General features: G+C 34.0%; 4 protein-coding genes and 1 non-coding gene across 5 annotated transcripts; 1 reads left to right on the top strand and 4 right to left on the bottom strand.

Moving 5' to 3' along the window:
- Positions 1 to 20,045: 20,045 nt before the first annotated feature.
- LOC25490471 (putative F-box protein At4g05475) lies at positions 20,046 to 20,606 on the bottom strand. The gene has a single exon (XM_013603898.2). The coding sequence runs from the start codon at positions 20,604 to 20,606 to the stop codon at positions 20,046 to 20,048; it is 561 nt and encodes a 186-aa protein (XP_013459352.2).
- Positions 20,607 to 27,980: 7,374 nt separating this feature from the next.
- On the top strand, positions 27,981 to 34,917 carry LOC25488800 (uncharacterized). Its single transcript, XM_039832276.1, has 10 exons — positions 27,981 to 28,264; positions 29,012 to 29,093; positions 29,497 to 31,794; positions 32,169 to 32,483; positions 32,558 to 32,651; positions 32,735 to 33,378; positions 33,464 to 33,596; positions 33,730 to 34,008; positions 34,084 to 34,191; positions 34,265 to 34,917. Exons 3-10 carry the CDS (start codon positions 29,498 to 29,500, stop codon positions 34,658 to 34,660), a joined length of 4,266 nt encoding a protein of 1,421 aa, XP_039688210.1. The 5' UTR covers positions 27,981 to 28,264; positions 29,012 to 29,093; position 29,497; the 3' UTR covers positions 34,661 to 34,917.
- Positions 34,918 to 40,088: 5,171 nt separating this feature from the next.
- On the bottom strand, positions 40,089 to 40,766 carry LOC11406261 (F-box protein CPR1). Its single transcript, XM_024778727.1, has one exon. It carries the CDS (start codon positions 40,764 to 40,766, stop codon positions 40,089 to 40,091), a length of 678 nt encoding a protein of 225 aa, XP_024634495.1.
- Positions 40,767 to 55,766: 15,000 nt separating this feature from the next.
- Positions 55,767 to 55,873, bottom strand: LOC112420620 (small nucleolar RNA R71). The gene has a single exon (XR_003010793.1). It is a non-coding gene; the product is annotated as a small nucleolar RNA R71 (small nucleolar RNA).
- A 12,594-nt stretch (positions 55,874 to 68,467) lies between these two features.
- Positions 68,468 to 69,655, bottom strand: LOC25488799 (F-box/kelch-repeat protein At3g23880). Its single transcript, XM_013603943.3, has one exon. It carries the CDS (start codon positions 69,653 to 69,655, stop codon positions 68,468 to 68,470), a length of 1,188 nt encoding a protein of 395 aa, XP_013459397.1.
- Between the last annotated feature and the right edge of the window lie 2,434 nt (positions 69,656 to 72,089).

The raw sequence follows: 72,089 nt of genomic DNA, 5'->3' as shown, positions 1-72,089 counted from the left end.
TGGATCTCACTACAATATATCTCTCAATTTGTAAGGAACGCTCTCACAAATTGGCTCACTATTTCTCTCACAAGAAAACTCTCTATGAGGATGACTTTCTCATGAGCAAGGCTCTCTTTTTCTCTTGCTCTTTGTTGTTCTTCTCTTGTGGTGTGTTTTGAATGCTTGATCATGGTCCTATTTATAGGAGGAGCAAGCCAAAGTTGCCTTACATGCATGAAGACACTTGTCATTTGCCTTTCATGCAAGACACCAAGTGTCCCTTGCAATGCATGCACCACACCAAGTGTCTCTCATGCATTACACCATGTGTTACTCATACACTACACCATGTGTACACCATGCATCTTGCTACTTGTCATCACATGAAACCTTCCATCTTGTCAAATGTATGTTGGACATGTGGCAATGGCTGGACCCCACATTTCACCCCCTCCAGCCATAGGGGAATGCCTTGATTAGTTTGGGGTTGCTGCCAATCCAGCAGCTTGTTTGCAAAACTCAATCTTCTCTTTTGGTAGAGGTTTGGTCATCATGTCTGCTCCATTCTCATTGGTGTGAACTTTCTCTACTTTCAACAATTTACTCTCCAACACATCACGAATCCAGTGATACCTCACATCAATATGTTTTGATCTGGAGTGATATGTTGAGTTCTTGCTGAGATGAATCGCGCTTTGACTGTCGCAATAGAGAACATAGCTTTCTTGATTTTGGCCTAACTCTTGTAGGAACTTCTTCATCCATAGGATCTCCTTACAACCTTCAGTGATTGCGATGTATTCAGCTTTCGTGGTACTCAAAGCAATGCACTTTTGTAATCGTGATTGCCATGAAACAGCTCCCCCTGCAAAAGTGATCAAATATCCGGAAGTAGATTTTCTGGAATCTACATCTCCTGCCATATCTGCATCTACATGCCCAATGAGTAATTGATTTTCATTGCCAAAGCACAAACATTGTTTGGCAGTTCCTCTTAGATACCTCAATATCCATTTCACAACATTCCAATGCTCTTTTCCTGGATTCGACAGGAATCTACTCACAACTCCTACCGCATAAGCAATGTCTGGTCTTGTGCAAACCATTGCGTACATAAGGCTGCCCACAGCTGAAGAATAGGGCACCTTGCTCATTTCTTCTTTCTCTTGGTCATTCTCAGGACATTGTGTCTTATTGAGTTTCAAATGACCAGGTAGTGGAACATGCACAGGTTTTGCATTATGCATGTTGAACCTTTCAAGAACTTTCTTGATGTAATCTTCTTGTGACATCCACAACATTCTTTTGGAACGATCTCTAACGATCTTCATTCCAAGAATCTTCTTCACTGCACCCAAATCCTTCATAGCAAAAGATTTACTCAAAGCTTTCTTCAGAGCAGCTATCTTTGCTTTATCTTTTCCGACAATAAGCATGTCATCAACATACAATAAGAGTATGATGGATTCTCCATTTTCATAGTTCTTCACAAACACGCAATGATCTGTTGACGTCTTTGTGAAACTGTGTTGGGTCATGAAGAGATCAAACTTCTTGTACCATTGTCTTGGAGCCTGCTTCAAGCCATATAGACTTTTTTTCAAGCGACACACAAGGTGTTCTTTGCCTGGTTCAATGAAACGTTCAGGTTGCTCCATATAGATTTCTTCCTCTAGGTCTCCATGCAAGAATGTTGTTTTAACATCAAGTTGTTCTATCTCTAAGTCTAGTTTTGCAGCTAGACCAAGGATTGCTCTAATGGATGTCATCTTCACCACCGGTGAGAATATTTCTTCAAAATCAATGCCTTTCTTTTGATGGCACCCCTTCACGACTATTCGTGCTTTGTATCTGGGATTTGGGTTGTTCTCTTCAGACTTGAGTTTGAACACCCATTTATTTTTCAATGCCCTCTTTCCATCTGGTAATTTTACCAGGTCATACGTCTCATTCTCCTTTAGGGATTGCATCTCTTCTTCCATGGATTGCAACCATTTTTCTTTATTGGTTGTCTCTAAGGCTTCCATGAAGCTTTGAGGTTCGCCTTCCTTAGTGAAGTTTACATATTCACCTGAGAAGTATCTTCTTGATGGTTGTCTAGATCTCGTTGATCTTCTCAATTGAGGTTCTTGTTCCATCTCAACATCATCATCATCATCTGCCATATGCTCTTCATGCATTGCTTGATTTTGGTCTATCTGATCAGGCTCATCCATCTGATTGGGTTCTGTTAGCTGATCACGATCGTAATTCATTTGAGGAATCTCTCCCCCTGAATTGTGTACCACAATGGCCTTTGGCTTATTAGATTGAATGTCGTGAATTGTCTGATCTTCATAGAATACCACATCTCTGCTTCGAACAAGTTTCTTAGTAGCAGGATCCCATAATCTAAAGCCAAGTTCATCTCTTGGTGAACCAAGGTATATGCACTCCTTCGTCTTAGCATCTAGCTTTGCTCTTTCATCTTTTGGAACATGGACAAATGCTGTAACACCCCGTTTTACCAACGTGAAAATTTCATTTATTTAATCGGAGTAATTAACAAAAACGGAATGTCACACTTCTTTTCTTAAAATCATAAACTGAATAAATAACTATTTATCCTTTAAAATTCAATAACTAAAAAGTCTTTAATACTTCGCAGCGGACATTATTCAATAATCAAAACAGTCTTTGGCACAAGGCCTCATCATTAATATCTCATACAAATTCGATCAACATCTTATTCATGAAAATTCTTTAAGCAATACGTAAGGAATAGAAAGACAACATTAAAATTCCCATCCCGTTACGTATCAGAGCACCTAAAGACACACATGAGAGCTAATCCACTCACAACAACAACTTAAACTCGATCACCTGCAAGTTACTCATACGAAGAGCAACATTTTCAAGCAGAAGGGGTGAGATTTCACAAAACAATAATATCAAGCATATAATTCAATAATTATATTTAAAAACACAATAACTTCATCTATTGGTAATAATAATTCTTCATGTATAATTCTTAATAATCCAACCAACTTCTAATTTATCATTTACTTTATATTCATCACATTATAAACATCATCATATAACGCATATTAACCAAATCGTAACAAACATAGATCATCACATCATAGTCATAGTTCATATATAGCATAACAACACCTTAATCATAATTCATATACAACATAACAACATCATTAATTCATAATAATAATTATTCATTCAACATCTCATTATCAATTCATGAATAAAAGACAACTTATCAACTTAACATAAACATCATCAAGTACACCTAACAACTCATAAATATCTTCATATAATCATCATCACTAATAACTTAAACTACACAATATAATCATCACTTAATAATAATAATAATTATATACATCATAACATAAACATCTTCTTATAGTAATATAACAACAACAACATAATATTCACTTAACAATAATAATAATTATATATACATCATCTCGTCATAATTTAATAATATAACAACATATTCATCTTCTTATATTAATACAACAACGTATTCATCATCTTAAAAATATAACAACAACGTATTCATCATCTTATATAAATATAATCAACACATACTAACACCATAATCAACATCATAAATCTTTGATAAACAATTACCAAGTAATCACAACATTCGATCATCATCAATAAGATAACATAATATTCACTTAATAATAATTAATCATATTTGGAACAACATATTCATCACTTTATAATAATATAACAACAACATATTCATAGCATTCACTTAATAATAATTAATCATATATAGTACAACATATCCATCACTTAATAGTAACAATTATATTCAACATCATAACAACTTAACAATATCATAATCAATATCTTACACAACATAGCAACATAACAATATCATAATCAACATGTTAAACAACATAGCAATATAACAATATCATAATCAACATGTTAAACAACATAGCAACATAACAATATCATAATCAATCTGTTAAACAACATAGCAACATAACAATATCATATAATTCACATCATAAACATCGTATAATCTTCGTAGGTACTTCTTTAACAACACATAGGTAGAAGAAGACTCGACAACTCATAGATGATAATTCATCGACAACTTAACAACTCATGGATGATAATTCATCAACAACGACCTTGACTCGACAAATGCGACAATGCAACTTAGACACTTATATGCATGTGGTACCAATCGTCATCATAAGTATTAATATACTTTAATCGTGCGGAGGACAAAGCTCCTAAAACGTGCGGAGGACAAAGCTCCTAATCGTGCGGAGGACAAAGCTCCTAAAACGTGGTGAGGACAAAGCTCAATGAAATGCTATGCATGGACTCTTAACAACAAAACACCGTAATCATCGTAATCAACATATTATCATGCATCCAATAATTTGGAGCTAAACGTCATCATTTCATCATATATATAAACATCATGCACTTAGTTAAATAACAGCAGTAGCACAGTCAAGTCACACAACAACAGAGAGATATCAATATATTAATTGCAATTCATAACATAACAATATTAATGTGAAGCATCAACAACTTAAACATCAAACATCTTCCACATAAGGCATATAAATATTTCACATAACCAACATCAGCAACATAGGCGACACATAAACATCTCATGATATAACAATATCAAATGATAATCAATAACAACTCATGCAACTTAGTTAAATAACAATAGCAGCATAATCAGATCATATCAACAACTTAATATCAATTCATTTTCAACAACTTCCTGATCATTCAATAATAATTCAAGTAATGCAATCAATCAATAAATCACACTATAAACACTTAGCATTTCAATATAGCTTCACAATTCACAATCATTGTCTTTAATAGGTCACACTATGTACCTAAAGTTCATTTCTAACCAATCCAAGCAACTCACGTCTCAAACTCCTCAAAAGCACTCAATTCTGGATGTGCTCGCGAGGCGAGAGCATTTGCTCGCCATGGCGAGTACAAGCCAGATTCCCAACTAAGGTTGTTCTAGGTTCAATCTCGTTCTAAATCATTCTCTAATCAATAGTAGGCACCTAAAGGTACTCAAAGGCATCTAAGGATCAACTCAAAAGGTCGAAACACAAAATCTAACATGCTCTCTGCCTTAGCTCGCTATGGCGAGTAAGGTTGCTCGCAATGGCGAGTAATACCAAAACACTCGCAAGGCGAAGGGGAAGGCTCGCGTGGCGAGCGATGAAGATCATCACTCGCGAGGCGAGGATCATAGCTCGCCGTGGCGAGCGATGAATCTTGGCTCGGACATGATGCACTTTCTACACGAAAATCATCATCTAACAAGGTTCTAAGCCTAATTTCAATTCCAGAATTCATCTAAATCATTATCTAAGGTCTAAGGACAGTTTCTACATCGTTTTAACAAGTTTCCACCGTTTAATCATCAATTCTATCTATTTGACCTAATTTTCGATTCCTCTTAAACTCATCCTACATCATGTTAAATGTAACCGTTGATTCATATACTCAATAGAATTGCAAAGTTAGTCTCACCCTTACCTTAATTTGCAGAAATCGCAACCCCTCTAGGTCTCTCCCTCTTCTCTTGACTTTTTCTCCCTTTTCTCCAAAAGCAGTCGTACGTACGTTATGTTTTTCTAAACTAGGTCTCTCCTATTTATATAAATCTTTAACCTACTTATTTTTCTCTTAAATCCAAATATTAATATTCTATTCTAATATATACATATATATAAAATATTTCTATAACAATAATAAATAACAAATATATCTCTATAACATATATATATTTTCATAACAAATCATTTATATTTCCATAGCAAATGACATATATTTCTACAACAAATCATACATATTTCTATAACAGATTATATATATTTCTACAACAAATCATACATATTTTCTGAACCAAATAACATATATACATTTCTAAATCAAATAGCATTTATAATTTTAAACCAAATAACATATATTCATTTTCTATATCAAATAACATTTATATTATACTAATAAATATCAACATATAACATAACTAAATATCACTCATCAAAATAAATCATATAAATCACACAAATCATATAAGTATATTCTAAACTTATTTAAAATAATCAAATAATTAGAGAGGGCGTTACAAATGCCCTGCATCCAAAGACTCTCAAATGACCATAGAAGGCTTTCTTTCCATACCATACTTCATATGGTATCTCTCCATTTAAAGGTCTTGAAGGAGAGAAATTTATCAAATCAACTGCAGTTCTCACTGCTTCACCCCAAAATGATTTGGGAAGTTTTGCTTGAGAAAGCATGCTTCTGACTTTCTCTGCAATCGTTCTATTCATCCTTTCAGCTACTCCATTCATCTGAGGAGTCTTGGGAGGTACTTTCTCATGTCTTATTCCATGAGATTTACAGTAGGCTGCAAATTGGCCTATATACTCTCCACCATTATCTGTCCTTAAACATTTTAGTTTTCTTCCGGATGCCCGTTCTACAGAGGCATGGAATTCTTTGAAAACTTGAAGAACTTGATCTTTCGTCTTCAATGGATACACCCACACTTTCCTAGAGTGATCATCAATGAAGGTAACAAAGTATTGTGAGCCACCAAGGATAGCATATATTTTTCATACTTCAACATATCAATCTCCTTTGTGTCATGGAGGTATAACCTGTCTATCATAGCTGCAAAACTTGGATAAACTTTTTAGTAGCACAGTACAATAAGAAGAAAAAGAAGAGTAGCAATCATATTTTTTTAATTTTTTTTTTTTATATATAAACAAAAATATAAATGACTGAAATCCTAAATAAAAACAAAATTACCAAATTGAAATGACTTAACAGTCCCCGGCAGCGGCGCCAAAAACTTGATAGATTTTTTAGCAAGTGTACTAAATACTATCGAAGTAATAAAAATATCGTTCCCACGAGGACTGTGTTAATCTCAATTTAGAAATAAAGTAAATATTTAGGATGTATAAATTATTTTGTTTAGATTTTGTTTGATTGCATAAAATTAAATAACATAAAATAAAGATTGAGTAAGAAAATATAGATTTGGTTAGAAAATATGAAGAGAGATGAGATCAGGTCTTTCGAATCATCTATGTTCCCCTAATTGGTATACTGCACCTATTCTTATGAATGATTTTCTAGTTCCACGATAGTTAACAAAATAGTCCTAATCAATCCCTTGAGTTAGGACCCTCTTCTCAAACTACAGCCCCTAATTCCTTAGGTGGTCTAATAATCTTTGAAGGTTTTAAGAACGTTAACCTAATATCACTAACAAACGATTATCCATTCCTAGACTAACCCTGTTTATTAGAACAATTCAATTCTGTCTAAGTAGAAAGCTATGGTCAGTAGTCATTCATTCTCACTAAATCATGTTTATATTTGATCAGGATATAAAAAGCATTAAGAACAATTGAATTGAATAAAAACTAGATTGTTATTCACAATAAATAGAGTTTCACAGCAACATGGTTCAATTAGGGTTACAAAGAATCATCTTAGACCTAATCTCTAAGAGATTTAGCTACTCACAATTGAGTTTACAAATAGCATAATCAATAGCGGAATTAAAACATACACAAACTGATAGAAGGTTGAAGAAATCGCCCTCCTAGCCGTCTTGAGGTCTCAAAATCGCACTTGGCTCTCTCCAAATCGTAACTCGTGTTTTCAGAATAGTCTTCAGCTTATATAGGCACAGAATTTCGCCTAAAATCGTGGCACGATTTAAGTAAATCGTGGCACGATTCTCCTTGAATCGCAAATCGCTGAATTAGGGTTTCGTCAGATCGTGGCACGATTATGCCATCGTGACACGATTTCTTCAATGTCGAATGCTTTATTTTTGTCTTCTAAAATCGTGGCACGTTTTTACCAAATCGTGGCACGATTCTCTTCTTTGTATTTTCTTCAGTTTTCTTCAGTTTTCTACTCTTTTGCTGCATAAGTTGCCTTGTGAACTCCAATTTGTGATCAAAATACATATAAAAAAGACTCTAGAAATAGCGAATGACGGACTGTCATCACAACCCCAAACTTGAACTATTCCTTGTCCTCAAGGAATTTACTTGTAATATTGACAATCGACAGTAAAATAACAATTACCTGATCAAGCGATAGTAACCAAAAGTTCAACACCTTACTAGCTAAAGATGAGCTAGTTTGACTTGTTAGCAACCACCAATTCACAACTCCACGCAAAAATATGAAAAGGTTCACACACAGTCGACATGCAATCTACATATTACCATAAGCTTGAAAAGTTTCTAAACGTCAATCAAAATCAATGTCAATGCACACTTTGAGGTCTTTAAGGGTTATAACGGGGCTTAGGTGAAGGTGGGATATATTTGGATAAGTAGGCTACACAAAATTTGAGTTAGACATTCCTACAGAAGTTAAGCACAAAATTCAATCCATCATTCAATCACCTTTTGGAACAACAATTTTGCAAGGATACTAGAGATTATTTAAAACAATTGGGACAATCGAGCTTGAAGTTACTCGGTTTTTCAATGTTTTGTCCCTTTTTCATTCTTTTCTCTCTCTTTTTTTTTTTTTAAATAATACACCATTTTGGCATATTGTTTTCATGAGAATGTTCATTCATTTTTTTTTTCTTTTTTCTTTTGTTCTCTAGTATCCCCACCCCAAACTTAATTGGTTGCAAATTCCAATAGCAACCCCAAACTTAATATTTAGCAACATTCTGTTGGAACAAAATGTGTTTCACAATGAACATTATTAAGTTTTGATGATAATAAGGTATTAAAAATTTTCAATTGGTTATTACTAATAATTGTTCAAGTGTACAGGACCAAAGACTACTCAAGTTATTTCAATAGGTCTTGGAAGAACAATGGAAAGAAAAAGAAATTCTGAGCATCTGAAGAAAACTGCTCCTGAAGTTGAAGTGCTTCTGAAGTGATGACGTCATCAGAAGCAGAAGGTCATCAGAAGCAAAAGTTTTAATCAGAAGCAATATCTTCACCAGAAGCTACGTTTGATCCTTTAATCAAACTGAAGATTCAAAGTAGCTGATTCTCAATTCAGTCTTATCCAAGAAGAACGAAGAATTGAAAGGGAGGTATCAACGGATATATGGATAGCACGGAGCACTTGTCTCTCGTTAATAGAGTTGACAAAGTACAAGTGTACAACCACTATCTCCACTACTCTGTTTTCTGTCTACGCTACAAGACAAAACAACAGCCATGCATGCAGAATTTGTACGTTCAAGATGGGAATGAGTTTGAAGCTTATTCTTCAAAGGACTACACCCAAATCAGGCAAAGGATCACTGGTGGATAATCAAAGGATTTCAAACGACTCTTTAGACGTGCTGATTATCTCAACGTCTCTTTCACGCCTCTATATAAAGGAGTGAAGACTTGAAGATTGGAGATAGAGATACATAAGTTCAAAAGCGCCAAAACTCTGTCAATTTGATTCTACAAAGCACACTGAATTTCTGCACTGATTTGATACATCTTAGAAATTCAAAGTCTAGAGTCTGTACTGTATTGTATTGTGAACACCACTGATTGTATATCAAGTGTTCAAGTCAAACTCAATTCTCTGTATTTTTGTTTGATTAGAAGTCTCTTGCCTGCGTGCTTGAGCATTAGAAGTCTCTTGCTTAGTGCTTGAGCATTGGAAGACTCTTGCGTGTGTGCTTGAGCATTTTTGTGAAGTCTCATACTTAGAAAGTATTGAGCAGTTGTAATCTTTGTGATTATAGTGAAATCTCCTTGGAAGTGCAAGGGGGACTGGACTACTTCCGTGTTGTGGAAGGAACCAGGATAACTGCTTGTGTCTTTGTCTTTCTTTTCTCTGCTCTGTTCTTTTCCGCTGCAATCTGACTCTGATCATTTCATCAGAAGCAATCAAACTGCTTCTGAAGTTTTATCAGAAGAAGTATTTTTTAAGAGAAAAAGAAAACACAATTCAACCCCCCCTTCTTGTGTTTTTCACCTTCACATTCTACAATGCCTAACTCAGAAAAACAATAAGGGATAAATCCTAAAAGTCTCTAAGCTTGTAATGTAGTTTGTCACCGAACAAAAAGATCTAAACCTACCAGCTCAATTTGGCTAAAGAAAGGATAAAATTTCAAAACAATCAGGGTAGGCTCAAAAGGCTCACAGGACCAAGCACTTTTGCCTCAGTGTGTATATGACAAAGATCAATCGACAGCAGAGAAAAATTGCAAGTTATAGAAATGTAAATGCATGGAACACTCTTAAGAAGTAAATTTGAAAATAAAATTTGGCCATGAACCTTACAGTTTAGATTTCTGGGAGTTGTTACTACCTATCTTTCACTGCCGTACACTTCGCCTTTGAAACACAAGTCACTCCTCCTTTTGAACTTTTGGAATACCACTTGAACACATATTTGTTACTAAACTGGAAAAAGTCAACAAACAAGCAAATTCATCAATAATAAACAAGTGCAAGAACAATGACATAACAGGGGGATACAACTGAGTTATTCAACACACTGACAATTGTCTGACTCAACAATAGGAATAAAATACTGAAAATAAAAACATAATAAAAATGATGGGTTGCCTCCCACCAAGCGCTTTCTTTTACGTCATTGAGCTTGACGCTTCGACCACTGTTAGGGTGGCAAATATGATATAAAGAAGATATCATCCTTCTTCTTCCTCTTGGTTGGTAGGAATTCCATGAATTTGGCATAAAGAATCAGATATTCCCATGCACTCACTGTTGATCTTTTGGAATTTAAGCTCTCCCACCTTACAGAAGGACGTGCATCCATTTGCACACGAGTTATTTCTTCAACCTCTGTTGGTTCAGATTTCGGACCGATATCAACACTCCTCACTTTGGGATATTCTTCTAGCACAACCTTGTGACATTCTGTCTCCATCTTAACCAACTTCCTTTGAGACTCATGTGCTTTCTCAACAAGATCACCACACTGAACATCAAACTTCTCAAATGAAACTTGATTTGACACCAAGAATTCATCTAAAATATTTTGAAGTTGAGTATTGTAATCTATGTTGATCACCTCTTTCTTCTCTTCACCATTACTACCTGGTTGATCTACCTCATAACGTCCACATCTCTCATTTAATCTCGAGATTATTCTATCCAAATATCCTATCTTCAAAGATAGCATATATTTTTCATACTTCAACATATCAATCTCCTTTGTGTCATGGAGGTATAACCTGTTGTGCTCGTGATTTTCGGATATCAAACCATTAATTGATTTTGAATCGTCAATCTTTGAACTCTCAATTTTATTAGTGGGAGGGAAAAAATGAGTAAAAACCCTTAAGACTTTGGATTCGGGGGTTGGTTACGCGAAGGGAAGGTGTTAGCACCCTAAGCGTCTACGGTACTCCGCAGGAACCTTTTACTTAATTTATCTTGTGCTAAATTGCTTTGCTTATTTGATGAGATGAAAATAAAATTGGATGATGAGTTAAAACGAAAAAGAAAATTGATTTTTAGTTGAAAAGAAAGAAGATAATTGTTTTTAATTGATAAGAAAAAAGAAATTTGTTTTTTAATTGATTTGGAAGGACAAGGTCCTCTGCCTACGTACCCGTGAGGGATCAAAACCTCGTAGTTCGGGGTAGAAATTGACGTTTGATTGGTTGAGTGTTTTTTTATTAGATTTTGAAAAAAGGTTTTGAAAATAAAAAGCCAAGTGGCAAATGAGAATTGATTTGTGTTTTTTAGATTGAAGAAAACTAACTTAAAGTTGAATTATAATTGATTTGAAATTTGATTAAGAAAAATAAAATAAAAAGACGGTCACTTGATTTAAGATCAAGGTTTATTGTGAAAAGTTTTTTTTGTGAATTTTGGATATTTGAATGTTTTTGTTGTTTTTGCATAATAACTGAAAATTAAACTAATAGAGCAATAAAAAATAAAAGTGTGTGGGTGTGAAGAAAAGATTGTTAGTTTACGTTAGTTCAACAAGATAAATAGTATTTAATATATATAGGACCAGAACACTCTGGAGAATAAAAATATAATATTAACAATTAACTTAGGACCAGAGCACTCTGGATTAATTTAATTAACAAGGACCAGAGCACTCTGGATTAATTTAATTAACAAGGACCAGATTGTTCTGGAGAATATTTAAATTAAACAAAAATATAATATTAACAGTTAATATAGGACCAGAGCACTCTGGATTAATTTAATTAACAAGGACCAGATTGTTCTGGAGAATAATTAAATTAAACAAAAATAAAATATTAACAGTTAATTTAGGACCAGAGCACTCTGGAGGATAAAAATATAATATTAACAGTTAATTTTGGACCAGAGCACTCTGGATTGAGGTGTGTATTTTAGTGAAAAATAAATTAAAATATATATATATATATATATATATATATATATAGAGAGAGAGAGAGAGAGAGAGAGAGCAAGACGAAAGGAAAAAGTGAAAAGGAAAAGAAAAAGGAGGAAAGAAAAGAAAGGGGAGATGATATACCTTTGTGGGAGAGTAGAAGAAAGAAAGAAAAAAAAAAAAAAAAAAGAGGGTTGTTTTGTTTGATTTTTGTTTGTTTTGGTAATGAGGGTGTGTTGTTTTGTGTTTGTTTGTTGATGGTGATGAGAAAGAAAAGAAAGAAAGAAAGAAGAAAAAAACTTTGTTTGAAAGTAGTGAGCACCTTCACTTTGAGAGAGATTCAATTCTTTGTGTGTAAGCCTCTCCTTTAGCCATTGAGGTATGCTTGTATTTATAGAGGTGAAAGACTTGGAGCTTCACAGACAAAAATAGCTGTGTTTTCCTTGTTAAAAACAGCCCATGTGCTTATGTTTTTGTTGCTTGGAGCACAAGAATGAGAAAAAAGTGAATTTTGTTCATGCAGAACGTTCTCCAGAACGTTCTGGAACTTCCAATTTGCAAAGAGAAAAGGTGGACACGTGAATGCAAGCTGTAGAAGTTTGGAGGCCACTTGTTTTTACAGCTGTTTGGCACTTCTTTGAAAGCTACAAGTGCTGTCCTTTGTTGCTTTGAGAGCAAGAGTGTCCAAGTTGTAAAATTTGCCACATGGAGAATGTTCTTAAGAACATTCTTGTTGTTCCTTTCCTTTTTGAGACAACCACACGTGATGAAAAAACAGTTGTGATCTGGTGGCAACATGAGGGAACATGATGATGTCATTCTTATCCCTTTGAAGTTCAACCAGAATGTTCTCAAGAACGTTCTTTTAGTTCCATGCACTTTTGAAGCAAAACGTGTGGTGTTGTGCAGCTGTAATCTAGTGGTATATTTGATGGGACATAATGAGGTCACTTTATTTCACTCGTAGTACGACCAGAACGTTCTGGAGAACGTTCTGGTAGACTATTCTTGATGAATTTTCATTTTATGCCTTTTTTAATAAAAATAAAAACAAACAACATAATAAAATAATGATAATAATAATAACGAAAAGGACTAGAATAAAATGACTAAAAAGAGTGGTAAAAAAATGAACAAAAAATGAGGTATTTAAAATATGTCTCTGCCGAAATTTTTCCTAAAAAGGCAAACAATTCCGGGCCAAAAGACAAATGAAATGTGATCTTAGGTCAAAAATTGGGGTATGACAGATGCCCCTATTTAAGTTTCTTCGTCACAGAGATTTAAAAAGAAACTTTTAAATCAACAGGTCGAAGAGACTTAAATATTAAGTACACCAATTTTGACCGGTTGGAATGCTAAGAATGCAACGCTCATGAGCCTAATGATATGAATGCATGCGATGCAATTATGAATGCAACACCGACAAAAATAGAACGACTGAGGACCAAAATGACAAGTATTACTGGGGAGAAAGAAAAACTGCACATTACCTTTAAATTGGTAAAGACGACATTACAAGAAAGATAAACATATGTCTATTACCTTTAGAATTGGTAAAGACGACCCTGGAGGAAATAATCATGCCTATTACCGTGAATTAGGTAAAGACGAATACGCAAGAAAGAAATCATGTATATTACCGTGAATTAGGTAAAGACGAATATACAAAAGAAATCATGCCTAATACCGCGAATTAGGTAAAGATGAATATGCAAGAAAGTAAAACATGCCTATTACCGTGAATTAGGTAAAGACGAATATACAAGGAAAAGATCATGTCTATTACCGTGAATTAGGTAAAGACGAATATGCAAAAGAAAGAAATCCTGTCCATTACCATGAATTAGGTAAAGACGAATATGCAAAAGAAAGAAATCATGTCTAATACCGTGAATTAGGTAAAGACGAATATGCAAGAAAGTAAAACATGCCTATTACCGTGAATTAGGTAAAGACGAATATGCAAAAGAAATCATGCCTATTACCGTGAATTAGGTAAAGACGAATATGCAACAAAGTAAATCATGCCTATTACCGTGAATTAGGTAAAGACGAATATGTAAAAGAAATCATGCCTATTACCGTGAATTAGGTAAAGACGAATATGTAAAAGAAATCATGCCTATTACCGTGAATTAGGTAAAGACGAATATGCAAAAGAAATCCTGCCCAATACCGTGAATTAGGTAAAGACGAATATACAAGGAAAAGATCATGCCTATTACCGTGAATTAGGTAAAGACGAATATGTAAAAGAAATCATGCCTAATACCGTGAATTAGGTAAAGACGAATATACAAGGAAAAGATCATGCCTATTACCGTGAATTAGGTAAAGACGAATATGTAAAAGAAATCATGCCTATTACCGTGAATTAGGTAAAGACGAATATGCAAAAGAAATCCTGCCCAATACCGTGAATTAGGTAAAGACGAATATGTAAAAGAAATCATGCCTAATACCGTGAATTAGGTAAAGACGAATATACAAGGAAAAGATCATGCCTATTACCGTGAATTAGGTAAAGACGAATATGTAAAAGAAATCATGCCTATTACCGTGAATTAGGTAAAGACGAATATGCAAAAGAAATCCTGCCCAATACCGTGAATTAGGTAAAGACGAATATACAAGGAAAAGATCATGCCTATTACCGTGAATTAGGTAAAGACGAATATGTAAAAGAAATCAAGCCTATTACCGTGAATTAGGTAAAGACGAATATGCAAAAGAAATCTGGCCCAATACCGTGAATTAGGTAAAGACGAATATACAAGGAAAAGATCATGCCTATTACCGTGAATTAGGTAAAGACGAATATGTAAAAGAAATCATGCCTATTACCGTGAATTAGGTAAAGACGAATATACAAGGAAAAGATCATGTCTATTACCGTGAATTAGGTAAAGACGAATATGCAAAAGAAAGAAATCATGTCTATTACCGTGTATTAGGTAAAGACGAATATGCAAAAGAAATCCTGCCCAATACCGTGAATTAGGTAAAGACGAATATGTAAAAGAAATCATGCCTAATACCGTGAATTAGGTAAAGACGAATATACAAGGAAAAGATCATGCCTATTACCGTGAATTAGGTAAAGACGAATATGTAAAAGAAATCATGCCTATTACCGTGAATTAGGTAAAGACGAATATGCAAAAGAAATCCTGCCCAATACCGTGAATTAGGTAAAGACGAATATACAAGGAAAAGATCATGCCTATTACCGTGAATTAGGTAAAGACGAATATGCAAAAGAAATCTTGCCCAATACCGTGAATTAGGTAAAGACGAATATACAAGGAAAAGATCATGCCTATTACCGTGAATTAGGTAAAGACGAATATGTAAAAGAAATCATGCCTATTACCGTGAATTAGGTAAAGACGAATATACAAGGAAAAGATCATGTCTATTACCGTGAATTAGGTAAAGACGAATATGCAAAAGAAAGAAATCATGTCTATTACCGTGTATTAGGTAAAGACGAATATGCAAAAGAAAGAAATCCTGTCTATTACCATGAATTAGGTAAAGACGAATATGCGAGACCTATCCCTTGAAATTAACTAGTGGCAAACTTTGAACCAGACATATTGAGGATGACACTTTTATGAGATACAAGAGAAAAAAGACATTGGGTAATAATGCAACCATGTATGAATGACATTTATATACATGCCATGTATGCATGAATGAATGAATATGACTGAGACTCGAATAACGGTATAGTGTTAAGACTGTTGAGACAAGGTTGGGCAGGTCCAAAAAGAAGTGGCTCAACATCGCAGCACAAGCACCCATAAATCCTCAACGGGAATACCAATATAGGAGGTGAGTCAAACACTGACAGACCACTGATGGGGTGAAGCCCAAAATCAAACTACTGATGGAAGAACAACCCAATAATTAAACCAATGATAGGGATACGATCCAATAATCAAACCACTGATGGGGGTGCAACCCGATATAATGTCTCAGTTGATGATTAAGTAATCATTCCTTGGGGATAAAGCCCACCGATCAGAAACCTGGCAGGAGTTACCATTTCTTATGATAAAATCCATCAATCAAACACTTTGGCAGAAGTCGCTATTTCATCAAACCACTAGCAGAAGTCGCCATTAATCATAGCACAGGCAGAAGTCGCCATTTCTCAAAGCGCAGGCAGTAGTCGCCATTTCTCAAAGCGCAGGCAGTAGTCGCCATCAATCGTAGCACAGGCAGAAGTCGCCATTTCATCAAACTACTGGAAGAAATCGTCATTTCTCGGGATGAAACCCATCAATCAACCATTTGGCAGAAGTCGCCATTTCTCAAAGCGCAGGCAGTAGTCGCCATTTGTATACCAGCATCAGATGCATTCTTCGAGTTAGCCCACTTGAACTGTGATGCCTCTGTCTTTTCATTCATTTTTTATATTTTTTTCTTGAATCCCTAACTTTTGCCTGGACCGCCCTTTCGGGTTTTCAGTCCACCGGGAATAAAAATTTTGTATGCCCCTAATTTTTGCTTGGCCTACCCTTTCGGATTTTCAGTCCACCAGGACGCTCATTTTTGTCTCGTTTTCGATCAATCCTCCGTCTGAAAATTTCTATGAACTTGAAATAAATTTTCTTCACTGTGTATTGTCTTCAACAACCTTCTAACAAACCTTGATCTTCAATTCTTCATTGGTGATCCTTCACGTAATGTCTTCATTTGTTGATTTACATGATTCCTCACTACAAAACACTAAAAAAACCTACGGAGCTGCATGATCTAGGATAAAAATGAATTACAACGTCTCGAGTGAAAACAATACAAAGCATTCCTCAAACCATTGACAAATCATCTAACTCTCATCTTATTTGTCTTCTAATGCAAAGAAAAAGTACTAAAAACATAACCAAAATGTCATATGATGCTTTGTCATTAGATGATGAGTGCCCTTAACTTCTCGTAGCAAGATCACCTCTAACTTGAGCCAAATCTGAGATCCAAAAATTTGTTATCTCAATCCTTTAAATTTGAAATCATATGAGATCATTTGGAAATCTTCGTCAAGATTCCTTCAATTTTCTTTGATATCGATGATCTAGAAAACCTCGCCAAGCTTGTAGAAGGAAAAATAAATCCTTGTTGTGTGCTTTGGAACATTAAGTACCTCAAATTCCTTGAAACATTCAAAATTGTCCCTCTAATTTTAGATCCACGTTCTCGTAAAGATTTATGAAGTGTTTTCTTATGGTTTTTGAGAGATGAAGAGTAGAAAGAAAACAAATGATTGAATTCAATAATTGAGTAGAATGAGATAAGGTTGTATTTATAGGTGAAGGGTCTTAGTGAAAAATAAAGCTGATTTTTAGTTAAAAAGCACAATCTAAAGCAATTCATAGTGAGTGAAACGATTCAGAGACTAAAATGTGCTTTGGACATCGTTTGAAGATGAAATTGATTTGGATGAAGGTTGAATAGATTTGATAATCCTTATATGAAGATTGAATCGATTCAAATTGTCTCCTACATGATTGGAAGTGATGCCGTAGTGTCTGAAAACTCCCAGCTTACATTGAATCGATTCATAAATTTAAAAGTGCATAAAAATAGTTGAAAGAAACCCTAAGACCTAGACTTTGTAAAACATGATTTCCACCTCAAGGCATGTTCAAAACACGAGTTTAATAAAAGTTTTTTTGTGGCAGTCAGTGTGTGTTACGCGGCATTGTGTGTTTTGTTTATGTAAGTTTTTTGCCTGCGCTGCTACTTCAAATTCAGGTCTGCCTTCAATTTTTCTTTTTAGCCATTTTGTATCATATACTTTGTTGATTCAATTTTAATCTTTGCCCAATCATTGATTCAATTTAGTGAAATTTATTGTTACTTTATTACATTGTTATAAATCTTAGACATTTAAAATTAAAATTATGCAGAGAATCTTTATAGAATCATCCCCAAAGTTAGTCTAACACAATTTTTGTCTTTTTATTTTGTTATAATTTATAGGTTGGCACAGTGTTTGTAGCTATCCTAAGGTTCAATTTTGAGTATATTTTGTTGCAGTTTTTTAGGCTGGATATTTTTTGCATAGTTAGTTATATTAGCAATAGGTTCTTTGTAGACAAGCTTTTGGTATTTTAAATTCAATGTGTCTTTAAAAATTGAACTCTTAACAAATGATATATCTTTATATGTTCATGGTTAGTTACCTTTCTTTTTAAAACTTTTGATATGTTTATTCTCTTTGTTATGAGTACAAGAGATAACATTAAGAGAGTCCTACTCTTGTTTAGGAATTAGAGAATTTTCTTGGTGGTACATTACATCGGCACTTTATTCATTTCAGAGGTCTGCTGCTATATCCTATTTTGCTGACTTGCTGATGCAGATTGTTTGGACCATTTTTTCTGTTTTTTGTGTGGTTCTATTCCCAATTCAACTCACATTTTTCTGGTGTCAGAGAAGACAATTTCGACGCCCGGTTTGGTCTGAGGCAAGTAGACTGCTAGAGTTTGTGTTCTGCAGCAAATATGTTGTGGTTGGTTTAGTTCCTTTGAAACATTGTGATCTATATCGGGGTTTCCTTAATTAAAAGCCTTTTATGTTTTGCAGTTTTTCACTTCTTTGTCCATAGTACCTCCTCCTATGTTGCTAAATATTTGTTGTAGTATCTTGCTTGACACTATGTATTACCTGCTATTTATTTAATATATATGCTTTTTTTTAAATGAACATATGAATCTTTTATGATTATTTAATTGGTACCATATATATTGATAGATTCAGTTTGTCAAGGCATGATGGTCGACTTAATAAAAGCATGATTTTTGCAGTGCTACAAATTAGACGATGCGAAATTCTTTGAGATGAAGGATTTATTTTTGACATTTTTTTGATGAAGATTTTCATTCCGTAGTATTCATTAGAAGTAGTCAGTATGAAATTCTTTAAGATGAAAGATTTATTTTTATCATTGTTATGATGAAGATTTTCATTTGATAGTATTCATTAGAAGAATAAGCGAAAAATTTCATTTTTATTTTTACAATTTTTTGTATGAAAAAAAGAGAAAAGAATGCGTGAATCCTTAACTTTGTTTGACGCCTGGTTTGGTCTGAGGCAAGAGCTTCTCCATTGTTTATGACCCGGGTGGTAGCACAGGTAAAAGCTCTAGTTAAAGATTTAAATTTAACAATTATACTTTTAAAAAGTCAACTATTACAATTCCCTATATATCAAATGCACAATTTACTATTTAAATTGCTTAAAGAGTGCCCAAAGAGTATTTGGTATTTGTCTTGGATAAGCAATGTTATTCTTGAATAACTTGAGTAAAAGAAAGACGCTAAAAAAAACCATTAGACAACAACATTTAGAATAATTTTGTCTAAAAAAAAAAAAACATTTTGATTAATTCGGTAGATAAATAATAAAACATGCCATCCACACATGTCTACAAGGTTCATCAAATATAAAGCTTACATAAAACAACAGTGTCTTCAAAGATTACCATATCCCAAATATTAACTTGGAAAAAAAAAACACATGCCAATAAAACCACCCCAATCACTATGGACTTTAATATCAAAATTCAGAATCACATGAATGATAAGATGAATCTTCATCTTCACTGCTCATTCCACAATATTCACAGTTCTCGGACCAACAAATATCGTACAATTCACTTGCATCTGGAACTAGTACTAATTCTTTGATCTGTTCGCGACACCTTTTCTCCAAATTTTCACTAAATTTAAGATTGAAACATCCGCTAAGGTTAAGAGATTCAAGACGAGGACATCCATCAAGAATAGCAAGCAACCCTGGTACATTGGATGTCCACTAATATTAAGACGACGTAATCCAGGCATCGATTTTGCAATAGCGAACGGATCAGCATTACACTTGTCAGTGATTTCACTTGGTAGCTGGTGAAATGTCTTAAGTTTTATAGGAAGACAATATCCATTCCAAACAGTTATAGAAATGTTAAGCTCCTCTAAGAGTGGAAGCTTCATTCCAAGTTCCAAAATTTGATATTGTGGTAAACAGACGCGATCGAAATTGCCCATGTAAATGGTTTGCCACATGATAGGGTTCTTGCAAATTTTCCACCAAAGAGGACACACATTACGTACATTCTTCATTATTTCATAGGTATCAAGCCTAAAGAGTATGTCAGCAGTAACATCTGTTGGAAGTTGAAGCCAGTTTGGTTTTGCGGTGCTCTTAACTTCCAGTTCCTTTGAAGAACTCAACGACATCATTCACGACAAAAAAACGTTAATGGTTTTGTAGGATGTGAAATAGTGATGATGCTCAACGGTTTTGAAGTTGAAAAACAAGAGAGAACAATGGTTACACTCTTTCTTGTTTCACTTGAGATCATGAAGGTTCCAATATGTATTGAGATTGATTCATACTATTTTAATTCACAGATAGTAAATAAAAGGGAATTTATACTGACAGCTGCTGCATTTATCGGTTATCTTTTTAAGCGCCATTGAAAATAGAATAGCAAAGGCTTTTCTTTTTCAATGTAAACTAGCACTTGAACCCATGCATTATTAAATATCTTATTGACTACTCCCTCCGTCCCAAATTGTATGACGTTTTGGTCATTTCACAGTATTAAAAAATGTAATTTATATTGTGTGGGGAAGAGAAATTATGAGTTGTTTTACAAAATTATCCTTAATAAATGGTATGGAAAAGATAAATGAAATAATTGAAAGAAGAGAGAGTAATTAATAGTTAAGGATATAATAGGAAAATTAACATTAATATTTCATTGGTATTGTAAAGCGACATATAATTTGGGACAAATTTTTTTTTTCCAAAGCGACATACAATTTGGAACGAAGGGAGTAATATTTTTGAAACGATAGTATCATAAATCTACTACTACTATAATACTCCCTCCGTTTTAAAATATAAGCAAATTTTACTTTTTAGATTCATTCAATTAATAATGTATGTCGTCCATTTTTATGGACCACGTAAATCATTAATTAAATGAACCTAAAAAGTAAGAAACGGAGGGAGTAGTAAAACTGATTACCACCTTTCCTTCATTTTAACTCAATAAAATCTGAAATATGAAGGACTAAATTGTCCTTTTTGCAAGTTAATGGTTCAAGGTTATTACTCCCTCTATTCTTTTTTAAGTGTTCTGTTGGAATATTAACACCAAAATAGTGAAGTGTATTTTTGCACATTTTCTTCTTATTATACCCTTTAATCCATGAATATATTTCCATTTTTTTACACAAGCTTTTTCTTTCCAATAATAAATTTAATATATTATATTTATCTCGTAACAAACATTTGTTAGTTACTATCTGTTTTACTTTGCACTTGAAATTCTTAACAAAGGAAATGTTAACTTGTGCCCTTAGGGCACATGTTAAGAATTTCATTAATAAAAATTATTTATTGTAAATTGTCTTAATTTATTGCTCAAAATATTTAATACTATTAATTTTTCAATAAATTCTTACCATTAATAAAATGAAATTAGTGTTTAACATGTGCCCTAAGAGCATAATTTAACATGACCCTTTTAATAATTATTGCTCATCTTATTTGTTGAACATCAAAATTTTGTTTAAATTTTAAGATAATAAGAAACAAACTTTGTCAATACATCTTTAGTTAAATGTATTTAAAAAGTAGATTTTTGTTTATATTAGTGACCGGAGGATGTATATTATTTGGCTTATGGGCGACATCACATTAAAGTATTATAAGTAGTTGTCTGTTTTTTGTGTTCAGCTACTATGCAAGCTAATGTGCATGCTCATTTAAAACAAAAGCCACGCATGGAAGGGAAGGGAAGAGGCAATACACATTACTCCCTCCGTCCCTGAATAAGTGACATATTTGTAAAAAATATTTGTCCCACAATACTTGACTTTCTCAGATTTCTAAGCAAAATTTGACAGATTTACCCCTTATAAATACTTTTTGTGGTCCCCATGTTAAAGTTTGTTGTAACGCCCTCTTTGAAATATTTGATTTATTTGATTGTTTTAATAAGTTTAGAATATATTTATATAATTATGTAATTTATTAAGTGACTTATTTTATTATTTAATGAAATAGGATTTGAAATGAATTTTTATGAATTTTTAATATTTGTCCGAATTTGAAATGAAAACTAGTATTGATTGGTACAGAATTGGTCTTAGGTGTAAACACGAAAGTTGTAGGTATGAATGTTAGCTTTCTAATGCCGTTGGTTTGACTTCAAAAGGATTTATAGAACTTGAGTTATAGTCAAATACTGCACGTAGGTAACAGTGAATAATTGAATATGATTGATGAATTAGTATATGTATGTATATGTTGTGAATACGATATTGTCCATGATTGATGAAGTGTTATATGTATATATGATGTTTTAAGATGTTGATTATCATTTGATGTTGTTATATTGTGATATAATTATATATGCATTACTTGAATTATATGTGAATAATTGAGACGTTGTTGACTTGCATTTGATATTATTATGTCATGATGTTTTTGTATATTGCTGTGTTGCTGTTGTTATTTAACTAAGCTGCATGAGTCGGTCTAAGTTGATTAAGATGTTGATAATGATGTTCCAAATTATTGGACTATTTAAGAGGTCGTTGAATTAAGATGTTTAAGAGGTCGAGTCCATGCATTAGCATTCACCGATTGAGGCTTGATGCTCCGGAAGTATAATAATACTCAAATAGCGATTGGGCTTGATGCTCCGGAAGTATAATAATACTCAAATAGAGATTGGGGCTTGATGCTCCGGAAGTATAATAATACTCAAATAGAGATTGGGGCTTGATGCCCCGTATTGGTACCACATGCATATAAGAGGTCTAAGTTGCATAGTCGAGTTGAGGTTGCATTGGCGAGTCAAAGTCGTTGTTGATGAATTATCATCCATGAGTTGTTAAGTTGTTGTTGAGTTGTCTTCTATCCATGTGTAGTTAATGAAGTACTTATGAATAATTATGATTATGACATTGTTATGTTGTTTGTGATATTGATTATGATGATGTTATGATATTGTTATATGTGATGAATATGATGTTTATGTTGTTATAAGATGATGTTTATGATGTGATGATTATGTTGTTATATATGATGAATATGATGTTAATGATGATTAAAAGTTGATTGATGATTTAATGAAGTATTATTATTGCTAAGTGATGAAGTTTAAGTTGTTCAATGTAATTGATGAATTATATGCTTAATATTATTATTTGTGAAATCTCACCCCTTCTATGTTGCCCACCATGGGTAACTTGTAGGTAACCAAGAATAGTTGATGTCGTGTGAGCTTTCTCTCTCGTGTGTCTTAGGTGCTCTGATACGTAACGGGATAGGAACTTTATTATTGCTTTTCTATTCCTTACGTGTTGTTTTTGAAGAAATATGACTATGTTTTTAGATTGGATTTTTATGAGACATTTATGAAGAGGCCTTCGTGCCAAAGACTGTTTAGTTATTGAATAAATTCCACTGCGAAGTATTAAAGATTTTGTTATCGAATTATAAAGGATAAATAGTTATTTATTCAGTTTTTGATTTTAAGAAAAGAATGTGACATTCCGTTTATGTTGAAATACTCTGATTATTTTTATGAAATTTTTAAGTTGGGAAAACGGGGTGTTACATTTGTAGCGAAACAAAGAAAGTAATCATTACTTAAAAGTGAAAAAGTTTTAAAATAATGACAAGGGCAACTCAGTAAAAGTATCAATCTCTTTCTTTCATCTTTACACTTTTCTTAATCTATATGAAATGGTCAAATAGGTCACTTATTCAGGGACGGATGGAGTATATCTTAATAACCAATTAAAGTAGTAGGAAATGTGCAACTTTTGATAAATGATGAATTGAAAAACCTGCCACATTTATGAATGTGTAATTTGAATTCTAAAAGCAATACACGCGCACACCAGTTTATATATAGGGCTACACATTATTAAATACGGTTTTTGTGACCTTTCAGATATTGATAGAGTAGCAATAAATTCATAATGTACCTGAACCACTTTCTAATTCAGGTGTCTCTGTATATTCTAAAATACTCGTAAAAATACAAACTGCAATGGTAGCCTGATTTCTATTGAAAAATTAACGTGAAAAATTTAAATCCCATGCAAGCACGTCCATGTGAGCGTTTATTGTATCAGAAAATGGTAAATGTACACCTTGTAATTTTATTTGCAATGTGAACTTAAGAATACTGCAGATTCAATTTTTTTTCATAATCTTCCTTTAAAGTCTGCCAAATTGGATATTTCAAAGTTATTGATGATATGACGAAGTTGGCATAAATTGAAATCGTGATGTAGAGGCACATAATCTGATTACTATTTTACAGTTCCATAATAAGTTTTTTTACAGACACAAAAAAAACGCCACAATTGTCCACTTCTTGGATTGAATGCAAAAAATTTTAAGTTTATATGAGATTGGCATCAAACTATGATACACGTCTGGCATATAAACTACATAAAGACATTGATGTTGTGCTCTAAAATTAATCACTTGAGTTTGTTATGGCACTGTGTAATATCTTGCAATATTATGAGCAATTAACAACATTTAAACTCTTGATGACATTTCTTTTTTTCCTTTAGTATCTTGCAATATTCTGAGCAATTAACATCATGTAAATATATAAACTAACATATTTGCAAATGAAATGATGATTGGATTTGAAGCAGCCTTGAAACAAGACAAACAACCATCTAAAATTCCATTAAGATCAAAATAGATTACATAACACAAAAATCTTGAACAGTAAGAATTTACATTAATCTTGCACTCACATCAGTAAGAATTAAGAACAAAAATCTTGCACCCTGAAAAAGACAAATTCGAAATCAGTAAGAATTTACATTATGTAATGGTAAAAAAAATGAACCACCAGGAATCACACTCACATCAGGCACGCGAAACTCAAGGCTATAAGAGTTCTATATTGAACTCGCAATCTGTTCACAATTTAATTATGGTGACTTTTTTTGTCAAAATCACATTGAAAAAAATAATAAATAGTTGTACCATGTTTTTCTAAAAATAAGTTTAAGATGGGTAGCTGTGCTCATAAACGTGCAAGTGAATAAAGCAAGCTAAATATATGAGTATTAATGCTGCCAATAATCTCATTGAATTAGTAATCATATACTCCCTCCGTTCTAATTTATAACCAAAAAACACTAATTCACACTTATTAAGAAAATTAACACTTAGTAATTTGAGGTATAATTTTTTGTTCGTTGGTTAAAAATTATAGAGAAAATAAAAAGGAAAACACATTGAATGCAATTTGCATTTAATTTTACATTGGAAAAGATGATTTGTTCGAAAAAACATAATAATAACATAAAAGTTGGTCTTTTTTTCTTATATTTTGAGACAAAGAATATAAGAATTTTTTGTTTATATTTTAGGACAGAGGAAGTATGTACCATAAGATTGGCATGCTTATTTAGTGGCTCAACAACATATGTTTCGGTTAGCAGACAAGGATCATTAATTATGATTACACCATGCCATGCTCTAATGGAATTCCAAAAGTTTGTATACTTAAGTGATGGACATGAGCCAATCAGAATTAAATTGCACCCTGCAAAATATACATGCAATCATTTATCAGTAAGCAGTCACAATAAGTTCAATATTTGAACTCACAACTGATCTTTTGATTTGAAATGAAGCAAATGTAGAAACATAATATCAGTAATCATACTCACATCTGTTACGTGAAACTCAAGGCTTAGAGTTCTATATTGAACCCGCAATCTGTTGACAAACTTGTTCAAAACAGTTATAGGATTTGGATCCAATGGAGCTGAAAAAGAACAAAGATTCAATTAAATGAGTGCAACATGAAAAATATATATCAAACAGAACACACTAAATCAAGAAAGAAGAAGAAACATGGTTAGATTGTGTTATGTGATTCGTATCCTTCAAGCAGTGCAATGCTAACAGAGTTTGTGCATCATTTTCCATAGTGAGTATGATACTGTATGGACGTAAAAATGATTGTAACAGAGATTATGGGCATGCAAGAGTTTATATAGATGGGGAAGTGTAAGAGCAAAGATTGTGATTGGTTTATATAAGTACATGAAAGATCATGAAAGGAACGACTGAGATTAAGTGTGCGGTTGGGCAGGTTAGATTAGCATTAATTAAGTCATTTGAGAGGGAAAAGAGGGAGTGATTAGGGCAACACTACCAGTGTGGCAAGTGTGACTTTTCTAATAAAGGATGAAAAATGCTAGCAACACATTTTAACACACGTTTTTCAGCACACTATTCTCTTTGATTGGTTAAAATTCATATAGGTCCCACCAAATTTATATAGGTCTCACATGATTTGGTGGGAGCCATGTTAGTTTAAACCAATCAAAGAGAGTGTGTTAAAATGTGTGTTGCTAACATTCCTCATTGATAATACATGTATATCACTATAAGTGAGTAAATATATGATCATATGTTCATTTTTTAACAAATATATATATATATATATATATGTATGTATGGGGCATCCCGTGAGTATAGCTCAGTTGGTAGGACAATGCATTATTATATGTAGGGGTTGGGGTTCGAACCCCGGACACCCCACTTATTTACCTTATAAGGTGAATTCTAGCCATTAGACTACCTGACCAATATATATATATATATATATATATATATATATAGGGGTTTACCTACATACGCATACTCGTTCAGAAACTCTACTTGCATGTTGCTCCAATGTTCTTCCAAGTTCAAAGTTAGGAGACTTTACAATTAGGTTTTCCAATGCACTGTGAGGGGAATTAGTTATTGTTCAAACAATTAATTCATCTATCCAAACTAACAAAAACTTAGTAAAAAAAAGAGTTACCTACAACAACTCAATTCCGAGCTAGTGAGGACAAAATGAAAGGAATGCAACAATTAGGATGGAAGTCTACCGCGGTTAGTTTGAGAGTGAAATCAACAATTTAACCTTGCAAAATAAAAGAAGCTTCTGACAGCAAACCCGACGCGATGAAGAGAAAATTCCGACACAACTCCGGCATGGTGAAAGCATGTGGGTTTGCAGAGGATGAAGAGATGAAGACAATGATGCTTTTTGCTTTAATGGGAGAAAACCGAAAATGATCGAAATGAAAGTAGAAGAAGAAGGGTTGGTGTGTGTTTTTGAAGAAGAAGCAGCACTACTAGAAAAAGCTGAAATACCGACGGAATTTAGAGACGGAATTAGATTTGTCTCTATCAGAGACGGAATTAGAGACGGTAAAAAGGAGCAGGAGACGAAAATTATAATTTATTTTTTTGTTACGGTTTTAGAGACGGAAATTTCCGTCTCAACGGTTTTCCGTCTTTAAATCCGTCTCTGTGTCAGTCTCCAAATGGTCAACTAGTCATTGAAATAGTCAAACTTTTAGCAGAGACGGAAATTTTCCGTCTCTGACGAATTTTTCATTTTTCCAACGAATTTATTTCGATAGCCGCCCACTTTTTTTAAGGAGCCCGCCCAGCATAACTTTGGTATGCTTTTTTTATTTTTTATTTAATATTTAATAATATAATATAATAATAATATAAGATAATAATAATTCACAAAAAAAAAAACTTCACTTCCTACTTTCACTTTCACGTTCTTCTCTCTTCTCCCCTTTTCTCTTTGATTGTTCTCACCTCCATGTTTCTTCCTTCCAACAGCTCACCCTCCATCAATTCTTCTTATTCTTAATTTCAAACCCTGTTATCAACAACCCCAATTCATCCTTCTCCTCAATTACCAACAGTTCACTTCCATCAATTTCTCTTATTCCCAATTTCAAACCCTAATTCCAATTTTGGGTTACAAAGACAAACCAAATACTAATTGGAGATTCTTTGTAAAAAATATTAGGTAATTTAATGTTTATCAATTTCAAATTTTTTTTTCTTCATGTTTTTTGTTGCTAAATTTCTTATGTGAATTAGAAAATACTGTATCTAAATTGGAGTTGTGAAACCCAATTGCTAAATTAGTGTTGTGAAAATAATTGAGGTTTTTTTTTTTGGTTAAAAAAAAATTGGGTTTACACGTGAGTAAAAAATTGGTGAGAAAGTTTCTAAAATCTTAATTTTTTTTTTCATGTGTATTTTGATTATTTTTAAGGTTTATTAATTGGATTTATATTGTTGAGTTCATTAGATGATACCTTAAGATTCTTCAACATTTTCTTTAAAGTTGTTTGAACGAAAGTATACTGTATGTACAAAATCTCAGAATGATTGCATTCAATTGTTTCATTTTCTCAAATTATTATTGATGTCAACGTATTTTCTTAAATTATTATCGGCGTCAACGTGTTAGTGTTGTATCGTGTCTGTGTTGTACAGGGTAATGGTGTTATGGGATCAAGGCTTCTCCCCGTTTCATGTGTTTTATGTCATTTTAGTTTCTTAGATACTCTGTTCAAAAAAAGAGTTGTAATGTTTTTCCTATATGAATTTCAGTTTATTCATAATTCCTTTACTTTGTGGTAATTTTACAACTTCATGTTTTCATAGATTCTGTAAAAATCAACGAAGGTCTGTAAAAATTGTATTAGATATTTCTGTTTGGTTATGTTCATAGATTCTAAATACATGTTGTTTTCTTCTATTTCAGAGATTTGATTTCCAATTACACAAAATCTATAGAGGAGCTTGTCAGATCTGAGCCATCGGAGCCTGTCGTTCTTTTCAGACAGATAATGAACCTTAAATGAGATTTTATTTGTTATTAGATTGCAACTTCCATGTTTTACTGGATGTGGATTACCTGATTTTCACCTTAAAATTAAGATGAAACCAAATGCTAATAATCTTAGACAGAACTATTGTTTTATGAAAGCTGGAAATTATCTACTAAGTATTATGATCCTATTTACTACCTTTTTTTTTTTTTTTTTTTTTTTTTTTTTACAGTTTTATGTTTTTGATTTTTGTTATTAATTAGCACTAAATATTTTGTTCAGTTCGTATTGAACTTTTGAATGTGAATGCTTTTCTATTTTATTTTATTGTATCCCCTAGCTATTATCAATATGAGAAATAAAAACACATAAATCTATTAACTATTATAACTAACATGCTACCAATTTTTCAATATAGAATGGAGATTCCTGAACATCGCAAGTGGATGGATAATAGGATGCGTCCTGATAATAGTAGAGTTACAGATGAGTTTTTGGCCGGGGTTTGTGAGTTTGTTGAGTTTGCTTGTGCACAAGATGATTTCAAAAAAGTAGGAAAGTTGAGATGCCCATGTAAAATATGCAAGTGTAGAAAGCCTCAGTCAGTTGACGATGTCATGAAACATCTTTGTATGAAGGGGTTTAAGGAGGATTACTATTACTGGAGTAGCCACGGTGAACAAAGGCCTTCGGTTATGCCAGTGGTTTCAAACAACTCCTATTATGGAAGCATTGGGATACGGGAAGACTTCAATAACTTTGAGCAAATGGTAATGGATGCAGCTGGACCATCTCTTGGTTATTATCTTGAGCAAGAAGAGTTTGCTTGTCCAGAACAAATAAGGGAGGATCCTGACCCACAAGCAGAAAGTTTTTTTAAGATGTTGAAAGCTGCACAAGCTCCCTTGTATCACGGTTGTGAAAGTTATTTAGAACTGTCAGCTGCAATACAAGCATTAAGTATAAAGTCTGACTTCAATAACTCACAGAATTGCTTTAATAAATGGGTAGAGTTTATGGGGAAAGCATTGCCAAATGACAATCGAATGCCTAAAAACTACTATCGTGCAAAGAAATCAGTGGAAAAGCTTGGATTGGGTTGCATAAAGATTCATTGCTGCCCAAATGATTGTATGATTTACTACTATCCAGAAGATAAGAATCTCCGTAATTGTAAAATATGCGGCGAAAACCGTTACAAAAGTGTCACTAGAAATGGCAAGATTAGAGATGTTCCTTTAAAAAAGATGTGGTATTTCCCTATTATCCCAAGGCTTCAAAGACTATATTCCTCAATGCAAACTGCAAGCCAAATGAGGTGGCATCATGATGTTACAAGAGACGATGGATATTTATCTCATCCAGCTGATGGAGAAGCTTGGAAGCATTTTGATGAAAGCTATCCTGAATTTGCAAAGGACCCTCGAAATGTGAGGTTGGGGTTGTGTGCTGATGGATTTGCACCATTTGATAAAACAGGTAGAACATATTCATGTTGGCCAGTGGTTATTACTCCTTACAATCTTCCACCTTGGATGTGCATGAAAAGAGAGTTCTTATTCTTAACTGTTTTAATTCCGGGCCCTTCTAATCCAAAAGGGAGAATTGATGTGTATATGCAGCCACTGATAGACGACCTTAAACTTTTGTGGAATTCTGGTGTGATGACATATGATGTCTCATTACAACAGAATTTTGTCATGAAAGCTTGTTTATTGTGGACAATTAATGACTTTCCTGCATATGGGATGTTGTCGGGTTGGATGACAATGGGAAGGCTTGCATGTCCTATTTGTATGGAGTCTACGAAAGCATTTACCCTTCAACATAGTCACAAGACAACTTTTTTTGACTGTCATCGCCAATTCTTATCACCTGATCATTGCTATAGGAGGAATAAGACTGCTTTTAGGAAGAGTAAAGATGAGACATCATCGCCCCCAAAAAGGTTGACCGGTGAAGAAATGTGGGAAAGGGTCAAGGATTTACCGAGCATAATTGGACCTCCATATGATGATTTTCCAGGGTATGGACTTCTCCACAATTGGACCAAACAAACCATCTTTTGGCAGTTGCCATATTGGAAGACAAATCTTCTCCCACATAATCTAGATGTCATGCATATTGAAAGAAATGTATTTCTTAATATCTTGTATACTGTTATGGACACCAAGGGAAAAACAAAGGACACTTTTAATGCTAGATTGGACTTGGCAGATATTTGTAGAAGGAAAGATTTGGAGCTACAAGATGTTGGAGGGGGAAAGCTTAAGAAGCCAAAAGCAAAGTACGCATTAACAAAACAACAAAGATTATCTGTGTGTGAATGGGTCAGAAAACTAAAGCTACCAGATGGGTATGCATCTACCTTATGTAGATGTGTTGACTTGCGGGAAGCAAAGTTATTTGGAATGAAAAGTCATGACTGCCACGTGTTCATGCAACGCTTGCTTCCTATTGTATTCAGATCTCTACCCGACCCTATTTGGAACACCCTAACAGAGTTTAGTCAATTCTTCCGAGAGCTTACTTCGCCTATATTAAAAAAGGAGAATTTACATGTAATGGAGAAAAATATCCCAATCATTTTGTGTAAGTTAGAACAAATATTTCCCCCTAGTTTCTTCGACTCTATGGAGCATCTTCCAATACATTTACCGTATGAAGCTAGGGTTGGTGGTCCCGTGCAATATCGATGGATGTATCCTTTTGAAAGGTTGGCCATCTATCTTCTTTTTCTTTTTTTTTAAGTAATCACTATGCACTAATAATTGTGAACAGGGTGTTATTTGGTTTTTTTTCCGTTTTCCCACGAAATGGACAAAGCATTCTCAATTTGATCATTATGCTTACTCTTCATGGTAGTCACTTAAACTTGTCTGTTTAGTTTCGATTAATGTGTTGATTCAACCAATTTGATCATTATGCTTACTATTCATGGTAGTCACTTAAACTTGTCTGTTTAGTTTTGATTAATTGTGATTCAACCAATTATATGGTTACTATTCATGTTAGTCACTTAAACTTGTCCTATTTTAGTAATCACTATGCACTCATAATTGTATTAATGTCTTCAAGTTATTTTATTAGGTTTATTCGTACCTTAAAAGATAAGGTCACAAACTCATCTTCTGTCGAGGGCTCTATTTGTGAAGCGTACTTAGTGGAGGAGGCCTCTACGTTTGCGTCTTACTATTATCCACCTGATGTTACTTGTAGAAGGACAAGAGTGCCACGGAATGATGATGGAGGCGAAAGTTGTTCAATCAGACAACCTTTGTCTATCTTTAATTATCTTGGGCGTCCTTCTGGGAAATGTACAACCTACTTCCTACAAGACAAAGAAATGAAAGCTGCACATCTCTATGTTCTTCTAAATTGTCCAGAAGTTGAGCCATTTTTGTCGTAAGTGTACACTTCTTTCATTTACCAATATCTTTGAAAAATATAATATCTCTAAACATGTGATTTTAATGTAGCATGTATACGGATATGCTTCAAGATCTTGGTGTAGCCGACTCAGAAGTTGACAAAGTAATCTCCACATCATTTCCTAATTGGTTCAGCGAATATGTATGGTGAATTGAATCTCCCTAGTGTCATTAATGCTACTTACTTTGCTTGTTAATTGAAACTAATCTAACTTTTCAAAATAGGTCTCAAAGAACCATGTTGAAGATAACTTTTTGAGGAGTTTGGCATGGGGGCCCAAGAGAAAAGTCAACAAATGGTCAGTGTATTATGTAAATGGATACAAGTTTAATACCATAGATCATGGTAATGGGATGAGTACAACAAATTGTGGCGTATCTGTTCAAGGTGGTGAAGATGGGGAAATTGACAATGATTACTATGGTGTCTTAACTGACATTGTTGAAGTTTACTATACTGGATGGCCAATAAAGACGTTGGTTTTGTTCAAATGTGATTGGTTTGATCCCACTTTGAATCAAGGTAAAAAGGTAGATAGTTATGGAAATGTTGAAGTTAGAGTATCTAGGAAATATAAACATTATGACCCATTTATATTTGCACAACAAGCAAAACAAGTATACTTCACACAGTATCCTGAAGGAAAAAAAGATTGGTTGGCTGTGATTAAGACCAAGGCGAGAAGCACAATTCAAACTTTAGAAGATAGTAAGCCGGAGAAAGAAGTTCCATACCAAGATGAATCAATCACACAATCACACGCAAATCCAGACATAGATACATCATCCTACACACCAAATAACATCAAATGGGGGTCAAAGGATAGATCAGATGGACGAATTTGGATAAGATCAGAACTTGGAAATAAGTAATTTTAATTTTATATTATAATTCTATAGAAATATATAATGTTTTAAATTGCATCTTACAAGTTATTTTTCTTACACTTTCAGCTTTTATCCAGAAGAGGTAGTGAGGAGTGCTATAACAAAAATTTTCAAGGAAAATTTTGGTGGGGCGTGGTCATGCTGGAAAGATGCAAAACAAAATGAGGAAGTACCGTTGCTTTGGTTTAATGATTTTAAGGTATTTTTGTGATATATGTTGTTTTAACCTATTTGATTTATATGATATTAAATATGAAGCTTCATTGTTACTTAGGTTGAAAGTTGATTTACCTTTTCAAATACATAGCTTCATGACATTTTTTTGTTTGTAGGCTAAATTCAAGTGGCTTGCAAATGATGAAGCTAACATTAAAAAGAGCTTTAATAGTAGGGGGTCTTTGGCATTAAAAAATGCCTTGTTCAAGGTGCGTAGTGGTGAAGATAAAGGTGAATGGGTTGGTGTAGACAACTTGAAACAGTTGGAGGTTAAATGGAAAGAAGAGAAATGGCAAAACAATTCTTTGACTAATAAACAAAACAGGCAGTCTAAAGTTGGGCACCATGTGCATAGTGGAGGATCCATATCTGCTAGAGTGCATAGCAAAAAAATGGTTAGTGATTCTTTTTGTTTAAATTACAGTGTAAAAATGTTCATACTAACTTGTTGTTTGTTGGTTATATTTTAGAGAGTGGAATTGGATAGGGAACCAACATGGTTTGAGATTTATGACAAACTTCATAGACCAAAAGGGAAACCAGATGGGTGGTTTAATGAAACACAAGCTAAGATAGCTGTATGTATACTCACATTTTTGTTTCTCTTTCATATATCTAAATTATATTACTAATAGTAACTCTTTTTTGCAGGAAATGTACCAAACTCAAATGTTTGAGAAACACTCTCAAAGTGGTGAGATTAGTAGTCAACAACCTACTGAAGAAATTCACAATGATATTTATATGGAAATTGTTGGAGGCATTAACAAGAAGGGGCGCATATTTGGATTAGGATCTCAAGCTGCTGTTGTCAAAGAATCTTTGAGACCGTCACGCTCAATTTCTACCGATGTACCTTCTTCTGAAAAAGTTACTGCTATGGAGGCTAAGATTGAAGCATTAACCGCTGAACTTGAAAAGAAAAATCTTGAACAAGAAACACTAAAACAAAAGATGGAGCGCTTGGAGCAAATGATTGGGAATATTGTGCCTAATATGAACACTTCAATTCTGCCGGAAGGAGAAGGTGATAATGGTGACAACTAGATAGATGAACTTTAGCTTAATTGGTTGCTTTTATTTTGGTATCTTTTGTTAGATCAAACATATCATGGTCTTTTATATTTTAGACAACTTTATGTTAGTAACTACTAAGTGGATTGATGGTAAACTTATCTTGGTAACTACTAGGTGGATTGATGATAAACTTTAGTTTAGTTACCTTTAATATTTTGTGATGATATTTTGTTTTTATGAATTCTCCTAACTTGATGGGTATCAAAATATTATTGACATTCTTGAAAGTTTGAGTTAAATGTAGCAAACACAATAAATATTTTAAACATTGTTTTAGCAATAAACAGTGACAATATTGAGTCAAATAATTTTATTTAAAAAAAATTTAGATATGGAATTAAAAAATAAAATTTAGAGACGGAATTTCCGTTTGTCTCTGTTGAGACGGAATATTAATTAATAGAGACGGAAATTTTAACCTTTGTGACAAAATTTTAGAGACGAATTATTTATATTGGAGACAGTATTTTCCGTCTCTGCAGAGACGGATTCTGCTTAGCTTTCAGAAAAGTGTGGGTGACGGATTCTATTTGTTAGAGACGGATTTATTCGGTCTCTAATCAGAGACGGAAAATGAAATTCTGTCTCTACAGTGTTTAGAGATGACAAAAACAACGACAGACCCTGTTCCGTCTCTGATTCCGTCTCTAAGACGTATAGAGACAGATTTTTTTCATTTTAGAGACGGATATTACCCGTCTCTATTCCCAATTTTTTTAGTAGTGCAGAAAAAAAAAAGTTTGTGTTGTTACGTGTGAGAGAGTGAGCGACGGAAAGAGGGAGGGGTGGTAAGCTTGTGTATGAGAGATAAATATGTCTAGAGTTTTGATGTCTACCACAATTGATGTGGCATTGGAAATGAAAGGGTGGATGCATGGGTACCAAAACCTCATAATTATTTGTTGGAAGATGCATAAGGGAGAGACAGAGTTATCTATAATAAATGAGTGTGGGGAATAGTTGAAAGAAGTTGCTTTTACAAAGTGGAATGCTGATTAAGATTAACACTTAAGTGTAAATGATCAACGGTTGATGTTGAATGGCGCCTAAATGATCAGCATCTAATGGCTTGAAAAATGAGAGGGAAGAAATTAGGGTTAAGGATGGATTTGGGGGATAAGCTTTAGTAAGTAAGATATATACTAGTGAAGCTTTGGCAAAAATAGTGAAAACCAACGAAGCTTTTTTCATAACTAGACTCTTGACCTGTGCTTTTTTCATAATATGTTCTCTTATAAGAATTTAAAAATGTAAACATACAATAATTAGGTAATTAAGTTTGGTCAAATCACTTTTAATTGGTGGGAAAACGGGATGCTACAATGTTGACTGATGAACAAAGATGTGTGCATGACAAGTTCATGGAGTCCTTGGTTCTGTCGACGGTGTTTCTTTTTCTTATATGGTTACGGTGGTACTGGAAAAACATTTATATGGAAAACATTGTCGGCTATTGTTAGCTCGAAGGGGTTAATTGTATTGAATGCTGCATCCAGCAGTATAGTGACTCTTCTATTACCAGGTGAAAGAACCGTGCACTCGACACTGATAGTCCCTATTGAGATTAATGAGGCATCATCGCTTACGATAGAAAAGGATAGTCCTAGGGCAGACCTGGTGCGTGCTGCAAAGTTGATAATTTGGGATAAGGCTCCGATGATACACCAATGGTGTTTTGAGACAGTTGACCGATCAATGCGTCATATCATGTCCAAGAATGATCCCCTAAACGAGTTTAGACCTTTCGATGGAATGACAGTAGTTTTAGCTGGTGATTTCAGGCAGATATTGCCTGTTGTCCAAAAAGGAACGAGGCACGATATTGTTGATGCCTCAATCAATTCATCACAGATATGGGCTTATTGTAATGTGTAGAGGCTTACTGTTAATATGAGATTGAGTGCATCTTCGGTACCTGTAGAGCAGGAATAAATTGCTAATTTTGGCAAGTATATACTCTCAATTGGAGACGGCAACGACGCATCAGGTGAGAATGGTGAAATGAAGGTAGAAATTCTAGAAGATTTGGTCATATCAGACACAACAAATCCGTTGATGTCACTTATAGACTTTGTGTATCCCGATTTGAATGATAACCTTGGTGACCCGCTATTTTTCCAAGAAAGGGGAATACTCGCACCAACACTTCATTCAGTTGAGCATTTTAACGAATATATGATGTCACTGAGTCCAGGTGAAGAGAAAGAGTATTTAAGCTCTGGTTCTGCTTGTCGATCAGGTGAAAATTTTGGTGTCCAAAGCGAGTGGTTCACAACGGAATTTCTTAGTGGTATTAAGAGCTCTGGAATTCCAAATCACCGGTTGAAACTAAGGGTGGGATGTCTAGTATGCTCATGAGAAACATCGATCAGGCCAATGGATTGTGTAATGGTATGAGGCTGACAGTCACACATCTAGGGAAGAGAACGATAGCTGCTATCGTAATTACAGGAAAAAGGGCAGGTACCAGGGTATTCATTCCTAGGATGAATCTTATTCCGAGTGATCCAGGACTACCCTTCAAATCCAGGCGCAGGAAATTTCCATTGACGCTTTGTTTTGCAATGACAATAAATAAAAGTCAGGGTCAATCTTTATCTCGACTGGGAGTTTATCTTCCTAAGCCCGTGTTCATGCATGGACAACTCTATGTCGCTGTCTCTCAAGTTACTTCTAGAAAAGGTTTGAAGCTGCTCATCTTGGATGAAGATAATAATGTTTGCAACGAGACCACAAATATTGTGTATCGTGAAGTATTTCAAAAAATATGATCATTGGTTATGTTTTAGAATTGTTGTTGCTATAATTTAGAAAACTAAAGTTGCGTATTGTTTGGAAGTCGTTTTTTGTTTAATTTCTTTGTAAGGCGTATTGGTCATTACATGACATGCAATTTCTATATAAGCAGATCCTCCTCCCATTGAAAAAATATAAAATAAAGTCAAACTATTTTCAAATAAGCAACAAGTTGTCTTCAAAAACTATTATGGAGAGCTTACGAAAATAGGATGAAAATAATTTATGAACTTGTTTTCAACTTCTCTATTTGACTAGCATGCGATTTTTTTCTTAGTTGGATCAAATTATGCATTATTTAGACTTAAATAATATCTAAAAAATCGGTATTCGGGATAGGTTTTCCGGTATGAAAACCAGAAACTATATAATTACATGTTATATTAAAGGTATTAGAATGTCAACTACTAGTCCAATCAGTGTACCAGAATCAACAATAAGGTATGTCTCAATGTCTCTTTTTTTTTCAAAGACAAAAAACGCAATAAAAGAATAAAGGGAAAAGTACAATATTGAAGGGACTAAGCCAATACCCAATTAAACAGTAAAGACCAAAAATAAAGCATTGCCACTTCCTAAGTAGCCTAAAACCACTTCTAAGGAGGAATGAGAAGAGCTACCCAAAAGTTAAAAAGAAAAAGACACCATGCTACTAAGGATAGTAATATGTTACATTAAAACACAGACCCAAAAAAGCAAAGAAGCATAGAACATGGAATAAAACTAAAGCCTAAACCAAGGCATATCATGATTTATAAGCTTTAGATAATCCACTATTAGCATGGGTTTAAATGCACTCATTTTTTATCCTCTAGGACTCTGCAATCTATTTTTCTTCTGCTGTCTATTTGAAACATATGGAGTAAATGACTTATCGTCCTTATTCCTTACCACCATTGTGACAATTCTAATATTGCATATCTATAAGATCCTGATCATCCGATGAAATCTCACCCCAGTGTGTTTTTAAGATTTCTACACTTCTTAAAGTAGCATCACTAATGGGAGCAATGTTGGAGTCTTTTGAAGCAGTTAACAACTTCTCATAATTTTTTACCATAGGACGATCGGTTAGAAATATTAGTTATTAAGGAAAATCATATTGCACTCATTGTTTTGTAGCCTCATTCATTTTGACTTCGGTAGGGAAGGTATGCGAGCTGGTGATGACGATTGGCTTGGGAATTGGCAATTGTACATGTGTAATATTAAAAGTGACAGTTCCAAGGGTTTGTATTATTGATCTAGATTCTTCGAACGATGGTGAAGGACCTGTACTGTTAAAAGTGTTCCTTTTGGAGACATAGGTCGTTGTTTGATTGAACTCCGTAGTCAATTCTTAGGTGCTATCTTATGCATTTCCTTGAAAACAGTACACATTGCCTTGAACTAATCCATTTTTGACCATGTTGTTGATGTTCAAATTCAGTTTATGTTGGTTTCTAGTTGGTCGAAAGAAATTAGGATAAAGAAAATTCAGAATTATGATTTGAACTTAAGACTGATGTTTTTGTGAAGTTTGCATATGAGGAAGGACTTTGAGTAGTTGCTATGGTCACCTTTATGAAATAGGCATCTCAAAGCAGGTAATTCAAGTTGCATGAATGAATTCGATTTCGATTTGATTTTGTACTTTGATTTCTTCAAGTCGGATATATGAATAAATGCAAACATTACATTGATAATGAGTACCAACGCTTATAAATGAATGGGAAAGTAAAATACCGGAATAACAGAAGCACAACAAAACTCAGAAAGCAATTTCAATGAACAAACTGAATCATTAACAAATAAAAAGACACCTATCAACCACATAAAGGAGGTCCAATCACAAACAAGAACAAAACGACCAACTGAATCACAAACTGAAAATGGGACGTACACGCTACAGAAAAAGCAAACAGAAACTCAATTGTGAACGTTCAACATATGTTAATAACAACATTGTCAACTTCAATAGCAGATTGTTCAGATTCTTTACACCTACGCTACAATGTGCAGCGCCGCTATCTAACAACACTTTGTACTAAATAATGTATTGCCAAATAATAGTAATTTGTTCAAATATTTCTATGCTACAGCGGTATAGCTTCGTTACATCCACAATTTGACAACACTGGTTCACACTGGATCACAATTTTTCAGGTATGTTAGGCACTAATAAGATACACTGAAACTTTCTGGCCTACTCAGATCAATTTCCGAGATCTAACAGTTCCACAAATATACATTAAGACAAAAAGATAATACATTAATGCTATTAGTTGTCGTATCTGTTATAATCTAATTTTAAAATAATAATTCATCATCAAGGGGAAAATTGACTAGTATTAAAATTGAATAAACTCAAAACACCTACATCTAGTATTAAATAACATATTCGATATAGTTCATAATGCATTGTTCAAGCAATTATCATACATTATAATATCAAAACTGTAACCCCAAACTTAGAAAATCAATCCAAGGTAGCTACTAACAAAAAAGTTAAAATAAACCATTCATTAAAAATGATCCGTGAAGATACTATTAATCAAAAATAAACATAAAACAAATAGCATTAATTAATAGAAGTTAACCAGTTCGTTGCAGCTGAATAACGTTAAGAACAAGGTGATATCAAACTCTCAACGTAGACTACTGAATCCCTCCAATGATCAATGTTTTGAAGCTCAGGCATGTTATAAGTACCAATTTTGGAATCATAGACAACCAGATTAGTGTGCGTCGAATGATCATGAAAATACATTAGCACTTGGTCATCTTCCGTAATATATAAAGGCGTGCAATAGGGACGGTTTCCCCGATATACCATGTAAGGAACATGATACAATTTGGTCCATGGCTGGTTATTTCCACATTCATTCATAATCCAAACATCCACAAACATATTAGTATATGCAAATATGGACAAGCAATCCTTCAACACCCCCAAAGTCCAACAATTTGTCTCAACATTAGGGTGCGAAAGCTTTTGATACGATTCCTTTTCAAAATCAAGAGAAATAACAATACTGCTCCTAGAATCTTTTGCCAACCAATTAATGGTACCACTTGCAAATACCCCCGGATTATCGATGCAGCTGGAGTTTGGCAAGTCCCCGATCCTCTTCCAAGAATCGGTGCCCAAAGTATAAACATGAACTTGATTAGTGTTGTCGTCCTTAAAGAATGAAACAACAACAATCTTATAAGTTTGAGAGAAACGATCATATCCAATGCTATATAAGGAACAAGGATTTTGTCTTCCTCTTCCTGAATGTTTCAAAGGAGGAAACATATTGAATTTTCTAATGGAAGGGTTCCACAAAAGTAATCGATTATTAAGGGTGAAACAAATGACTCCATCGCAAGAGCAAACATTCAAAATAGGATATAATTCATTGTACAAGGCATGAGGGAAACTGAGTTGGGTCGTCGTGACTCTGCCGCTAGAGGTTGACAATGCTGCCCTGAAAAGAGAGGAGATTTGGAAATTCCAGGGAAATAGATTTCGTGAGTTGTATGTGAAATCAGTTTAAAGGATGATATGGTGGCGGTCTATGGAAGCCTTTGACATGTGAACATGTGAAGGTGCTTCTTGGCGAATTTGGGATCAGAGATCAATGATTTCCAGGATTTGCATACGCATCGGAATTGCAAGAGTGATTTCACAGGAAGCCTACAAAGAATCTCTGGCACCAAATCAAAGGGAAGCGACGGCAAGGATGTTAGGGTTACATTGTTGGTAATCATTTGGCGTTGCTTAATCATGGCAGCTCGAGCAGCAAGTAGAAATCTCTTTCGTTAGCAACGAAGTGGAAAACTAATTGGTTTCGATGGATTGAAGGTAGAAGCAAAGGGAGTGGGTGTTGAGGGTTTGGGTTGGGACAAAGGTTTTGTTTTTGTAGGAAGAAAGAAAGAGAGTAGAATGGTGATTATTATTAAATAAAAATATTAATCTAATTTTTAGGTTTTTTTTTTTTTTTTTCCTTCAAAAAGAAAAGGTTGTTTTTTTTGTTTTAAAAAAAAAATACTCAGAATCCACCTTTTTTATTAGGGAAAAACCCACTTTGGGCCCGTTTGTTTTAGTTTAAAAAAAAATAGATTTTTTTTTGTATTTCTAAAAATAAATTTTTTAGAAATTTTCTCAAAAATAGTAGAAGTTATTTCAAACTTATTTTTTTTATTTTTTATTTTTTGGTAGATAGACGAAATGGCAAAGCCATTATAAACTCACACACACAAGTGGAGGTACCGGGGTTCGAACCCCGGTCATGGCATCCGGCCTAACAATTTCGGCATTTTGCCAGTTGAGCTAGGACTTCTGGATAACATAAGTTAAAATGAGATTTTTCATAGTAAAAATCTCATATTTTTTTAAAGTGACATTTTTTAAAAATGCTATTTATTAAAAAAATTGTAGCAAAAAAAAAAAAATAACACTATGAAAATCTATTTTAAAAAAACCTCCCTTGAGCTCACCCTAAAACAGGCAGGGTGCCTGCTCTAATGCCAATTGAAATTCTGATACACTTGTTTTAATATGGTATGTATAATGTGTTTTAACGTATGCAATGTTTCAACATCACGCGATAAACATAAGTCAAAACAAGAAAATAAACAACAAGAAAGTAAAGAACAAAATGAGTTTGTTGACCCAGTTCGGTCACAAAACACCTACTCTGGGGGCTACCAAGTCAAGAAGGAAATCCACTGGTGTAGTCCTTATTCTATAGTTCTCAGCAAACTCCTCATTTACACTAAAGACCTAGTACCTATCCGTATAGACTTTGTAACACCCTATTTTATTATTTGAATATTTTATTGGATTTGGAGTCTATTTTTATGACTTATGTGATTTATATGATTATTGTGATGTGTTGTTGATTTATTAAGTGGCTTATTTTATTATTTAATAGAATATGATTTGAAAATAAAGTAAGATTAAGTTGTGGGGCTGTTTTAGAAATTAGATGAGTGATATTTTTTTATGTTATATATTGATATTTATTAGTAAAATATATATGTTATTTGTTGTAGAAATATATGTTATTTGTTGTGGATATATATTTTATTTGTTGAAGAAATATATTTTATTTGTTGTATAAATATATTTGTTATTCGTTATAGAAATATTTTATATTATATTATATATATATATATATATATATATATAAGAATATAATATTGAGACTGGGAGGATGTAACACCCTGTTTTCCAAACATAAAAAAATTTCACATATAAATCAGAGTTTTTCAACATGAACGGAATGTCACACTTCTTTTCATAAAATCATAAACGGAATAAATAATTATTTATCTTTCAAAATTCAACAACATATTATTTAATACTTCGCAGCGGAAATTTAGTCAACATTTAAACAACTTGGGCACAAGGGCCTTAACATAAAATCTCATAAATTCTTTCCAACAACATGTTCATGAAAATTCATAAAATAAATATGTAAGGAACAGAAAAGCAATAACAAAGTTCTCATCCCGTACGTATCAGAGCACCTAAGACACACGAGAGAGATCCCTCACACGATCGCAACTAATCTTGGTTACCTGCAACTTACCCACGAATACAGGCAACATTTCCAAGCAGAAGGGGTGAGATTTCACAAACAATAATATTAAGCATTTAATTCATCGAATGCATTTAACAACTTAAACTTCATCAATTAGTAATAATAATTCTTCATATAATACTTCTTTAACAACTCCTAAACAACATCATGAACAATATCATAAACAACATAACTCATGGATGACAATTCTTCAACAACTTCAACTATTCGACGACGACAACGTCAACCTGACAATACAACTACGTAAGAGTACACCACCTCTTATAATACGACTACTTAAGAGTACACCACCTCTTATAAAACAACAGCGCAAGAGTACACCACCTCTCACTATTCAACAACATAAGAGTAAACCACCTCTAATAAAACAACAACGTAAGAGTACACCACCTCCTATAAAACAACAACGCAAGAGTACACCACCTCTCACTATACAACAACATAAGAGTACACCACCTCTTATAAAACAACAACGTAAGAATACACCATCTCTTACAAAACACCTGAACATAAATAGTCACCAACAACAGCTTCAACTACGACTTCAACAACAACACGGACGATGATGACAAAGACAACGACAACAACCACTGTGCATAAATAATTATGACTTACTGCACAACTTGGTCAACTTAATGATATTACTAATCAACAACAGCAGAGACAGCAACATAAACAACTTGCAACATAGCAATATTAATAATAACAACTTGAATGATATAAACAACGATATTTTCTATATCATACATTTTCCTCATAATATAAATATCTTAAACTAACCAACAATCATTAATCATTTGATTCAGGCTCTCTGTAAGTCTATAACTTATTAACAACTTCCATTCCTATCCCAAGATCAACTCACAACATGGGTTAAATACTCTTAAACACCTTAATTGAACTCATAGTACTTCTAGTTTTGAGCCTTGGAATTATCGCATAAGTTTTTGGATTAACTTAGAAATGATTATGCTGAATTTTCATAAGATTTCACTAAGACCTACTTGGAGTATTCTCATCATATCTCAAAAACTAAAAATTATTTTCAAGTTAAACCAAAGCCATTGGAAAGCTAACAAAATTCTCTAAAACTTTCATGTTTACTTCGAAAGCAAATTCAAAAGATAAAAGGGTGAAAATTGCGAATATTTTCCAAATTTGACTGACAGAAAATCGGGGGCCGATTTTCGTCGAACCAAAACTAAAAAATCAGCTCAGAAATCGGTGGCCGATTTTGACAACTCTGGGGCCGATTTTAAGCTTCATAGCAGTTCAAAAATCAGTTTAACAATGCGTTTTTCACTTAAGAATCACTCTTAAATCACTAGACGCGAACACAAGACTCCCAAATTTGATAGGAAACATCACCTATTGTTATTCTACAACCTGAACATCAATTCTTATGTTAATTCATTGGATTACCTACTCTTTAACGATCAATTTGAAATTCAAAACCCTAACTTCTTTTCAAAACTCTAACTTCATTAACATCTTAATTTCAACAATCAATTCTATAAATTAACCCTAATTTCTATAACATCAAAATTAACAAAACATCAACATGTTAAACTCCTTTTTAAATATCATACAAACTATTACAACTTCTAAACCTAATTCTGAAATTTACAACCTACAACCATGTTAAATTCAATTTCAGAATCATAGGCTTAAGAAGATTGAATGCTAGTCCCACCCTTACCTTAGTTAATCGATTGGGGAGCCTCCTCTCTTGGTTCTTCTCTCCTTTTGTTCTCCTTTTTTCCAAAACTTGTTGTACATAAAAACTATTCTGACCTATTTTCTCCTATTTATTTCCTCAACCCTCTTTATCTTATTTCAACTTATTCCACTAAACTCTCTAAATTCTCAAAACAACCCCTCATCTCAATCTTTATTTTATTTTCAAATCTTATTCTATTAAATAATAAAATAAGGCCACTTAATAAAATAACACACACCACATAATCATTAATTCACATAAATCATATAAATATAATCTAAACTCAACAAAATACTCAAATAATCAAAGAGGGTGTTACAACTCTACCCCCTTTAAACGAATTTCGTCCTCGAAATTCAAAACACAAAAGAAAATGAATTCAGTTATTGCTTAAATACCTTAAACTATATAACAAAATGGAAACTTTAACAATACACAAAAATCACATTAAAGTTAGTCAGCTAAACATGATCACATAACAAAACATAACCATAAATCAGAAGAACACAACGACAATATTCAACCGTCACACGACTCAAACGACTCAACTACTTGGCCGAACGGACCAACTTGCTCTGATACCAATTGTAACACCCTCTTTTCCAAACATAAAAAAATTTCACATATAAATCAGAGTTTTTCAACATAAACGAAATGTCACACTTCTTTTCATAAAATCATAAACGGAATAAATAATTATTTACCCTTCAAAATTCAACAACATATTATTTAATACTTCGCAGCGGAAATTTAGTTAACATTTAAACAACTTGGGCACAAGGGCCTTAACATAAAATCTCATAAATTCTTTCCAGCAACATGTTTATGAAAATTCATAAAATAAATACGTAAGAAACAGAAAAGCAATAACAAAGTTCACATCCCGTTACGTATCAGGGTACCTAAGATACACGAGAGAGATCCCTCACACGACCGCAACTAATCTTGGTTACCTGCAAGTTACCCAAGAATACAAGCAACATTTCCAAGCAGAAGGGGTGAGATTTCACAAACAATAATATTAAGCATTTAATTCATCGAATGCATTTAACAGCTTAAACTTCATCAATTAGTAATAATATTTCTTCATATAATACTTCTTTAACAACTCCTAAACAACATCATGAACAATATCATAAACAACATAACTCATGGATGACAACTCATCAACAACTTAACAACTCATGGATGAAAATTCATCAACAACTTCAACGATTCGACGACGACAACGTCAATCTGACAACACAACTACGTATGAGTACACCACCTCTTATAATACGACTACGTATGAGTACACCACCTCTTATAAAACAACAGCGCAAGAGTACACCATCTCTCACTATACAACAACATAAGAGTACACCACCTCTTATAAAACAACAATGTAAGAGTACACCACCTCTTACAAAACACCTGAACATAAACAGTCACCAACAACAGCTTCAACTACGACTTCAACAACAACACGGACGATGATGACAAAGACAACGACAACAACCACTGTGCATAAATAATTATGACTTACTCCACAACTTGGTCAACTTAATGATATTACTAATCAACAACAGCAGAGACAACAACATAAGCAACTTGCAACATAGCAATATTAATAATAACAATTTGAATGATATAAACAACGATATTTTCTATATCATACATTTTCCTCATAATATAAATATCTTAAACAAACCAACATAGCAGTTCAAAAATCAGTGGTTCAAAAATCAAGGGTTCAAACCTTGTAGTTGTTGTTAGTTTTGATGTTATAGGAATTAGGTTTATAATTCTGGAATAGGGTTTAACATGGTTGTTGTTGTTGTTGATAATTTTGATGTTATAGAAGTTTGGTTTGAATTGCAATTTGATTATTGAGAGATTATAATTTGAGAGAAATAACCTAGGGTAAAGTGAACCAAAGAATTGAACGGTGAAAAGAGTGGTTAATTAGGTAGGTTAGTGATGGATTAACGTTCTAATGATAGGGTAATCATATGGTGATGATTATGGACGATTTTGGAGAGTTTAGGGTCAAGAAACAGAGCCAAGGAGGCTCCCATGGTAGAAAATCGCAGAAAAATCTGTGATTTCAGCATGTATGATGATGTCGAAATCATGAGGCGATCCCAGTGATCGTGAGGCAATTTGGACAGAAAATCTGTAATTTCAATATGTTTGATGCATACCCTGTTTCATGTTCTTGCGTCTTTTTCACACGTTTCTGTTTTGAATTGGCCTTTGGTGTAAACACGAAAGTCTTAGATAATTATGTTAGCTTTCTATTGACTTTCGTTTGACTTGAAATTGATTTTTGGTTTTTGAGATATAATGAAAATACTCCAAGGAGGTCTTAGTGAAATCTTATGAAAATTCAGCATAACCGTTTCTAAGTTAATCCAAAACTTATGGAATAATTTCAAACCTCAAAACTAGAAGTACTAGGAGTTTGATTAAGGGGGTTTAAGAGTATTTAACCTATGTTGTGATGGATCTAATTGGTTTGACGTGAATATCTTTGTTGGCGAATTTGAAATACATATATTATATGAATGTTGTTGTTGAATAATTTGAGGTACATATATTATGTGAATATCGTATGATATAGAAATAATGTTGTTATACCATCCAAGTGGTTATTAGCAGTCATTTTGTATGTGTCTGAAAACAATATAATCCCGCATTGAGCTATTAGTATCACATACATGGCACAAGTATAGTTTTTCCTAAATTGCGGTAGCACAAGACTATAACCATATTGTGATTTGGTCGAAGTGCTCAACTATGTTTTTGCCTAAATTGTCTGGTAGCACGTTTTAATTCTGTCAAACTCACCACAAATCCAAACATACTTTTGCCTTTTAGTTTAATATGCCCTGTTGCTTTATTAACAACTTAAATATGCATTTCTAAACCAGTGTGAAGTGAATACTAGCTCAAGTTTTGTATCATTTATGAACTGAACTTATAATCCTAGATCAGTTTTGTTGGTGTTTTTTGTCCAACCTTGCGTGGCTTCTGAATTTGTTTGGCTATTGAATTTCCAGAAAGCCATGTTCATAGTATAAGATGAAGGAGATTATTGGAAGTGGAATATTAGTAGCCAATGGAGAAGATGAGGCCTCAAAGGATGGCGGTGCCAACCGTTCAGCAAATAAAACCGGAATTTGCATGTACCAGGTATTGTCTTTTTTAAAAAAAGAAAACAGAATTCGAATTATTGTATCTATCGGGCTAGCATAGTTTTGCAATGGAATTATGCTAACTTGTATTTTTTTTTTTTTTGTTCTTGAAGATTGAAGCAAACTATTGCGGGCATCAGTCATATCTCCTTTGGCGAGGAGGAGAGTGTTTCACCCAAAAAGCCTGCTTCATTGCATAATAGTCTATAGATGCTAAATTTTAGTCATGGCTATTTTCCTGCATAATTTTGCAGGTTCGTCTTTAAGGGGGATAATTTTAGTAGCTATGTTTGGATGTTTTTTACTATGGTATATTTATGAATCTGTTGTACTATTTATGATTAGCTATTGTATTTTTATTTTGGAGTTTTGATGCATTTCACGCTGTTCTGTTTCAGCTGCAGGTCTCTTTGAGTTTTTTGGATGTTGGCTGCCTTTGATGTTGTTGGCTGCTCTGAGTTTTTTTGAGTTGAATTAACATATGTTTGATTTGTTTTTGTAGTTTAACTATGTAATTTATCTATTGTTTTGATTGTTACTATTGAAAGAATTATATGAATGGAATTTAGATATTTTTAGTTATATATATTTCTGTATTTAAGTATTTATTAATATATTTAATTGTCAATAAAAATTGCCTAATTTTTTATTTTTTTAAAAATAAACACTTGCGACTGTTGTGAACGGTCGCAAGCCCATTAAATTATAGTGCCTACATTGCGACAGTTGTGAAGGGTCGCAAGTCCCTCCAATCTATGGGAATGCTCATCATTTGTGACCGTTGGGAACAGTCGCAATAACTTTTGCGACGGTTGGAGCGACTGTTCTCTGAACTGTCGCAAATGACAGTTGTGAAGGGATTTTAAGAGGGGTTTTTCAAAATTTTATTCCTCTTTGCAGAAGAAATCCCATTGAAACGGATCTTGATTAAATCATTAATCACAAATCAATCAGAAACTTAAACACTTTAAGATTCATGTGTTTACCTCTTGAAAAGCAGAACCTTTGTAGAAGAAATATTTCTGATCACGAGCAAAGCAAAGCAGCGATGCCTCTACTCAGTCCACACGAACATAACTTCTCTGATGACCGGTGCTAGCCAATTCCAACGGAGATTCAAAGAGAACAATGTTTAGAGAGCGGCGGCTAGGGTTTCACAACTTTTGTGAATTAGGTTTAGCACTCACATTAAGTTAGTCATGCTTCAACACAAGGGTTCTATTTATAGAAATACTTGTGTGGTCAGCAAAACAACACTTAAATACACCGTACCTTACGGTGGACCGCGTTTCTCTATTTTTTTCGTAAATTAAATAATAAAGTCATATTTAATTATTTAATTAATAATAAGTCTCACTTATTATTTTATAAATAAGTTTTACTTATTTATTTCTTTCATCTATCTGTCCTTTGTGTGTGACCCTATAGGTTCCCGTAATGTTGGCAATAATATTAAATCACATATTTAATATTATAAACAGTGAGTGGTATCTAGCAACACATCACTGCTACCCAAGTGACGAGAATGCCATGTGATCTGACGAAACCTTTCTGTGATAATGATCATGTGTATAATTACCCTTTTGCCCTCATGTCTATATTGAACACAAGGCATAGACCGTGTCATCCTTGTCTAGTTCAATATTGGGCCCGTAGACATTTCTCCTGTTATGTAGGAGGGGCAAATTCCATCTAGGTCACTCATGTCCCTCAGCATGATTCATGGAGTACCCATCTACCAACTTTATAGTCATCCTGTTACGGACAACGTTTGAATGGTGATAAAGCACTCGACTCCAACATCTAGGGTACATAGTGGTTTCAGGTCGAAGGGTGGGGCCACTATCACTATGAGAATATCTTATGACACTTTTCATAACTTTTACTATTTAGTATTCTCATGGAGGATCAATCCAATATAAATATTACTCCTAATATTTATATCTATGTGAAGACTTGATAACTCTTTATCCATGATCTGTGAGATGTGATCATCAGTCTACCCACATAATAGTCTCTGTGCTTTAATGATATCCTACTTCTCAATAAAGCTTGACTACAGATACTTTAAGAATCGTTTCCTTATGTTTAACGGGGTCTCACAATTAAGTTATACTTAATGTTCCATGAAACAGACTAACTATTCTAGGGACTTTATTATTTTGAAACAAAACAAAATCAATAAAGAAATGCCTTATTATTATATATTCACTATATATACTTATATCAATATCATGATACACAGCCAAACTCAATCAACATAGATTGGCTATTAGGGCTTACTCCAACAAGTTGCGACCCCAACATCCGCGACTGTTAGGGAACAGTCGCAAATGTACATTTGTGACCCTTCTAACAGTCGCAATCAGTCATTTTAAAGGTCACAAAATGCATTTTTTCTTGTAGTGTTAATGTTGCTATGATTCAAGTTCTTGTATGTTGCTGTCTCTGCTGTTATTGGTTATTAAATCATTAAGTTATGTTGGTCAAAGTTGTCAAGTTGTAAGATTTTGATCCAAATTATTGGAGTCATATGAGATGTCCAAGTTGTTAAGTCGTAAGATGTTGAGTCCATTGCATACTTATTTAAGTTGAGGGCTTGATGCCCTGTAATGTATATTTATACATATTATGTTGAGGGTTGTTTATGTTAATCGTGGTTGTTTATGTTATTATGAGATGATGATTATGTTGGTTGTTTATGTTATTATGTGATGATGATTATGTTGTGTTGTTTATGTTATAAGATGATGTTTATGATGTGATATGATGATGGTTATGATTTGATTATTATGTGCTATGTGATGATGTATATAATGCGATGAATATGAAGTTAATAATGATTAAAAGTTGATTGAGTTATTAATGAAATATTATAAGAAGATTTAATGTTATTAATTGATGAAGTTTAAATTGTTAAATGATTTTGATGAATTATATGCTTATTATTATTGAATGTGAAATCTCACCCCTTCTGCTTGGAAATGTTGCTCTTCGTATGAGTAACTTGCAGGTGATCGAGTATAGTTTCTGTTAGATTGCTGTAGTGAGTGGACTATCTCTCACGTGTGTCTTTAGGTGCTCTGATACGTAACAGGATGAGAACTTTGTTGCATGCTTTTCTATTCCTTACGTATTGCTTAATGAATTTTCATGAATAAGTTATTGATTAGATTTTTATGATGAGGCCTACGTGCCAAAGACTGTTTTAGATGATGAATAAATCCGCTGCGAAGTATTAATTATTATGTTGTTGAATTTTTGAAGAATAATTAGTTAATTATTCCGTTTATGATTTTAAGAAAGAAGTGTGACATTCCGTTTATGTGAATTACTCTGATTATTTTTATGAAATTTTTAAGTTGGGAAAACGGGGTGTTACAGACTTTAACCTAGGAACTCCTAGATCTGAGATCCCATCTCACTATCCTAATGGTCAGTCACAACCCCTGTGACCTATCAGACCTAGCAGACTCAAAGTAGAAGTTACCTTCAAACACAAACAACTAACACCTTGTTTCACAACTTCGGTGTAGTACACAAGAGTATTCAATACTCACACACAGTCCTAAACAAGTATCACAAACAATACAAGAAAGGCTCACAAAAGGTTCTAGACTTGCATCACAAACGATACAAGAATAGAGCACATAAAGACTCAAAACCCTAAAAATCTAAACTTTTTAGTATGACGGCTTGAATGATAAATTAAGTCTTGAAGTCTTCCTTATAAACTGAAGCAGCTTCAGCACAAAGTAGATCGGCTCAGCTAATCTGCAAAACAAGAATCATAAACAAATATGGAAAGGCCTAAAATGTCGTAACATTTATAGGATCGTTCCAACCAATAACAAATATTTCCTAAAATATAAAATCTACTTTTGAAATATTCCACAACTGATTCTGTATAGATATGCGCGTTGCTTGATCAATAAGATAAGGAAATATTGTTTCCTTAAACAATAAAGGGCGCACGCACAAGTAGGCAAGTAACTCAAGCACACTGAACCGTGCTAGGATGTTGGAACATCGTATCCAACATCTTACAGAGATGCTTAAACACATGTTGGAACATTGGTTCCAACTTACACATCGAGGATATTTGTTTTAGCAACAATGCAGCCAATACAAATACCCAACACTTCTGCTATCTACCTCGTTGTCTTGGGAATTCTCTTCATAGTCTTTCGAGAATTCAAACTGATTGAGTCGAGTGCAGGATTTGATGATGAAGATGTCATTTTTGAGGTTTAGGGTTCTAAGGGTATGTTTATGAAGGGGTTATTGAGAGAAGTTTGGAAAAACAATAAAGTGTGAGAGTAGAGTGTGAGAATAATGAGTAGGTGAGTATGTTATCCTTTGAGATAGGCATATATTATTGGGAACATTTACACATCAAAGACAAATGGGTCTGTGAGAGTATAGAATTTAGGCTAAAATATGATTTTGGTACCTGCAAATATGTCTCGTTTTGGTTTTAGTCCATGTATTTTTTTTTTGGTAGTTTTTGGTCCTTGCAAATATGCATCATTTTGGTTTTGGTCCTTAGCCCCACTTTTATGATTATTTGCACATGTGACACATGATGACTGATCCAATTTTATAGAAAAATAGTCAATATAAAATATTTTTATTTTTAAATAGATCCCAAATATTTTGCAAGGACCAAAAACTACAAAAAAAAAATTACAGGAAGAAAAACAAAAACAGAACAAATTTTAAGAGACTAAAACCATATTTCAACCTAGAATTTAAAACCACTAAACATTGTACAACCCTTATTAGCTAGTAGTTACAAGCCCATGTTAGTTACTTCTCAATTACTTGACAAACAAGTGGGACATGTGTCAATAAAATAGTTTTAAAATCTTTCCAATTATTCTCTATATAGAGGTTCTGAGCATCAGAAGGTACAATTCATCCGAAACACTTTTTACATGACTTGATATTATATATATATATATATATATATATATATATATATATATATATATATATATATATATATTTAATGAAAACACTATAAAATGTCCGATAAATTATAAGCAATTGATCTAAAATTCCTCTTATTGAGGTCAAATCACTGCTAAAAAACTGAAAAATATGCTGGAAAAAAAAAAACATTAGATGACCTATCATAATTACTGTACCAACTCCCACCATCCCAATATGCTATATTTGCTACCATTCTATGAAGTTTATGGAAGTGTCTTAGTTTAAATTTATGGAAACCAGTTGACGAAACAAAATCCCATCTTATTGAGAGAGTTATGCATATGCTCGACGCGTTGAAGATTGCACAAAAGTTAAGAATGACTAATGATATAGCTGCTACTGAAACTGCACCTTGGCCGAACAACACTCGCAACAATCAATGGCAGCAAGCATCCCTCTCTTCGTCTGAAAATAAGGTTAGCATTGGCATATGTATTCGTGATGCTGATGTATGTTTTCTGCCAGCGAAAACCATACGGTATTCCTCATTATGCTCAGTAGATGTTGGTAAAGCATTGAGGCTTTTTGAAGCGCTACAATGAGTGGCAGAATTGGAGTTTGATAGCATGAATTTTACTCTTGATTAGAAGGTCGTTGCTGATGCTTTCAATGATGATATTAATCATAACAAATACTTCAGCGACATTATTTATCACTGTTAGCAGTTGTTTAGAGATTTTTTTAACAACTTTATGGTTAAGTTTAGTTTGAGGCAAACAAATTTGGTTACTCACGAGCAAAAGCAACCTATTAGAAGTTAGCTCTCAATTGTTTATTAATATACCGCCTTGTATTAATGACTTATTATACAATGAAATGAATTTTTATTTCTTCTAAAAAGTTTTAAAATGTTTTGAACAGTGACAATTCTTACTAATATTTATGGGGGTGTTTGTTTTATGGTTGTAAAAGTTATTTTGAATATGGCTGTTACAAAGATGGACTCTTGTGCTTGCTACAAAGTTAGAAAATTATAATTTTCGGGTATATAGCATTCTCAGGAATAAAATATCTTCCATTTCTCCATACCTTTTTTTAATCAAATAATCCAATGATTAAAAAATTCACGTTTTTTAAGGTGAATAAATGAAATGTTTGAGGTTAAACTCTGATCCCAACGTATAATATACAACGTCCCTAGCAATTCCTAAGAAAATTAAAAGGAATAAAATATTTTCATGAAGGTGGGAATAAAATTTAAATAACCACCCAGTAACTTCTCATATGCCCCAATGTTACTAATAATTCCAGTAAAGTGGGTAAATATGAACCAAACAAATTGTTTAAAAAGTAACCAACATTAAGATGCCCATTCTTAATTTCTGGAAAAGTTATTCCTAATTGAAAGAAATGATAGATGATATTCCCCAATTTTATTTTAAACTTTTTTTTCATAATAATATTTTAAATTTATTTAATAATACTTTTATTAGTTATGTTAATTAGAAGAATTCTTGAGTTTAAGATTAAATTGATGTTATGATGCTTAATATATATGTTAACTATGAGATAATAGATTACGATGGCTAACGACGTACTAGGAAGATTGACAAGATTGAAGAGGAAAACAAATAAATAAAATAAGATAGGAAGAAGGGGGAGGTGTCGAATAGAAGAAAATAACTAAGTGGGGGAGGGAGGAGTAAAAATAATAGGAAATAGAATAGAAAGAATAATAGGTGGAGGCTAGCCCAAGTATAAATAGAGAATTAACAATCTAAAGTCTCATTTTTTACTGAACGTGAAAAAGAATAGAAGAGAAGAGCGGAGGCAGAGAGAACCCTAGTGCAACAAGGTTAAGGCAAAACCAGATTTTTCAAAGGATTCGAGGTAAGGGGGAGATTCCTACCACTTTAGGGTGTTTAATCTATGATGGGGGTAACTTTATTTAGTATGATGCGTTTCTTTTGATATGACTTATGATGGAATTATGATGATAAATAAAGGCAATGATGTTGTTGAACGAATGAGATTTATGAGATTAAGTTAGGGTTAGAAAGTAGAATTGAATTGTGGAAAGAAGTAGATGATCTAATGGATTAGGGTGATAAAGGATGTTTAGATTGTAGAATAATCACAGACTAAGTTTCCAATCAGTATTGGGGTTTGAGCCGATGGAAATTGGGATTTTCGTTTGAAAAGTCGGTGTCTAAACGTTTTGCAAATAAGCGATAATGTGAGGTTTGGGAAATAGATTTTTTTTGGGTGGTTGAAACTTGAATTTTTCTGTAGATTATGATAGAGCTAAGTTTCAGGAGCGTGTAGGAGAAAACGGCATCGAAAACGGGTTAACGGTTTGGTTTTTATGCGGGAAAACGTGAAGGTTGAAAATCTGAAGTCGTCTGTCAAATCTGGAAAAATCGTGCCACGATGGGAAAACAACGTGCCACGATGATGTTATACCAGAAAGGTTTTTACATAAGAAAAAGAGAGAGGCACAAAATAATACTGCAATGGCTGAACGCACTCTCAAAGAGTATGCTACTCCTTCAACGGAAGAGCCACAAGCTATTATCGTGTACCCAACGGTTGCGGGTAATAACTTCGAAATCAAGCCTGCACTACTCAATTTGGTGCAGCAAAATCAGTTTTCTGGATCACCCACTGAGGATCCAAATCTCCATATTTCTTCCTTCCTAAGACTCAGTGGCACCATAAAAGAGAACCAAGAAGCCGTAAGACTTCATCTCTTTCCCTTTTCCTTAAGGGATAGAGCTAGCGCTTGGTTCCATTCCCTAGAAGTCGGTTCCATCACTTCATGGGACGATATGAGGCGAGCATTCCTTGCCCGATTTTTTCCCCCATCTAAAACCGCTAAGCTTAGAGATCAAATCACGCGTTTCAATCAAAAAGGTGGGGAGTCTCTCTATGAGGCGTGTGAGCATTTCAAGGAAATGCTTGGACTTTGTCCCCACCATGGCCTAGAGAAGTGGCTTATAGTCCACACGTTTTATAATGGCTTGTCATATACCACTAAGATGTCTGTTGATGCAGCTGCAGGTGGAGCTCTAATGAACAAAAACTATACGGAGGCTTATGACTTGATTGAAGACATGGCTCAATATCACTATCAATGGACCAACGAGAGAGCCGTCACCACTCCTACTCCCTCTAAGAAAGAGGCAGGTATATACGAAGTCTCTGAATATAACCACCTTGCTGCTAAGGTTGAGGCATTAACCCAAAAATTTGAAAAACTTAATGTTAATGCTATCACACCTTCTTCTGCACCCCCTCCTTGTGAAATCTGTGGTATATCCGGTCATATAGGTGTTGATTGTCAGTTAGGTAGTGCTGCCAATATTGAGCAACTGAATTACGCTCAATATAACCAAGGAACGAGGCCAAATCAAAATTTTTACAAAAATCCTCAAGGTTCCTATGGACAAACAGCACCACCTGGCTATACAAACAACCAGAGAGTGGCTCAAAAATCAAGTTTGGAGATTTTATTGGAAAATTGCATAGCCAATCAAAATAAAAATCTTCAAGAGCTGAAAAACCAAACGGGATTTCTGAACGACTCTCTCTCCAAACTCACTACCAAGGTTGATTCTATTGCCACACACACCAAAATGCTTGAGACCCAAATCTCCCAAGTGGCCCAACAAGTGGCCACCTCTTCTCAAACACCAGGAGTCTTTCCTGGTCAACCTGAAACAAACCCCAAAGCCCATGTCAACGCCATTTCTCTTGCGGGCAGTAAGTTAGAAGAGACCGTTACTAAAGCCAAAAGTGTCAAGGGAGAGAAGGTTAAGCTTCTAGGTGAGAAGGATGCGATAAAGAAACCACTTGATAAGAACAAAAGCCTTAACCCATTGAGGCTTACTAAGCTCAACTTGGAGGATCAATTCGCTAAATTCTTAAACATACTTAAAAAGATTTGCATTAAGATTCCCTTTGCTGAAGCTTTGTCTCGTATGCCTCTATACGCCAAGTTTTTAAGGAAGGCATGGTAGGATTTGAGTTCGAAAATGTTAAGGAAGGCCCTGCCCTTTATTATTGCAATATGGTCAAAGAACATGATGTGAAAGAACGCTTTTTAGCGTCATCTACACAATACAACATCTTTGACCCTTTCTAATGGACACCTTCTCTAACGTCAAGCTAATGATAATAAAGAAGCGCTTCGTGGGAGGCAACCCACGCATTTAACTGCTTTTGTTTGTTTTGTTTTTGTTATTTTAAGTCTTTTATAGGTAATTGTCCAAGTAGGATTCAAGAAAACAGAAAAACTTTGAAGCCTCGTCCTCCAGAACCTTGGCACGACCCGTGCTCACACTGGCACGGCCGTGCCAGACCTTGACAAAACAAACCAGCCATTATTCCAGAATGTTGGCATGGCCCGTGCTAAGCTTGGCACGGCCATGCCCGATATCAGGTAAGCATAACCACATTTTTAACCTTCTTCTTCCTTCACTCTCAAACACAAACATCTCTCTACTTTTAACCTTCTCTCTAAAACCTCCATAACCATACAACCTCAAACCTCCACAACCCCCCCCCCCCCCCCCCCCCCCTCAAATCTCACTGTCATACCCTAAATTTTGACCTAAGGTCCCACTGACGCGCGTCATTTGACTCTGATCGATCTCTGTTTTTTTCCAGTAAAAGTTCGGCAGAGAAGTATTTTAAAATACCTCATTTTTGATTCCGAATCGGGCCCTCTTCCCTCTTTATTTTCTTTTTATTTCAGCCTTTAATGTCCATCTTTTATTAGTGTTAATTCTATTTTTGATTTTAAAATTAGTTACTCTTTTTATATATTTAATAGTTTATGTTTTTGTGCTATAATGTCAATAAGTCCGAAAAAGTCAGGCAGGGGTCCAAAAAATATTTTTTCCACACGCCTCATTATTCAGGCAGATTGTCAAACTTTTGTTTCCAAATCCAGTTAGCAGTTGCTGTTTCTGCAAGTTGTTTCCTTTTTCCCTTCAACCCTAATGCTATAAAATGAAACCTGCAAAAAGAAGGAGGGGAGGATAAAAAAAACCCTAGCCGCAAACAGAGAAAAAACCAGACAAATCGGCAGCCGCAAATCAACAACCCTAATCCCCCTTCACTTTCCCAATCTCAAAACCAAAAATCACAAAAAACTCATGAACATTCACATGAATCTCAAGAACATGATGAACAAAAAATCCAGTAAAACTCAACTTCCATGAACACACTATTTTCGCTTCTTTCTTTTACACAGTAATCACACAACCTTTTTCTTCCGATTCAAAATCGACGGAAACAACAACAAATCCCTACCGGTCGTGAATCAACCACGAGTTCAAGCCAGACCGGATCTAAGCAACACAGATCGGAACCGTAATAAAAGAAAAGGAGTAGAAGAAGTTTTCCGATTCTGGTATAGCAAGCAGTAGATCGAAGTTTTCCCGTCTAAATTTATTCTTTCTCCGATTTAATCAGAGGTAAATCTTCGCTAACTTATACATCATGTAGATCTGTTTGTTCTTGGTGTTTGGTGAATATTTTTGTTCTGTTGTTTTGTTTGTTTTTGTTCTTTGGTTCTAAATTTGTAGATCTAGGGTTTGTAAGGTAGAATTTCAAAAAAGTGAATTCGGATTCGTGTTTAAAACCAAAAAGGATATCTGAATATGTAAAAAAAATTGAAAACGGAGAACTTTCACATCTCTGGTGCGGCGGCGGCGCCCTGTTGGGCTGGCAAACCACCACACCGGAGCGGTGAAGCTCGCCGGAGAAGATGAATGTTCATCTTCCTTGTTTTTTTTCAGAAAATATGTTAGAGAGAGGTGAGAGCTTTTTTGTGAGAGAAAGAGAAGTGAAGAGAGAGAAATGATTTGAGAGAAATGAAGAAAAAACCGGACACACCACATATGTACTACTCTAAACCGGTTCGGTTCTCTTAGCATCGTAATCATCATTTTATCCTCTCTCATGCATGTTTAGCTTTGTCATTTTAATTTATTTGGTATTATTTAGTGTGTATAATTAGGAAATTGATGTAATTTATTTTGCGCATTTTATTTATTGCTATCATATTTCTCTTGAGACCATAGAATGTATCTAGGAATTGATGTAATAACACAATGCACCAACACATGCACCGACACTTCACGTTTATTTCTTGCGACGTTGCGCCGTTACGTAGTCTAAAAATCGTTTTTTTTCAAAAAAGATCAGATATGCAAAACTTCAAAAAATATTTTCTTAATAAACCTTGGCTTGTAACCCAAGTGTTTTTTTTTTTTCCTTTTATTTTCTTAATCAAATGCTTAATTGAATTAATATTCATATTAGACTTGATTTTCTTGTAATTAAAATTTGACCAACCTCACCTTATTTTATCTCATTCCTTGAGGCCTCTTATCCTCTCTTAAAACCATTTTCTAAAATCTAAAATCAACCAACCCACCAAAAAGAAACTTTTTAGGTGAACTGCATTGGTTTTGATCCCTTTTCTTTAAGGGTATGTAGGCATAGGATTTTCAATCCTTCCAAATCGAATAAAAATAACCAAAAACATACCTCTTCTCCCCCCATTCTTTCACTTAGACTTTTAGGTAATAATTTTCAAATAAGCAATGAATTTAGCACAAGATAAATTAGGTAAGAGGTTCCTACGGAATACCGTAGACGCTTAGGATGCTAGCACCTTCCCTTCGCGTAACCAACCCCCGAATCCAAAGTCTCGATAAGGGTTTTTTACTCATTTTTTCCCTTCCCACGAATAAAAATCGAGAGTTCAAAGATTGAAGATTCAAATCAATTAATGGTTTGATATCCGAAAATCACAAGCACACTCACCAATTCACAAAATTTCTCCACCCAATCAATCACAAACACCATTCCCATCATAACCCACCATTCAAAAACAAATTTCATCCATCCAAACAACATCACCCAAATTCGTAACCCTCATAAACCTAAGCCAAAAACCTAAATTTTTTCACCAATCTCCATAACCCAACCCGTAAAACTCACTTAAACCTTCACCACATCACTAAACCAACCTTTTCCACCAAAACAACCCATACCCAAACCATCACCACCACCACACCAAAAGCAAGGTCAAGGCAATGGCTTCAAAGAGAAGTGGTAAAGAAGTTGCAAGCTCATCCGGGGGCCCTCCCGCAAAGAAGAAAACACAAGCCAAGAATAATGGCATCACCTTCAGGGACAACAAGCAAAGAGATAGGTACAAAATTCTAATCTCTAAACATTTACATCCTTGCAGGTACCCTGATAACCATGACTTGAATAAGCTAGGAATTAAAGATAATGTGTTTAATCTGCTAGAAAGGTTAGGATGGGTTGATATGTTGAGACCTATGAGAGAGTATGAGAATTTCACCTATGAATTCTTAAGTTCTATTGTTTTTACGAAAGATAGGTTGAATTTCGATAACCCTAACCATAGAGTTTCTTTCCGACTTATGAATATTGATTATGAGATGTCTCTTCAACACTTCTGTGATGAGATGGGCTTCACAAATGCGGGGTTCATCCACGACTCTTGGGATCAAAATTTAAAACCAGTTGACTATCAACCCACCGCCTTTTGGGAGCGAATTACAGGTCTTGACCAGTTTAACACACGTGCCAACAAAGCTAGCAACATTCACAACCCCGTACTTAGGTACCTTCAAAGGGTTATGGCTTGCACTATTAGGAGAAGGACAAAACTAGGGAACACTAGGAACGATGAACTCTTCATGCTTTGGGCTATGCTGCACAACAACCCGTTAACACTTGTTTTTACTTGCTTGACTACCTTTCCCTTATAGGAAATAGGTCCGATAGTCGGGGAGAAATAGTAGTTGGTGGTATCATAACATACATAGCTAGGCGGTTAGGCGTGATTGAAGACCAAGGGATAAACAAGATTGAGGGTAACAATAGACTCAACATAGAAACCCTTATCTCTATGAATTTCATAAAACCCCGAATCCCCTTTGTTTATACACTCAAGCTCAATGTGCCCACTTTGATTTTATTGCCTAACCCATCTCGGACTAACACCGAGGTGGAAGAAAATTTGTTGTATGTTAATGATGACCCACAGGTGCACATAGAACAACATAATGAAGAAGCAGAAGGTGCACGCTTGCACCAAGAAGAGGAAGGTGCACAATTGCACCATGATGAGGAGCACCATGACCATGATGAAGGTGAAACAAATGAAAATACAAGATGGGCATGGATGAAAACCGAGGTCGAAAGGATAAGCACCGAGCAACAAAGGCAAGGTGTTGAATTAATGGGAATAAGGAATGATGTCCAAAGGGGCAACCGCATATCCGAAGAAAACAACCAAATGCTTCGGAACATGATGCACCACTTTCACCTCCAAGGTCCTCCATATGGACCACAATGATAAAAATGTGAGCTTTCCTCTTCCTCTCTTCCTTTCTTTCTCCTCCTCCTTCTTTTTCTTCTTCTTCTTCTTCCTCTCCTTCTCTTTAATTTTTCTTTTATCTTGAATCATTGAGGACAATGCTTCTCCTAAGTGTGGGGGGAGCCTAATAAAGTGTCTTTAGTCGTAGTGTTTCCAAACTCCCTTGAACTTTATTCTTTTGTTTTGTTTTATTGTAAAAGGCATGGTTAAGTAGCTAATTTTTATTGAAAATATCATGACACAAAATTTTCATTGTCTCCTCTTATTTGATTGATTCTTGTACATAAAAGCAAACTCTTGTGTTTTAAGTCTTCTTGATATACCCACATCTTGTTTTAAAGTGAATAAAATTCTCCAATGAGAAAAACACAGATGTTGTTCCTTAAATAAAGAACTTAAATGTGCAAATGGCAAAGAACAAAGATTCTCAAATACTCCCATCTCTCTTATATGAATTATAGAAGGAATCTTTCTTGGTTGGTTTAGTGCTAGGATTAGACCATGTTTCCTCATAATGCCTATCTTATACAGGAGCAAGAAAAGGGTTGGACTTCACACACACACTCACTTGAAACTTGATCGTTGGGTTGAATAAAAATTACAAGAAATGCTTGAGTTTGTGATTAGTGTACATTTGGGATTTAAGCCCTTGAGGAGACATGTGCTTTAATTGAATTGTCATTTGATAAAATTGTTTGTGCTACTATGTTTATGCCTTTTGCTTGAGGACAAGCAAAGATTCAAGTGTGGGGGAGTTTGATGAGTCATTTATTGACTATTTTAATATGCTTTTTAGTTTAGTTTTATTTAGATTTTATTTGATTTTATATTAGTATTGTTTCCTTTTTAGGATAGTTTACTTTAAATTGCATTTTATTATATTTCAGGAAAGAATATTGGATGGATTGAGTCTTGGAGCAAAAGAAAGGGACTTGGAGCCGATTGGATGCAAAAATATGAAGATTGAGAGACAAAAATATGTCTCCCCCAAGTCAGAAGCTTGGCACGGCCGGTGCTAGCCTTGGCACAGCCGTGCCACCCTCCAGAGTCACTTTTGCTGCTTTTGCTTAGATTTTAAGCTACTCTATTTTTAGCCCGAATGTAATAGCTTAGATTTTAAGTCAAACAAATGCTATAAATAGAGTAGCCATCCATCACAAATATTCATCTTTACTTGAAATACAATAAGTGACAATTGCTTTTCTAATTAAAGTTCTTTTCTTTTCCCTTTATTTTCTTGTCATTTACTTTCATGCTTTCTCTCTTCTCTCCCATGTCTACGATGAACATGAGTGAGTAGACTTCTCCTTGTCTTGGGATTGTTGGATAAGTCTAAATGACATAATCCTAATCAGACCAAGCTCTAAGCCTTAATCTTATGTAACCCTAATTTCTTATCCGAATTCACCGCTTTAACATGGATCAACCATTATCAAACTGTGGAAACGAAAGTGGAGGGTTTGGTAATTGTTTATCCATTATTCCAAATATCAATTCATAAAACGAAAGTGGAGCTTTGATATTCGAACAAGTGAATTCAGACAAGGATTGCAAAGTCAGCGAAATAGGCTTTGCAATCTTTGAGACATATAGTTTCGATCTTCAAGGGAACTAATAACAATCAAGTCAGCGAAATAGGCTTGGTTGTTAGAGGAACCAAAATCTAATAGTAATCAAGTCAGCGAAATAGGTTTGGTTGCTAGAGGAACATAAGAGAAACTGTCTTGAGAAATTAGGTCTAAACATAACATTATAAGCTTATAGCTTTGGTTTGAGAAGGACTTGTTATTTAGATGAAACCAACGATCCCAAGGCTCTTTTTATTATCATCTTTTCAAACGCTTAAAAACCCCCAACTTACAATTCTCTTCTCTCTTCTAATCATCTCTAAAAGGTTAATTAAATTGAACTACTCCCTGTCGGAACGATACTCTTTTATACTACTTCGGTAAGACCGTGCACTTGCGGTTTTATCTCATCATTTATACCCTTGGGCTACAGATATTCAGGACGAGGAGCTTTAGATTTGCGAGATGCTTAGAAGGTGGCGATGGGGGACATACCACCGTAGCTATTATTTGGGATATTAAGTAGTCGAATAGATATGTGCTCTGATCTGTAACACTGGGGGTTCAGTTAAGCATTGAATGTTCTTAAATTTTTTTTGAGAGGAATAAATCTATTGCATTTCATTAAACAAGATGTGTTCAATACAATTTGGTATGGTAACCAATATTTGGGAGCTAGCTGAAGATAAGGCCGCCTTAGCTAAACTATGGGCAACCTCATTTGCTTGCCTCCGTACAAACTCAACACAAGAGTTTTCATAAAATTGACTAAAGAGAGTTTTACAATTAGAAATGATATTTCCATACTCTGTAGCATCATTATGACTGGAGTTTATGCTATCAACTACTCTTTTTGCATCCATCTCAAAGTCAACAGTTCCCAGTTGCAACAAATGAACCCAATCCATAGCAGATAAAAGACCTAAAGCTTCTCCAACATGTACTTCACACATAGGGCTGAAACAGTCCGTTCTAGCCAACACAAAGTGACCGTTCTCATCTCTAATGCACATCCCTACTCCAACCAGATTCGCCGTCTTGGAAAAATCTGCGTCAATATTACATTTAAACCTCCCTAACCTTGGTTTTATCCACTTCACGTTGCTAGCTGGGTATTCTCGTCTGACAGTACTTCCTTGAATGGACCTTGCTGCCTTCCAGTCTTCTAACAGTGATTTGGCACGATCAAAAACAAAGCCTTGCGCATCAGTTACTTCTTTCCAAATCTTATTGTTTCTCTGCTTCCAAATACTCCATATAATACAGCCAAAAAGAGAAGCATCTTCATGTTGCAGTGCCTGAAGTGTTTTGAAGATAACTTCCTTGATATCCTGATATCCCTCTAGAATATGGTTGACAGAATAGTAAGCATTCCACATACTCCAAATATTCCTACTGCCAGCACATTTGAATAGCAGATGCATGCTGTCCTCTTCATCCAAATTACAAAGTGCACAAACATTAGTGCAATTAACTCCCTTGTCTCTCAGCCTTTTACGCGTCGGAAGACAATTCCTACAAATGCGCCATATGAGATTTTTAACTCTCGGTGGCACCTTGAGTTTCCAAACCAAATCCCATGCGCCTTCTACTTTGAAGTGAGATGTGTCCAATAATTCATTTAGACATAAGCGGTAAGCACTACGAACTGAATATTCCCCGTTATTCTCCTTTTTCCAGATGAGTCGGTCTTCACGCACTGAAGAATATAAGGGTGTCGCAACAATATGCTCCACTATTTTCTCACTAAAAATTGAATGAAGAAAGGGGACATCCCAACTCTTCTGATTCGGTAATAAACAGTCTGAGACTCGTAAGTTCGCCAAGGTAGTTGCAACATCATCAAGAGGGAAGATGGTGACATTGTCTTTCATCCAATAATTGTTCCAAACTGAAATGGACGTACCATCACCAATTTTCCATCTACTACCTGCTCTGAGAATGAATTTTGACTTACAGATACTTCTCCAAACGAAACTTGGGTTGTGACCTAGCTCGGCTTCAAGAAAATTACAACGCGGAAAATATCGAGCTTTATATATTCGAGCGATGAGTGTGTCTGGTTTTGTCAAAATTCTCCAGCCTTGTTTTCCCAACATTGCCATGTTGAAGGTGCCCAAACTTTTAAAGCTCATCCCTCCATCTTTCTTGTGCATAGATAATTTATCCCAAGACATCCGGTGTATACCTTTCCTATGTGATCCTGAGTGACCCCACCAAAAAGAATTCATCATTTTCTCAATTTCATCACACAATGACGAAGGGAGAGTAAATAGGCTCATAAAATATGTTGGGATTGATTGAAGGACAAATTTTATCAACACTTCTCGACCAGCTTTAGAGAGACATTTACTACTCCACGAATTGATCTTTTTCCAAACTCTATCCTTGATAAAGTTAATTTAAGTACTATGATGGTTTAAGTTTTTTTTTATTAAATAATGTTAAAGACAAGACATTTATAATCATGAAATTTTATGAAGTATCTTCTGCTGTTACATCTGATTCTCTATTATTTTATTATATGAAAGATGAATGAATGTGTGTGACATCTTTTTCGTTAAAACTATAATTATTATTATTATCTAAAATTACCGTTGGGAATTAGGGTGTTACAGTCCATCAATAGCATATCATACAATGGTAAAATAAATTCCTTAATTTAGCATTGTCATATGTCCATGTCATGAAACTACATACCTTTTTTTTTTTTGAATAAATGAAACTACATACCTATCTTCATAGAGTTTGATACACCATAGACACATTTACATAATTGAATCAGAATATTAAATAATCCAAAATCAGGATTGAAGAATAAACATGTCCCACAACATTTGTAAGGAACCCCAAAATAGGAATTAAGCATTTTCTAGTTAGTAGTTAAAAAGAGAGTTACTCTCCGAGTGTCCCATAATTAAGTCAAGTTTCAACATCAATCTAAGAGGTATAGAATTACATATGGATTGGTATTGAGGGTACGGAAGAAGTGCCTTTGGTGGAACACGTGCCTCATTAAATACCTCAATTCCAAGGAATTTGTCAAATTGCTTTAAATATTTTCTCTTTAGCTAAAATTCACTTTTGACCCTCTAAGTTTTCAAAACTTGTAATTTTGACCCCCCAAATTTAAAAATAGCATTTTTGACCCCAAAGTTTGATCCCCTTTACAAAACCGTGGCCCCTTGATTTTTGACTTGGTCAAATTTAATGTGGACACTTTTTTATAAAAAATATTGTCAATTGTGCATACACATGGAAATTAATTAAAATTAGTAATAATAAAAAATAGAAAACTGAAATTAAGACTAAAAAAATAACATTGAAAAATCTTTTCCTTCACCATCACCTTCATCTTCAACCCTAACCTCCTCCTCCTCTTCCTCCTTCTTCTTCTTCTTCTTCTTCTTCTTCTTCTTCCTCAAGACTTCAAGACTTCAACCCTAACATTCATCCTCAACAGTCAAAATCACACAAATCAAACCAAACCCAAATTTTATAACTTCATATCTAAATAAAATCTTATGCAAACACCGACGTTAAACTTTTGATTGGAATTCCAAATCTAGATTTGATTACATTCTCTCAGTTTCAAACCAATGCGGACACTTGATTGAGAAATAGCATCCTTCCTTTTTATCTAGCTACTAAGAAGATAAAAGTTTTCCAGTACTCAAACCAAAACCCATTTGACGAATTTTTTGGTGTTGGATTGTTTTAAATCCAAGTTGATAAACTTGAATCTATAAATAATTTGAACTCAAAAGTGACAAAACATGAAAACAAAAAATTACTTCAAATCCAAAATCCAAACCAGAAATTTAAAAAAAAATAGCTTCAAATCTAAACTCAAACCCAAAAAAAAAATATAGCCACAAATTTAATTGGTTGAAGTTATTTCTTTTGACGTCGGTGATGCTAGTGTATTGTCAATAAGAAATCGCATAGCTTGCAAAAATCTTGACCCATGCTATCAAAACTACAGCAAATCGGTGCTTGATTGTTTAAGTGGTTCTTCAAACAAAAGAAAAAAAGAAACATAAGTAAGATTTGATATGTGATGGAATTTTGATTGAGGTTAATGGTGGTGAAGGGTATAAAAATGGTATTTTTGGGGTGAGATTTTGAAGGTGAATATGTTGAAAGATGGTGATGGAAGATGAAGTAGAGGTTGAAATAATAGCTAGAAGCAGCAAGAGAATGCTTCTGGTGGAAGAAGAGATTATTCATTTTTTAATTTTTAATTCAAACTATTTTCCACGTATGCATGTAGTTGGAATTTTTTTTATAAGAAAATGTCCACATCAGCTTTGACTAGGTCAAAATCAAGGGGGGCCCTGGTTTTGAAAAGGGGGTGAAACTTGGGGGGCCAAAAGTGCTATTTTCAAACTTGGAGGGTCAAAATCGCAAGTTTTACAAACTTGGGGGGCCAAAAGTGCATTTTAGCCTTTCCCATTTCGAAAAAATTGCTGATAATTACTCCCTCCGTTTCAAAATACATGTCCAATTTTTGCAATGTGCACTATTCACTTGACTTACTTTGACCATACTTTTTAACTAATATATAAATACAAATATTAGCATGTAAGATGTTGTTTGATTTGTCTCGACAAATATTTTCAAAATATTAAATTTTTATAATTTTTTACTTTAGAAAATTAAAGATATTAACAGTCAAAATTATGCATTGGCATATGTGAAGTGGTTGACTTGGACATGTATTTTGAAATGGAGGGAGTATTAACTTTAAATTTGAAAGTATGGTTATTTAAAAGTAAATATTTTGTGTCATTTTATCCATATTTTATCGATATTTTGTGTTATTTTGCCGATAATTATAGAATTCACTTTTAAATAATCATATTTTATCGACTTTAGTAATTTTTCGCTCATTTTAATTTTATTTTGTGTTATTTTATATTTTATAATAGGGTTTTAAACTATATATAGATGAAATTGTGAACAAAAAAGAGAGAATAATATGAATCGAAATTTCCAATATATTAAAATAAACTCAAGGGATATGTTATATTTTACTTCAGGATGTGTTAAATATTTTTTCACAACCAACATTATACAGTCTTAGAGAATTTCAACCATCACACAAATATTTCTAAATTTGAAATTTATGTAAGAAATAAATAAAAATGAACTTTAGTATATTTTTTTTTTTTGAGGGAAATGAACTTTAGTATATATAGCCTCATTTTTCCTTTTTGATAATTACATGTATGAGTTCTAAACATTGATCAACAATATCTGTAGAAGCGGAACCCAAATCTTTGAAAATTAAATGACAAATCATTTAATCCAATTCATGATCGTGAACTATTTGAAATATGAGAGCTTCTACAGTGTAGTCAGAAAATTGACTTTTTTAAAAAAGTTAATTTTGATTTACAGAGATGTGTGAGACTCAACAGCTAAAACTAACCAAACAATTTAAAATATCAACAATTTTCAACCTGTAGATTCCATTAACCCATTAATTAACAATGATTCAACAAGTCACTAATAACAAGAACAGTCATAAAAGAAATAACACAAACCGAAACTAACAGGTTGCATTTGAATATTATGCTTAGGGAGATACTAAACTCTCAATGTAGACATTTGGGCTCATCAAATGACCGATTTCAATCTCGCGAAAATTCAAAATACCATTTTTTGAATTGTACAAAACGACCTTTCGTTTGTTACCTTCCCTCATTAAATCCACAAGCATTTGGTTATCTTCAGAATTATATAAAACATTGCCATAGGCATGGGAAATAGGAACTCCCATATAAGAGATATTGTATAATTTAGTCCAAGACTCTTTATTTCCATATTCCTTCATAATCCAAACATCCACAAAGATATCATTATGTGAAAATATGCACAAGCAATCCTTCAACACTCCCAAGTTCCATGACTTCTTCTCCAAGTTAGGTTGCGAAAGAATTTTATATGACTCCTTCTCCAAATCAAAAGAAACAATTTCACGACAACATTTATTAGGAACATCAAATGCGAACCAATTAACAGTACCACTCACAAATATTCCTGATCCACGAATGATACCACAAAATGGGAAGTCATGTATCCTTCTCCATTTATCAGTACCCAACGTATGAACGCAAACTTCATTTGTTTTGCTTCTTATACATAAATAAATAACAATGACCTTATAATTATGAATGAAATGATCATACCCAAAGCTATAGAAGGAATCAAGAACCCTTTTCCATCGATAATCTTCTTGTGGAGGCAATATCTTGAATTTTCTAATGGAAGGGTTCCACAAAATAGCATAACGATGATCAACACTGGTGGCACTAATACACAGGATGCCGTCGCAAGAGCAAACCGCCAAATGTTTACCGTATCCATTAGTTTTTAAACTTATAGGGAGATTGAGTTGTGTATGTGTACCAATAGAGGAAGAAAAAACAGAGGAAATTGGGAAATCAAAGAGAAGTAACTCACGTGATTTGTCATTCTTGGAGCTTACAATAAGGTGGTGGCGCATGGTTGACAAATGAAGGTGCTTCTTTGCGAATTCAGGATCAGAGATCAAAGAATTAAAAAACTTGCAGAGGCATCGAAGTTGTACAAGTAACTTCACCGGAAGCCTACAAAGGATCTCAGGCAGGAGATCAAATGGAAGTGTAGGAAGCGGCTGGGATGTTAGTGCTCCTGATGAAGTAATTAATTGCTTCCTCTTAGTACTGGTTGTTTCCTCCGCGAGTGACAGAGAAGAAGCTACGTCGTTGCTACCTTGCGCCATTTCTTCTACAAACAACTAAAGTGAAAATTGTTGGTTAGAAATATAAAGAAACGCTGGGCGGAATTTCCAAAATAGGGAGGTAGTTCCAATGAATATAAACAAACGCTGGGCGGAGGTCCCAAAATAGGGAGGTAGTTCTAATGCTATGTTCGAAAATATCTTCTCTTTATTTAAATATAAATTCCATCTTCTCTAAAACAAAAAACAAATATGAACTCTATATTTTCATGAGTGTATTAGTTATTAACTTTTTATACATGTAAGGTTATTGTGTGTAATTTTTTTTTAACAAGTCAAAATGAAATATATTAAATCATAAAGAATGGTTCATTTCTTAAAAGGTGTGCAGAAGAGAACCACTCAACAAAATACAATGTTAAGTGTCTGATGCCATAAAAAAACACTACGAAAGAATAACAAAAAGAAAGCTACAACATAATACCCATGCAATGTAAAGGGTGCCGCCACCCGTCATTATTATTGAAAGAGAAAGAGAGCATATTGAGCTTTAGCCATAAGAAAGACATACACTTGACGTTGTCTGTCAAATGATCCAAATCCAAAGCTTTCTGCTTAAAAATCATGTTGGTCATTTCCTTCCAAATAACCAAGACACAAGCATGGCATATTACTTTCAGAAAAGAATGTGTAAATCGCAGTAACCTCGCCATATAACCAAATTGATGAAGATGATCGCGAACCAATTGTGGTGCAATAAAAGAAATGTCGACCCACTGATATAAACGGTGACACGCACTACCAAAGATGTCACCTCGAAAAAGAAGATGAACCGCGGTCTCAAAGGAACCACACTCTCCAATGCAAAAACTGCCATCCTGATGAAGGACTCTCCAACGAAGAAGATTGTCTTTGGTTGAAATTCTGTTGTAAAGGAGTCGTCAGGAAAACACTAAAACCTTTAACGGAATTTGCTTATGCCACATTGCATGGAACAAAACACGCTCAAGAGTGTAACAAAGAGTTATTGTGTGTAAGTTTCTCTGGTACATTTCATTTCATTCAGATAAAAAAGAGTTGTTATTTAGGAGACATGTAAGAGTGGAACAAGTTGGTTTGGTTCTATCTTTTGAGAGAAAATTAATTAATCTATACTCTATAAAAAAAAAACCCTTTGAACTTTTTGAGCTGACTTTTCCTTTTTAAAAAACCCTTCAATTTTCAATATAAAAAACACATGCAACAAATAGATAAGAATAAATTTCAATATTAAAAAAATGTAACAAACATGATATGAATATATTTATATACTAGACCATCGACCCGTGCTAACGTAAGGGTCATATCGAAGGTAATATTTGACGGTAATAGGTAATAAAATAGTTTAGATGAATGTCTTGATTGTCATATAGTATTTCATAATATTAAGAAGCATAGACGTTTGTACTGTACAATAACATAATATTTCCACGACATCATCCATAGACGTTGGTACCGTACCATAACATAATATTTCTACGACATCGTCCATAGACGTTGGTACTGTACCATAACATAATATTTCCACGACATCGTCCTTGATACCGTAGCGTAACATAATAGATTAAGTATAGCGAGACGCGTTAACATTTATATGTAAGAGATTATGTTAAGTATAGCGAGACGGGTTAACGGTTATTCCTTTAAAAAAATTGCATATAATTAGGAACATAAGTTTATTTTAATTTAGATAAACATTAAATGCAAAAGTGTGGAGGGAAAAATTAGGTTTAAATTAGGTTAAGTATAGTTAAACGGGTTAACATTTATAAGTAAGAGATTATGTTAAGTATATCACATGATAAAATCGCAAACAAGGACCACATGTCTCGGGTTGTTTTTCTATCATGTGAAAATTTGCACATGATAAGAAGTTTAAAGTAGTAATTTTGACTTGGAACTTGTGCATTTTATATTAAATATGTAGGTTTTTAATAAATAATTGTTGATTTTCAATAAAAAATTACTACTTTTAGTTACCTTAACATGTGCAAATTTGCACATGTTAGACAAACCCTTTTTAAAATACTAGATTTCTTTTACAGTTCAAACAAGTATATAAGCTCCTTTCCAAAAAAATAAATGCATAAGCTAAAATGAGAAAACTGATATATATGAATAGTGATTAAAAAATACATTAGTACAACATAGTTTTAAATATAAAAAAGGGTTCGTACGAATACTTTACATGTAACACTGTCAAATTTAAAAGCGCTTAAACACTTAGAAAATTATTATAAACTTATTTTTTTAACAATTCTTACAAATTTTATATCTTGGAATTTCTTAAGTGTCAGAAGTTTCTTAAGCTTTAAGTTAGTTTACCACTTTTGAGTAGTGTAAGCACATACAAACTCATTAAACTCATTTTGTAGAACTCTCTGACTTGTGTGTTCGAGCAATTGTAATCTTGTTTGATTATAGCGAAAAATCATTT

This window comes from Medicago truncatula, chromosome 3 (genome assembly GCF_003473485.1).
Source record: "Medicago truncatula cultivar Jemalong A17 chromosome 3, MtrunA17r5.0-ANR, whole genome shotgun sequence".
In the NCBI taxonomy this organism is placed as follows: Eukaryota; Viridiplantae; Streptophyta; class Magnoliopsida; order Fabales; family Fabaceae; genus Medicago; species Medicago truncatula.
Note: the sequence above shows the minus strand (reverse complement) of the source record. Positions and strands in the feature narration are given on the sequence as shown.

Coding starts and splice junctions, on each gene's coding strand:
- LOC11406261 (XM_024778727.1), bottom strand. CDS start 40,766: ATGTTTCCTCCTTTGAAACATTCAGGAAGAGGAAGACAAAATCCTTGT.
- LOC25488799 (XM_013603943.3), bottom strand. CDS start 69,655: ATGGCGCAAGGTAGCAACGACGTAGCTTCTTCTCTGTCACTCGCGGAG.
- LOC25488800 (XM_039832276.1), top strand. CDS start 29,498: ATGGAGATTCCTGAACATCGCAAGTGGATGGATAATAGGATGCGTCCT. Junction 32,652..32,734: donor CTAATTGGTTCAGCGAATAT/GTATGGTGAATT, acceptor TTTTCAAAATAG/GTCTCAAAGAACCATGTTGA. Junction 33,379..33,463: donor AGATCAGAACTTGGAAATAA/GTAATTTTAATT, acceptor TTACACTTTCAG/CTTTTATCCAGAAGAGGTAG.
- LOC25490471 (XM_013603898.2), bottom strand. CDS start 20,606: ATGTCGTTGAGTTCTTCAAAGGAACTGGAAGTTAAGAGCACCGCAAAA.